The following is a 72,089-nucleotide window of genomic DNA, read 5'->3' as shown; positions in this document are numbered from 1 at the left end:
TTTGTGCAAAACAACCTTTAAAAAAATTACAAACCACTAGTTCTTTAATGAACACGTGAAATTTTATATATATATATATATATATATATATATATATATATATATATATATTTTTTTTTTTTTTTTTTTTTTAGAGTCGAAAAATTAAATATTATTTGCTCAATTAAAGGATTTTTGTTTTATTCAAAAACTTTGAACGATAACTGCATAAAAATGAGTACGTCTATGGGCCTAATCAGATTATCAATCTAGATTAATCAAACTACATGTGATATTCATGTTCCGACTAAAATAATATTGTAGACCTTTTCTTTTCTTTTTTCTTTTTTCAGTTGTAGTGACAGGCAAATAAACAATATGCTAATTAGTTAAACATGCATCTCATGTTCATCATAAGTAAATAAACAATTAACCATCTAAATATAAAGAATTGTAAGCTTATGTGGAATAAATATGTTAGGAACATATTTGATGTAATTGGCTAATTTTTTGACAAAACGTATTTTACTTGTAATTGGGTAGATTTAGAATAATTTAAGACTTCAAGAAACATGTTGTTCAAGTCAAGTGTTAAAGCCATGCAAATCTATCCAAGAAACAAGTAAAAAAATATTGTTCATTAAAACTCGACAGATGTCTCGACAGAAGCCTATCTATCGAGGATTAATGTTGAAACTTGAAACTCGACAGAAACTGTATTTGTCGAAAATTACGAAATCAGAAATTTCAGATCTGATTCCATGCATATCCTTGAGTATTTTTGTAGGGTTTCTTTTCTCACAACCCTAAATATATATAAGGATTATTTTAAGAGCCGTCTCAGAGTTGTTGCACTTGTTGTTACACGCATATTGTAACCGGATACAGAAATTTACCTAGTTCATCTTTCTCTCTAGAAGCTATTGCGTCTTTACGCCAAGGGTTTTGTGACCAAGGAGTTTTTTGATCTTCATGTTGATGAACTGAAAAACTTTGCAGCCAACATCTTCTTCAAGTTGGTGTGTTAGTCACATACTGAGATCTGTGCATCATTAGTTAGTCAAGTACTGGAATCGTGCATTGAAAAGAGAAATTGTCACTACAATACAAGTCTAATTGGGTATTGGAGTAAGGCTTCAACCGTAGGTTGGTATTAGGTACAAAGATTCATTTTACTTGTAACCGCTTATTTTGATAATAGTGGATTCTTGGAAGTGGTGACTTTAAATTCACCCAATGGGGCTTTGTCTTGGAGGTTTTCCCCATTCGTAAACAAATCACCGTATCAAATTTATTTTCCACTGCATTTAATTTAATTAGTGATTTGTTTGTGTTACCACGCTATTGCATGTTAAATTGACTTAATTAATTAATTTGCCAAAGAGGTCACTACATTTTTGGCCTATCAAAATAGATAAGTGCTACATTACTTAGGCTGCGTTTGTTTCAGTGTAAAATATTTTCCGAATGTAAAATAATTTTAGGTGAAAATATTTTTGGGAAAGGAAAATATTTTCTAATTTTTGGTCACATTTTAAAAATTATATTAGAAAATAATTTCAAGTGGTTGGTAACATTTTGAAAATGCAAATTTTTTACTAGTTTCTCACATTTTCTCAGCCATTTTTTCAGCTTCCAAACAAATTTTATAATAGAAAATTGCAATATATAAACTTTTAAAAAGACAAAAATCAAAACAAAATCATTCTCAAAACAAAACCATTTAGTCAAATTGAGAGAGGGAGGAGGAAGAGAGAGTGATCGCAAATCAAGGGAAAGGGAAAGGGAAAGGTAGATTGAGAAAGAGAGAGATCTGTCATGGGTGGGTCATGGGTGACGAGACCGGTCCAACGGCGACAGGCTTCAAGCGGTGCCAAGATTGAGACGAAGAGAGTTTGATCTAGAGGGTGTCGGCGGCTCGATCTCGGTGATACGATCTGAGGTGTGATCTCACAGCGTGATCTCAGTGGGATGATCTCGCCGGCGTGATCCCGCGACTCGATCTCGCCAGTGCGAGCTCGACGACGCGTCTGGGCTTGGGGCGGTGGTCCGATGGCTTGTTTGTGCTTCTAGCTCACTCTCTCTCTCTCTCTCTCTCTCTCTCTCTCTCTCTCTCTCTCTCTCTCTCTTCGGGTGTTTGAGTCCATAAATCATTTGAAGGTAAAATAGAAGTGTAAAATATTTTCCAGGTAAAAGGGATTATTTTACGGCCAAAGTTTATGATTTTCCGTTTTACTTTATTTTACAGGCCCTACCAAACACGCTGCTGGGTGTAAAATATTTTCCAAATTTCATTTACACCCAAAACAAACGCAGCCTTAATTTCTTTTGGTCAAAAGTGTTTATTGAGTTTAACTTGTAATTCTTTTTTCCCTAATAACAAGCGGGAGCTATAAATTGAAATTTTTATCATATCTATACATATGCATATGCACACCAAATAAAAAAATAAAAAAACATTTTACTTTCCCGTGCAAATACCCATATTGACTGAAAGGCTTCACTAATCATCACTTCAATTTTCTAGCAAAAGTTCTCAATTTTTTTTTCTTTTTGTTCTTTTAATAATTCAATAGTTGGAAGAAAATGAATCTAAATTATAGATGTCTTCATTAAAAACGCCAAAAATAAACTATAAGACTCTTGTTAGAAGTTCATATTTCAAAGGACTTGATGCAAGAACTATTAACCAATCCTACAAATCCTATCTCTAACTCCAAGCATGGGATTCACTTAGGGGACATTTGGTTCACTGTGATGTTACATTATGTCATTGTAATCTTACATTAATGTAATCTCAATTCAATAATTTAATATTACATTGATTAGAAAAGTGATGAGATTAAAATGATATGATATATTTTGTAATTATAAATTATGAAAATGTTAGAAAAAATAAAATAAACTAAAGTCTAAAACATATTACAGCGAACCAAACGCCCCCTTAATGCAATGGAAAAATCTAAAGTCTATCTAGACGCCTTCTCCACATAGCTATTGAGATCATAGCAGCAACATTTTGGAGCCCATCCTCTCCTTGTTTTTTTTTTTTTTTTTTTTTGGGTCAATGTCGCTGACCCGTCATTGGTATTGGATTGGATCGAAGAGGTGTGGTTTTCAAAGAATGGTTTTTTAATTTGTTGTGATTTGGTGAGAAATGAGAACTCTTTGATTGGATCTGTTGGATAGTTTGGCTTTGCTTTGATTTGGAGTTTTGGACATAGTTGACTTAAATTTGTGGGGTTTGGTGAGAAATTCAAAGGTGGTTTCGAAAAGTTTTGAAGACTAGACTGTCTAGAGCGTTTAGTGTTTGAGTAGAGAAGCAGAAAGTTTTGTAATTCAAAGACTATAGGGAATTCTAACCAACATTTGTAACTTCGTATTTTTACCATAAATAAAAAGTCACACCAATTCTAACCAACATTTGTAACTTTGCATTTTTACCAAAAATACAAAGTCACACCAATGTATTTTTACCATATAGTTTCAACCTATGACTTTTGGCGTATTATCAAACCAAAAGATTAATCAGTTTTTTTTATATTTACTTGGCTACTCCTCGTCTCTACAACATATCAGCACTGGCTTTGGCATCCAATCCTATTTTTCATGTCAGAACAAAATATATTGAAGTAGATTACCATTTCATCAGAGAAAAGGTCATCAACAAGGATTTGGTTGTTCATTTCATTTCCACTAATGACCAGATAGCTGATAAATTTACCTAGTCTTTGTCTTCACCTCGATCGGTTTCATGCACTCACTATCAAACTTCTAGGAGTTTCACCCCTTGGTTTGAGGGGGGACATGGGCGGCTCCACTTGGAGCCTAGAGGGTTCAAATGAACCCTCTGCTGGCCCAAAAAAAAAAACTGTATATAAATTTTTTTTTTTTTTTGGGTTTAACCCCGTTAAAATAAAATTTTGAACTCCTTGATCTTGAATTTTTTTAAGCTCAACTAAAATAAGTTTGAATATGATCCTCTTAACAATATACTAACATTTAAAATAAAATAAAAAACTCAATAACAAACCAATTTGATTTAAAATCTTGGGAAAAAAATTAATAAGTCCAACAAAATAAGTAAAAATTTGTTAATCTTAAACCATAGAAAAAGTCCACTTAGATTTTAACAAATTTGAAATAAATCAATTAAATAGGAGATCAATAAATGAATGATTGCTTAACTATGTATATTTAAAAAAATGTAGTCCGTAGGATTGATAATGAAGAAATCATGTAACGATTTCAAAATATAAAACATCATAGAAAACAATTGTAAAATTTTATGTATTTCGGTTTTTTTTTTTTTTTTTTTTGTGATGTAATATAATTAAGTTCTCTTTTGTTTTAAATTTTGTATAATTTATATTCCTTATTGACCCCTAACAAATAATTCTAGAGCTGCCACTGAGCAGGGATGTAAAGCCAGGTGAAGATAGTCAAGCTGTTGCAAGTGAAGAAAAGAAAACGACATGTAGCATCGAAAAGAAAAGATATAAGACTGCTACTAAAATGCGTGTAGTTTAGGATAACAGTATAGTGACAAAATCTGTTATAAGGCATTACACGTGTTAGCACTGTATTGGTCAGGTTAAGAGTTTGTTACGTTAGTTACAGAATTGCTTCTAGAATTCTCTCTAAGAATTACTCTGTTTTTGCTTGTGTTCATTGTTTTTGCATAATGCAATTGGTGAAAAATTAAATATTATTCGCTCACTTAAAAGGATTTTTGTTTTATTCAAAATTTTTGAATGGTAACGAGATAAAAATGAATCATTAAAAGAAGGGCGTAATCAGTCGGCTAGATTGCATACGGTACTCCTAGTCCGACCAAAATAATATTGTAAATTTTTCTTTTTCTTTTTTTAGTTGCAATGAGTCAGGAACACGCAAAAATAGAAGGCCAATAAGTTTCAGTTGGCTCACTAGTAAAGTCTTTGACGATTGAATATAAGATCTCGTCTTTCTTTTTTACGGCTCATTATTGTGGCGCCCGTTCACCCCTTGGGCAGGGCCGGCCCTAGGCATGGGCCATTTAGGCCATGACCTAAGGCCCCCTAACATGGAAAGGCCCCCAAATATGGGGGCATTAAGGTTTTTTTTTTTTTTTTAATTAAAGAAAAATGTGAGTTAAGTGTACATTTTTTTCTCAAGGCCTAAAATATTAGATTTATGTTATATTACAAGTTTTATTATATAAGTCCTATAAATTGACACGTCACCAATCACATAAAATAATTCAATACTCATTTATTTTTTTGTTGAAGTGTCACATCATTGTCACATCAATTTGTAAGTTTTTTGTAATAAAATTTATAGTAAGTTTAACATTTTCTCAAAAAAAAAAATATATATATATATAAATTTATAGAAATGCAGCCTAATCTTCATTAAGTGAATGAAAAATGCTAAAGTTAATATAAATTTTACAACAAAAATCTTACAAACTGATGTAACAGTAATATGATCGGTTACTTAAATAGTATAAGAAATGAATGTTTGAATAACTTTTTTTTTTTATCGGTGATATGCTAGTTTGTAAAATCTATATACAGTAAGTTTCATTAGCTCACTTTGGGTGAATTATCCATATTAATAAATATAAATTAGTAATAAATTTGAATAAAAAAATAATAGAAAATAAACTTAACATTATTTCAGTGATATTTAGACGTAAAAGGCCTCTTTAAAATTTTCGCCTTAGACCTCAAATTATCTTGGGCTGCCCTTTGGCTTCTACCATTTAAAAAGGTAGTGTCTTTTTCTAAGGTTTAATCCCCTCTTACACTAAAAACGGATTAGTATCTTGGTCTGATAATAAAAAAAAATTTATTAGAAACGAACACCATAAGTTTTTTTTTTTTTTTTTTAGAGGAAACGGACACTATAAATTGAAACTCTAAAAAAAAAAAAAAAAAAAAAAAGCCAATATCGCAAGCTACAGCCCAAATAACTCTTTTTTTTTTTTTTTTCCTTACGTCCATGGGTTTCAAACCCAGTTGGAAATCTGACTGAGGATTTTTTTTTTTTTTTTTTTGGGGAAGAGGGGGGGGGGGGGGGGGGTGTGTGGTGGTGGTGAAGGTTTTTTCATTATTCATCTTTGGACTCATGAAAAAGACTGCGAGTGGGGTAGGAGAGTTTTTCAATATACCCATAAGTGATAACACGTACAAGTCAAGCACATTGTGAGGACTATAGCCTAATTCTACTCTCATGCGGGGCCTATAATTTTAATTTTCGGCCCAAGTAGCATCAATCTTAAATTTTTGTCCATCACCGTTAATGCCCACTAAATTCTCAAACTTTAAAGAGGTATTATGTCCACAATATTTTTCTTGTATAGTAAATTATAGGTGGTTAATTGTTATTAGTTTTAATTTTAATCTATCACTAAAATTACTTTTCTACCCTACCAATAACAAATAACAACTTGCCAAAAATGAGATTCCTTTGATCATCTATAAAAGTAAAAGGGAAACATCAACTAAAATTTTTACCTACAAAAAATGACAACATTTACTTTGCGACTAAAAGTGGGCAATATCAATTACACACTTCTCTATTATATACAAAATACACACATTTCAGTTTTTTTTAACTATGTTAAAAATCAAAAGCTGAACAAGATTCCTCAAATCAAGGAAAAACAAATCATAGAAAGGTCAAGAAAGTTCGAGAAACAGAAAGAGAATTCTGAGTGAAAGAGAGAAACTTTATGAAAAATACTACGTCCACAATATTTTCACAATAAATTCACAACAAATTATAGGTAGTTAGTTGTTATTGGTTCAAATTTGAACCTAATACGAAGATTACTTTTTTGCCCCAACAATAACAACCAATAACAACTTGTCACTTAGGATTTATTGTAAAAATGTTGTGAAAATATTGTGGACATATCATTTCTCAAACTTTATTGCTGAATTTCTGTAAATTACAAAAATAACTAACTCACACATATTGAGCACTATTTATACTAGCAGTTACAGATCAGAGAAAGGAACAAAAGCACGGTAAAACTCTAACAGATTTCCCTAAAAACTCTCCTCCAATAAGATTAGGTCACTCTAAATCTAACTAACTAACTAACTACTCTCACACATGTAGCTCACATGCCTTTACTTAACTCTACAAAATTACGAGTAATTTCTTTAACCACACCTCAAGCCTTTTCTGGTTTCTGCACTGATTACACTCCTTTGTTTGTGCTATAACTTTCTTCAAACCACACTTGCTTCCTTTCTTCAATTCTACTTTACCCTTCTTCAATTCAACTGCTCTTCTTCTTAACAAACTGAAATCGTGACTTCAAATCACAATTTCAAAAATAATTCATGTGTACAGTGCATGTAAGAGACATTTCCCAAACAAGTTTCCTCCGTGTTTGCATGAGTATAACTCTCCCACTCTCTTCCTGATCACATCGCTCTAAATTTACCCCTTTGTGAAATGTTAAGGCAAATTGTAGTTAATTGATTTTGAGTTAGCCCCTTCCAAGACACGCAGCTAGACTTCATGACCAACCACTGTTGACATGAGTAGCAACTAGCAAAGCTCGTCTCTCCATATGACGCATGGCAAAGCGTTGAAAACAACCCCGACTCTAATCTCTTAAGACTGGTGGAGAGTTGAGAATGTTGTTCTTTATTACTCTTTGCCTGCTAAAAGGACGCAGTAAAGGGACAGAGTCATTGACAAAAAATCTGTCTGCTTAGCCAATCGAATGTGACTAATTACTAAGATTAAAACTCACATTTTGGGATAACTACAAGAGCATTGAGTTTTGGGTGGCCGTGGAAAATGACTTGGTAAATAATAAATAAATAAAGTGAAGCAACATAAAGAAAATGAATTACTAATATTCACTCTCCCAGTATAAATGATGAATGACTGTACATAACTATAGATGATTGGGGAGCGTGTTCACATCATAAATTTCCTGTGGCAAGTTTTTTTTTTGGTATAAATAATCTAGATGACTAATCTACTGCAAGAATAAAAAATGAGGTGGTAAGAAAAATTTGTGTACTTCCAAAGTGTCTATTCAATTGATGGTTTCAGTTTGGGGGGAAGTTTTTCTTCGTATAAGATCTCCAAATCGCCGTAGTAAGGCTTTCTTCTTTCTTGAGTTTCTATCATAGTCAAAATCATCAAAATGGGTTGCATCTAGATGATGAAAATCTGCAAAATGTACTTTCTGTCCATCATCTGTGGATACAGGAGATGACTTTATCCTGTGATGGGCTGCTAAATCTGGTGAAGTTATAATGTCAAATATTGAGCCCCTAAGTGCCTCATCATTTTCAGGGCCCTCATTCACATCCTTCTGTTTACTGTGAAGTTTCTGCTCCTTGAGATTAATACTAATAGCTTTGCTTATGTTGCCATCTATACGTTCTCTATCTATTGAATTTTGAGTCCTGAAATTCCTTCCTAGCTCCTTATCTTCTTTCTTTGACTCCTTTCTCGATGATTTATTCTTATCATCTTTCTTTAACTCTGTTTTTGATGCCTCAGAAAGCAACCGGTTCATCGCTTTGGTGTTCCCAAAAGCAGCAGCTTCATTAATCTTAAGGTTTTCAGTCTCTCGAGTAAGGTAATTCAAGGTGTCCTCCTTTTCGGCCAGGCTATCCTTAAGTTGTGAATTTTCAACCTGAGCAATCCCTGCAGCTTCTTTTGCAACATTAGCTTCTTTTAAGGCCTGTTTAAGTATATCACGCAACTTCTGATTTTCTTCCTTTGATGCTGTAACCATGTTCTTGGCTTCTGTAAGAAATTCAAGCAGTCTATTGTTCTCTTCTTGTGCAGCAAACCTCTCCTCTTCAGCTCTTTTGATACATTCAACAAAGCCAGTTTCTTTCCCATTCCATGCCAAGAGTGAATCTTCAGCTTCTAATCTCAACCTCTCTGCAGTATTTTTATATAGATCAGCCTCTTTCTTTGATTCATCTAAAACTTCTTTATGCTTGTCTTCCATGATCTTTAACAGCACCTTCAAATGCTCTGCCTCCACTTTTGTGTACTCTAGCTCTGCTTGTGTTACACTCAGTTTCTCCTTCACCTCGTGAGCTTCTGTTGCCACTTCTTTTAGTACTACTGCCAAATCATCCATTGCCCTCTTGCCATTCTCTTCTGCCTCAGTTGCCAGCATAAATTCATTTTTAAGCGACTCCATTTCCTCCATGAGACTCTTGACCTTTGAGAAAGCAAGCCTCTCACCCTCCTGTGCATGAGCCAAATTTTCGTTTGCTAATAGAACCTCAGAGTTGAGATCCTCCAATGCTTTTTTTAACAAAAGGTTTTCCTCCAAGCAACTTTGGGATGCATTGCTTTGCCCGTATGAACCCTTCAGTTTCTCCACCTGCTCACGGAGAGAAGCAATCTCAAGCTTTGACTCTTCAAGCAAAATCTTGTTTTGCTCGAGTTGTTCTGCCTGTGCCACCATCGAATCAAATGTTTTTTTTTCCATTTCCTTTCCTTTCTTTATTTCTGCCTCCAATTCCTGAATTCTGATCTTACTTTCGGACAATAAGGCTTTTGTGTTAGCCTCAGATGTTTTCAGAATACTTAATTCCCCTTTGAACTTATCCGATGAGGCATCTCTCTCTGCCCGATTGAGCTCCAACTGTTTTGCCTTCTCGAGTTCAGCTTTCAAAGACTCGAAATTCTTGTCTTTGTTGCTTAATTCTTGACTCACAATCGATAATGAGTCCTTGACTGAATTCAGCTCCATTTGTATAAGTGCCACCTTCTTTGTAGACAATGCATCACTAAGCTTCATGTTGGCCTCCTCAGCCACCTTTTTCATCTCTTTCAGCTCATCAAGTGCTTGATCCCTCTCTTTTTCAATGTCATATAATTGCCCCTTCCTCATCTTCAGACCCTCCTCTAGCTGTCCCATATGCTGCTGCATCTTGAAACTTCTATAATCCTTTTCTACCAAAAATTAACATAAAATTTACCAATCATGTATGATCAAAATCGAGGTAAATCTTTTTCTTTTCTTTTTTTGTCTAACAATTCAAATTCATTGTTTATCAAAGAAAATCTTGGAGAAGCGTTCAATAAATCAAAATCCAATAACTCAATCATTATATTAATACAAAATTCAATAAAATTCTACTTCAAATGAGATAGAAATCCAAAATAAAAAATCAATACCTTAGATATATTGGCAAATTCAAGGCCTTCCTGCCGTGGAGACTCGAAGGATTAACTTCCACTCTTATAGGGCTCCCTTGTCAATATTGTGATGCAGGGATGGTCTTAGCCTCGCTCCAATACATCCAATAAAAGAACTTTTTTTCCTTTTTTCTTAAGCAAGCACAAAAGACCCCAGATCTAAAAACCAAGAAAAGCTTGAAATAAGAGATTGAGATACTCAAATAAACAATAAAAGCGTTGAAATTGAATTGAACCCACCAAAGGTAAAGGACAAAAAAAAAGAACAAAGCATGAACCGGAAAACCAAGAAAAGGATAACGACATCCTTATAAAAGAAAGCATATGAATTGTCATTGAACTTACGAGAGAATACAGAGTAGAAGGAAACAAAGCACTAAAGGTTAAAGCAACGTAATGAACTTGGTGGTGGTTGTGTTTTTTTTGTATTTATATTTGTTTATTCAAAATATGGAAACCAATAAAAAAAGTAGACGAGAAAAACTAAAATGAAGTGCTTTTTTGAGAGGAATGGATTAAAAGAGAGAGAAGTGAATAATGGTTAGGAAGAAAAGCCCGAAGTAGGCGGGTTTTCCTTTTCCATTAATGGAACCAATGGCTCCAAAGTTTAACGTAGCGGCAAAAGTGAAAAAGTGAGAGGTGGTTGGGTGCTTTTGGTGTTTGAATTCGGACATAGAGATAGACATAGACATAGTAGTAGTTTCTTGTTTGGCCAACTTTGGACCAAAACCTCCATATTCTGAACGTTGACACGATTGTGCGAATTCCTACCGTTGTTTTGTTTCTCTCTCTAACCGCTGATTGGGTCATTTCGGAGACCGTTCCAATAACTACCGAGTCCATGACCAAGAAAAAAATAACAAAAGCTAGAGTAATGCTACATACACAAAATATTTGGCAATATTTTTCGCACATTAGTTAAGTTTGCAAGCTTTTATTAGTTTTCACCTATGTGATATCACTTTTTTTAACTACCATTAATAATCTACTACATCATTAGGTGTCACATTATTTGTTAATTCTGTCTCTGAACTTTTTTAATAAAAGTTTGTCCATGACACAAAAATGGATAGGGTGGTATACTTGGGTTTGGATCACCTTGAGAGTTTATTACTAATAGACACAAAAATTTTCACAACTTTTTTTTTTGTACGTAAATTCAAATCTTAAATCTCTATTCAATGGAAAGAAATTTTACCGATTCAGATCTCATATAACATCGACGGCTATAAATTGTGAATTTTTTGTGATTTATTGTTTCTCTAGCTTTTACCAATTTTAAAGAGAATATATTTTACCAATTTCTCCAATAAACTTTTAAATTTCTTCTTCTTTTGTCGTAGATAAATAAACAATTTATTTCCCCCACCCTCTTCCATTTTTTTAAATTCTTTTCTACCAATGTCTCCAATATACTTTCGTCAGTAGGTGAATAGTGAGTACACATACACAATTGTCTACAAATATTGCCCAATGAAGCAAAAACTTTGTAGGGATTAGCTCTCTAAAAGTTCCCCCGGTAATAAAAATCATTATAACAAACTCCACTGGAATCTATTGGGAAGGTTTGAAGGTTCAACATATGCAAAGGGAGGTCTCTCTGGCGTACCGCGTACTGGAAATTTCTTCTTCTGAAAGTTGAATTTTATTTTGTCAACCAAAATAAAATAATATAAAGTTTTCTATGCATTCATTAGGCTCATAACAGGTAGCAAATTAGCTAACGAAAGTTAATATAAAAATCATGCCCGCTTTTTCTCTAATAATTAAGCCTCAAGGAGACGCATCTTGTAAGGCTAAACAAATCCTTAACTCAAACCTGCCTAATAATAGTTTTAAACTTTTCCGAGGGGCTGCCAAGAAATGACTAAATATCACACGCTGAATTTTGAACCTTGAAGACCTCTATGTAAATATGTGAACTCATGGATCCACACTGGGAAAATACCACCATAGAATTTACAACATAATTGACAAAATCTAATTCAAATCAAAGAAGCTGTATGACTAACAAATTCTTAATCAGGAAGTATCCAATGCAAGAGGTTCCCAGAGGGCTTAACGCTGCATGCAATATTAAAGCGGTATCGCCAATGTCATGCATTAAAGATATTCTTTGAGGGAAATGTAAACCAATGACTTAAAAGGCATTAGTTTATGAAGTATTTTTAGAAAAACATTTTATTGGAAGAATGATAAAATAATAAATGTTGTTGATAATTTTTTATATTTTTCATGAAAGTGGAATTAAAACTTTCTTATTATGGTTTATTAACAATTATTCTAATTGCAGCCATTAAAATGATCAATTCTTTAATAACAAGGCATTCCAACAATCCAACCAATAATGTTCTTTTAAGATGCAGTATTGTTATTCTGTCTTTTTTAGCGTAGTACCAGAAAGAGATCCACTAACATCATGTCGCAAAAATATCGATACACTCTCAAGATTGATTCTATATTATATTAACACTTCTACAAAGCCAAAACATAGACTAGATTATTCGGACAAAACATGTGTTTTGAAAAAAAACAAAACAAATCAATATATATATATATATATAAGTAGAGACCTTATGTGGAAATGCATGAGATCCTGCTAGATGACGTTCTAACCTTCCATTTAGTTTTTTAAATTTTTTTCATTAAATTTTTAAACTATTACCCAATAACTTATAGTAACTTATTTTTACAATTAGTTATTGATATAAGCTGAGGTTGATAATTAGACCAAACAAATGTAATTCTCTAAAAACAAATGACTTCATTCTCAAAATAGACGAAAAGCCCAAGCCCAGCCATTATGATTTATGACCTAAGTTTGAACTCTCCACTCACGTGTAACTCAAAACCTACAAAGTCTAACCCACCCCCACAATTGTATACATCAAAGGTTAAACCTTAATGTCTGTTGTTTATCCTAAAAAAAGGTTAAAGCTCTGTGCAGCTAAATTTTGTATTATTAAGTGGACTATAAATATCTAAAAATGTAATTAGTATTTAGAGTGTAGACTGTTGAATGATTTATCTTTACTTTTTCTTTTTCTTTTTCTTTTTGTATGATACTTTACTTTCAAGAAATAAAATTCTGGGTAAATTTTTTTTTTCACTTTTTTTTCTTTTGTAAATTTTATATTATTAATTGGATTATAAATATTTAAGATAATAATTAGTATTTAAAGTATAGACTGTAGAATGATTTATCTTTATCTTTTTTCTTTCTTTCTTCTTTTTGTATGATACTTTACTTTCAAGACTATGGAGTAATTTATCTTTATCTTTTTTCTTTGTCTTTTTCTTTTTCTTTTTATATGATACTTTACTTTGAAGAAATCAAGTACTAGGTAAGAATTTTTTCACTTCTTTTTTCTTTTGTAAATTTTATATTATTAAGTGGAATATAAATATTTAAGATAGTAATTAGTATTTAAAATGTGGACTGTGGAGTGATTTTTTTTTTTCTTTTTGTATAGTACTTTACTTTTAAGAAATCAAGTAATAGGTAAATTTTTTTCACTTTTTTTTTTCTTTTGTAAATTTTATATTATTAAGTGAATTATAAATATTTAAAATAGTAATTAGTATTTAGAGTGTGAACTATGAACTGTGGAGTAATTTTTCTTTTTTTTTTCTTTTTCTTTTCGTATGGTACTTTACTTTTAAGAAATAAGGTATTAGGAATTTTTTTCTTTTATAAATTTTATATTGATGTGGGATGAAGATGCTCATACCGTCCCTGGACGGTCATCACCTCGGCAGCCGTCCAGGAGTTATCTTCAGGACGAGGGTAATGGACAAGGCCGTCCTGGGGTGATAGCAAAGCTACATCCCTCGTCCATGAGATGCGCACAGCCTGTCCCGAGAGGAGTCGTCCACATAAAGACTCATGGACGAGGATGTTACACTTGGGATTATCAAGCACATATTACCACCCGTAATTCACTCCTAACCTCAGGTGACCGTTATATGAAAGAATATAACTCCTAAATGGTTGTAGGAGTTATCCACGAACCCTCGGCTTCCTCAAATACAGGAGAGGTTATAATCCCAAGTAACCGCTCCTAAGGCACTATATAAGCACTTGTCCAGACCAATGAAAGGTACGTTGAACATTTTTACCAAAAGATTGGAATTCCAAGAATATAGAGAAAACTGACTTTACCATCGGAGGGTTCTTGGCCGGCGATCCCGGTCACCTTTGATCGTTTTTTCTCTGTTTTTCAAGCCATTGGAGAGCAAGTTGTCCTTTCAAATCCGGATCATCAAGCCTACTGATTTTCCTTGCACCATCAGTTGGCGCCGTCTGTGGGAAAAGAGACTAACGAGAGTAGAGCAAATAAACACTATCCACTATCCTTTTTATTCGATCGTGTTTTTGTTGTCAAAGGTTACTCTGTCCTAGACAAAAGGCTGAATGGTTCGAACAAGATCAAGGGCTACTAGCCCAGGCCACCAGGAGAGTAGGGATGCATCTAGTAATCCCCTACGCGATCGCAGATCAGCACCTGTAATGCAACCGCCTTCTATTCAACACATATAATCCATGGCTGCCGCTATGGCAGAACTGACACGTCAGAACCAGGAGTTGAATAGGGAGATCAACCTCAGGAGGCAGCGCCAAGATGGGCACATGGAGGGACGGGCCCCGAGTCAGGAAGGAGGAGGGGAAAATGTCAAGTCCGAGAATCAGACAAGGGGTACCACTTCAAGAAGGATGCCGCGCTTGGAGAGAGAAATGGACCAGATGAGGAAAGCCATGGATGAGATGAGGGAGAATATGAAGAGGGCAAACCCAGTAGACGATATGGTCTACCGAACGGACTCCCCTTTCACAGCTTCCATCAACAATCATCCTCTACCCCCAAAGTTCAAAATGCCTTCTTTAGACTCGTACGATGGAAATCGCGACCCTTGCGATCACATTGCAACTTTCAAGACGACCATGCACCTACAGGGGGTCCCGGATGAGATCATGTGCAAAGCTTTTCCCACCACACTTAAGGGACCAGCGCGAGTGTGGTTCAGTAAGATACCCCAAACTCAATAGGATCATTTGAAGAGTTGAGCAAGTTGTTTGTCAACAATTTCATCGGAGGACAACGTCACAAGTGTTCCTCCTCTAGTCTACTAACTATAGAGCAAGGGGAAAAATGAGAGTTTGTGATCCTTTATCACCCGCTTTAATAGGGAGGCCTTGATGGTGGACGAGATGGATGACAAGTTATTGCTGGCCGCTTTCCACAATGGGGTCAATTCTGACTTGTTCATTCATAAGCTCTACGAGCAAGAACCACAGACTATGGCCGAGCTCGTCCATTCGGCCCAGAATTTTATGAATGATGAAGACGCTATCATAGCCAAGAAAAGAAAGAGGGCAGAGCGCTCGGAAGTGAGTCACCATCGTTATCCGGATCAAGGACCTCGTCCAAAGAAAGCTCGGGTAAACGAGAGGAAAGATAAGGATAGTAAGAAGGCGAGTTCCTCCGTGAGGAATCAGTAATACACGCCCCTGACTATGCCACTAGAGCAGGTTCTTATGCAGATCAAGGACGATCCGTCCTTGAAGTGGCCTGATAAAATGAAGGGAGACCCCAACAAGCGTAATAGGAGCAAGTACTGCCGCTTTCACAGAGACCACGGGCATGACACGGACGAGTGCTTTGACTTGAAGCAGCAGATAGAAAATCTCATTAAACAAGGAAAACTGAGGAACTTCCTTGGACGAGACCAAAGAGATGAGAAAATGAAAGCCAAGGTGGAAGAATCATCACGTCCCCCACTAGGAAAAATAAGGGTAATTATAGGAGAAAACTCAACGGCACAGTCATCCAAGTCAAGGAAGACATACCTGAAGGTGGTGCAGAACATTCAGCTGTCCGGACGACCTACTAGGACAAGGGAAGTAGACCAGCAGGCCGTTACGTTCACGGACGAGGAAGCAGGACGACTTCATCACCCACACGATGACGCGATAGTCATTACCCTACTCATCTCTGACTACATGACCAGAAGGGTGTTGATAGACAATGGCAGCTCTGCGGACATTCTCTACTACCCCGCATTCCAACAAATGAGGCTAGGACGAGATCAGCTTCGACTAGTGAACTCGCCGTTGGTAGGATTCGGAGGAATGAAGGTGCAACCGGTGGGCACCATCACATTACCGGTGGTCGTTGGAACATATCCACAGCAGATAACCAAGGAGGTAAATTTTCTTGTTGTTGATTGTGCGTCGTCATATAATGCAATTATTGGAAGACCAACTTTGAATAGCTGGAAGGCGGTAACCTCTACTTACCACTTGTCCATCAAATTTCCAACTGAGCACGGGGTAGGCCAAGTACAAGGAGATTAGTTGGCTGCCAGAGAATGCTATTTAGCTATGCTGGCAATGGACGAGCACATGCAGGTCATGAGTATAAACGGGAGAAGAATCGCGGCAGAACCCACTGAAGTACTAGAGGACGTCCCTTTGGACGATAACCAGCCTGAGAAGTATACTAGAGTTGGGGCGAGCATGGAAGAGGGGGCAAAGCGCGCTTTGGTCCGGTTTCTGAAGAAAAGCCTCGATGTCTTTGCATGGAGTCATGAGGACATGCCTGGCATTGATCCGAGTGTCATTACCCATAGCCTGAGCGTGTATCCCTATTCGAAACCAGTGCGTCAGAAGAAAAGAGTTTTCGCTCCCGAGCGAGACAATGCCATTAAGGAAGAGGTGTAGAAGTTGGTCACCGCGAAGTTCATCCGAGAAGTTCATTACCCAGATTGGTTGGCGAACGTGGTCATGGTCAAGAAAGCTAACGGCAAGTGGCGAATGTGCGTGGACTTCACTGATTTAAACAAAGTTTGCCCCAAGGATAGCTACCCATTGCCACGCATTGACCAGTTAGTGGACTCGACGGCAGGTCACAGAATACTTAGCTTCATGGACGCTTTCTCAGGTTATAACCAGATACAGATGGATGAAGCAGATCAGGAGAAGACCTCATTCATTACGAGCCAAGGGTTTTATTGCTACAAGGTAATGCCCTTCGGTTTGAAGAACGCAGGGGCGACCTACCAAAGATTGGTTAACCATATGTTCCGTCCTCAAATCGGGCGAAATGTGGAGGTTTATGTAGACGACATGCTGGTAAAGAGCCAGGACGAGGATAGACATCTGGACGACCTTCAAGAAACTTTTGATATGTTGCGGCGGTACAACATGAAATTAAATCCAAGCAAGTGTGCTTTCGGAGTTTCATCGGGGAAATTCTTGGGGTTTATGGTGTCGCACAGGGGAATTAAAGCGAATCCAAATAAAATCCAGGCAATATTGAACATGGAGCCACCGAAAAATATCAAGGAAGTCCAGTCTCTTACTGGACGAGTCGCCGCCCTCAACAGGTTTGTATCGAAAGCTACTGACAAATGTTTACCATTCTTTAAAGTCCTCAGGAAGGCTTTTGAATGGACGGACGAGTGTCAACAGGCCTTCCAACACTTGAAGATGTATCTCATGACGGCACCACTGTTGAGTCCGTCTGTACCTGGGGAGGAGTTGTACTTGTACTTGGTAGTGTCCCCACACGCAGTAAGCTCAGTGTTAGTCAGAGAATAGGGGAGAGTCCAGAAACCGGTCTATTACACAAGCCACGCGATGAGAGGGGCAGAAGGACGATACCCGATGATGGAGAAACTAGCCTTCGTATTGATCACAGCTTCCAGGAAGCTAAGACATTATTTCCAAGCACACGTCATCAACGTCCTAACAGACCATCCCATAAAAAAGGCAATGAGCAAGTTGGAAGTTGCTGGACGGCTAGTACAGTGGGATGTTGAGCTCAGCGAATTTGATGTCAGATACCTCCCAAGGAATACGATAAAGGCGCAAGCGTTAGTAGATTTCATCGCAGAATTCAGCCCCAGCCAGGACGACGTGGACAAGGACAAAGGAAGTGAAATGTGGGTGATTAATGTAGATGGATCATCCACACTGTATGCAGGAAGGATTGGAATTGTACTAAAGTCCCCTGAGGGTGACAGGCTGGAGTATGCGGCCTATTTGCAGTATCAAACTACCAACAACGAGGCTGAGTACGAGGCTCTACTCAAGGGATTGGAATTAGCCAAGTCCTTAGGGGTAGAGTTGTTAACAATCAGAGGAGATTCTCAACTGGTCATTAACCAAGTAAATGGGATGTGTGATACCAAGGAAGATCGAATGAAGAAATACCTCAACAAAGTGAAACGCCTTGCTCGAAAATTTTCAGCCATAAGTTTTGTTCAACTACCCAGGGAGGAAAATGTAGAAGCAGACGCCTTGGCAAAAGCCGCTTCGGCAGGGGTCACAGACGAGTACGACAACGTCCAATATATGCCGAGCATAGACATCCCTGACATACAACAGATAAGAGGAGGAGAAAATTGGATAAGTCCGATAATGATTTATCTTAAAGATGGAAGGCTTCCAGAAGACAAGGATGAAGCGAGAAAGTTAAGGGTCAGGTCAACTAAGTATGTCCTCATAAATGAAGTGTTGTACAAGCGAGGTTTTCCCCAACCTTACTTAAGGTGCTTGGCTCCTGATAAGTCAAACTATGTTCTAAGGGAAGTTCATGAAGGATCGTGTGGAAATCATTCAGGAGCAAGGTCGCTAGTCCATAAGATCATACGTGCCGGCTACTATTAGCCTACAATGCAAGCAGATGCTAAAGCCTATGTCAAGGTATGTGACCAATGCCAGCGCTATAGCAATGTGCCTAGACAGCCGTCAGAGTACCAGACCCCAATGATGGCCCCATGGCCCTTCGCACAGTGGGGACTGGATATCCTAGGCCATTTCCCCATGGGAATCTGGCAAATGAAGTTTTTGGTGGTAGGAATCGATTACTTTACCAAGTAGGTAGAAGCCGAGCCTCTTGCAACAATCACTCAGCAGAACGTGAAAAATTTTGTATGGAAGAATATTCTATGTAGGTTCGGAGTACCCAAGGTATTAGTATCTGACAACGGACTTCAATTTGACAACGCACCCTTCAGGGACTTTTGCAATCATTTTGGGATCAAGAATCACTATTCCTCACCCTTCCATCCACAGGCAAATGGACAAGCAGAAGTAGCAAACCGATCCCTGTTGAAAATCATCAAGACTCGGCTCGAGGGGGCAAAAGGGATATATGGCCAGACGAGCTACCAGGTGATCTTTGGGCCTATAGGACGACTGCACGAACTCCGACAGGAGAGACCCCTTTTAAACTAGCCTATGGGAGTGAAGCTATCATACCAGCGGAGGTTCATATGGCAAGTCACCGAGTGATGGAGTACCAAGAGAAAGAAAATGGGGAACAACTTCGCCTTGACCTCGATCTTATTGACGAGGTAAGAATGGATGCGGAGCAAAGGACGGCAAGGTACAAAAATCTTATGGCCAGACAGCATGATGCCATAGTAAAACCCAGACGGTTCGGCGTGGGGGACCTTGTCATCAAAAGGGTCTCCTTGGCGACTAGGAACCTAGCTCATGGAAACTGGGACCCAATTGGGAAGGACCCTACAGGGTAATCAACTACAAGAGGTAGGGGTCCTACTACTTGGAAGCCCTAGACGGGCGGAAGTTAGAGCATCCCTGGAACGTGGAACATCTGAGGAGGTACTATCAGTGATAAGCAGGGACGAAGGAAGTCAATGGCAAAGTTACAGTTATGATTTGCGTGTTTGCTTATATTTACTGTTGTGTTTTTACTACTATTATGGTGTGTTACGAATAAAAGTGTACTAGTTCTTAAACTTTTGCACTACTTACAGACCAGCTTACGAAAGACGAGGCTATGTACTTTTAAGTATCTTAATAAGGCACTAGCTTATAAGCATGTGCCACGTTTGTGAACAATGTTTATGTAATAATATGGTTTGAATTTCTTATGTATTTGATGCATAAATTTAGTTTCCATAATAATACCCACAGAAGGGGCAAAAGCCTAAGACGAATTGAAATCTTCGGACGCAGAAACACTCGTCCAAGGCTTTCCTTTAAAAATGATAAAGCAAGGAGAAATAAGCTAAGGCATACTTGTCCAAGGCTTTCCTTTAAAAAGGATAAAGCAAAGAGAAAGAAGCCAAGGCATACTCGTCCAAGACTTTCCTTTAAAAGGATAAAAGAAAAAAAACTAAGGCATGCTCGTCCAAGACTTCCCTTAAATGAGTATAAAGCAAAAAGAGGCCAAGGCCCACTCGTCTAAAAAAGTGGGCATTAAGGCGTATCCTTCCAAAAACGAGCAGCTAGTCAAGACGGGTGAAACATGAACGTTACGAACCCCTCGCGAGCAGACGAGTAATAATGGCCTAAAGAACAAGCCAAAGTAATGCGGTCATCATTATCATCCTAATCGGGTCGTCCACAAAGAAATTGTGTAGACGATCATTCAATGCTTAGAACATTGTTTAAAAAGCACAATTGCATAAATGATAACAATGTATAAGCTCGTCCATACAATAGGTAACAAATAAAGATATTCTTTAGCCTAAAGAGGGTAGACGGCCACCGTCCAAAAACCCTTATAAAATAAGCACTAAAAGGCAATTGTTCATAAACTCGTCTAGAACACTCTAGACGAGGTAATTGTACTTGAATACATTTTAAATTTTTGAATACATTTTAAATTAAAAAAAAAAAGATAAAGAAAGAAAAGAAAGCCAAGCAACAGTAACACTAGTTAAAAACTTTTTCAAGAGGGGGGGCATCAATGCTGGGGTCGTCCTGAGCCGGTTTGGTGGAGGCGTTGTCCTTAATGTTAATGTCGTCTGAACCTGTTTGGAGAAGGGAAATCGTAGCAGCGCCGAGATTAAGTTTGATGGAGCTAAAGTCAACTCCAGGAAAATTGTCTATAGCGTCCATCCTAAAATCCTCGAACCCTGCTACGTAGTTAGTGTCCAGCAGGTCAGTAAACTCTTTCAACGCCTTGAACTCCTCCACCGCTTCGTCCTTAGCTTTCTTGAGAAGGAGACTAAGCTCGTCATTCTCCTTTTGGAGAAGGTCTAGACGGTCATCCTTCCTAGCAGCGTCGGACTTCAGCTCCCCCACCAAAGCCTTCAACCCCTCAGCCTCGTCCTTGGCTTTGTTCGCCACCTCAGCCCACGTCCTACAGTCGTTCTTGATCTCTTCTATTCTTTTCTCTAGAAGGATCCTCGTCCTGTCCATCTCTGTGGCCTGCCTGGACGTAGCTATGAACTTTGACATTGCCTACATGGAAGGACAAAGTTCAAAAGATAGAAATAACATTGGGTAACATGGTTAAACCAAGACGAGGCAAAGATTGTCACCTTAAAGAGATCGTGGATGCCAGAGTGCTCGAACTCCTTCAAAGACATGTCATAGCACGCAGCCACGTCTTCGCCTCTCACAGCCTCTTGAAATCGTTCCCAAGCAAGATCCTCATTCTCCAACAGGTTAGTAGAAACCCTTCGAGGAGGCTGGGACGAATCAAGAGCTGGGGACTTGGACGGAGTGACGCTGACAGGCGTGGACGAGTCTATATCAACGACCAGGACGGACGACTGGGAAGGGGGATCAGGCCTAACAGTTTCGGGCCTGGACGACCCATATTTAGCCTTCTTCCCCCGACGGCTGGGCAAGCTAGCCAAGTCCACATGCTTGGACAAGCTTTTTCTCTTATCTCCAGCAGCAGGACGAGCCTCAGGTCTGACCACCTCCTCGACCACCTCTTTCCCCTTGTTTTCCTTCATGGTTGCCATTCCTAAGAATAAAAGCAAATAAATGAACTATAGTAATAAAATATAAAAAATAATAACACACACGTCTTAAAGAATAAAAACACTCACGTCTACGGACGGTTAGTTCGTGCGCGAGGGCTTCAACGGACAGGTCAGGACCAAGTCCCCACCTATGTAGACGTCGAAGGGTCACCAACGAGTGAAGATCTCTCTCGGGATATAGACAAGCCCTATGGACGCGATCACGGTGGAACTTACTCAAAGAAGGACGCCTAACAGCTGCGAAAAAAAAGAGGAAAATTAAGGTTAGACCACTGTTTAAAAATAAAACACAATAAAATCAATATAAAAAAAAATGAGTGAAAGAAAAACACAACATACCTTCTTGATGAAGGTTCCCAAATTCTCCAGTATAAGGAGGGAATGTATCTCTACCAACCTCGATAGGAGGCCCCGCCCAGAAACCAGAGACAAAGAAGAATTCTGTCTTCCAGTTTCTGTTAGACGAGGGTAAGGACTTAATCAGCCTACAGTCATTGCTCCTGGCTGTAAATTGATAAAAGCCATGAGATTGGCTTATCTCGGAGGGTTTATAACAATACAAGAACTCGTCCACAGTGATTGGATGGTTCCCATCAAACACCTCCCTCCACAAGACTTGCATAGAGACAATAAGTCTCCACGCATTGGGGTTAAACTGACAAACCCCCAAGCCCAGTCTAGTAAGCAACTCCCTCGTAAAGGCATTCAAAGGAAATCTAAGTCCCCCTAACAGGTAGGCTTCGTACACACCTATCCCAAAACGGGGTTAACAACACCACTCCCCTCGGACGGCTAACCTAGGGTTCAAATCATCTGGAATCTGGAACCAACTTCTAAGGGCATCTAACCTTTTCTCGTCCGTCTTTGAAGGAATTTCTATGGCACAACTATACACTGTTTCTTCTTCGTCTAAAGGAGAGGATGATGGGACGCTCGTCAAGGTATCAGCCCCCGAGGTTGTCCTCGTCCTAATACTCTCTTGAAAGGTTTCTACAGGAACACCAGATGTGTATTCCTCAGTTGTGTGGCCACTACTACTACTGTCATTACTGGAGGTGTTATAACTAGAGTCGTCGTGATACTCGTCTATGGCCTTGAACACACTATCGCTAGACGAACAGGAGGCCATTGAAAACGTCCTAACACTTAAAAAGGAAAGCTAGAATAAGGGTAGAGAGATTACCTGGCTCTAGACGAAGGACACTAAGGACGCTGAGGATACTCTTAGACGAAGCGACGGATGAGAGTGTCAAAGCAGAAAATTTGAAAAAGTGAAAGGGGCATGAGAGGGAAACCACTATTTATAGGCAGAAAAGTCTCGGTAACCGCAACGACGGAACCGATCAGAAGGCGACACGTGGCACATGCCTCGAAGGAGTAAAACTACTTGACTAACCCCCTATGGATATGTGACACGTAGTGCATTTAAAAAAAAAAAAAAAGAGAGAGACTCGTCCTAAAATCTATCGATATGTTGCATAACTCCTGGACGAGGGGCAACTGATGTGGGATGAAGACGCTCAGACCGTCCCTGGACGGTCATCACCTCGGCAACCGTCCAGGAGTTATCTTCAGGACGAGGGTAACGGACAATGCCATCCTGGGGTGATAGCGAAGCTACATCCCTCATCCATGAGATGCGCACAACCTGTCCCGAGAGGAGTCGTCCACATAAAGACTCATGGACGAGGATGTTACACTTAGGATTATCAAGCACATCTTACCACCCGTAATTCACGCCTAACCTCAGGTGACCGTTATATGAGAGAATATAACTCCTAAACAGTTGTAGGAGTTATCCACGAACCCCCGGCTTCCTCAAATACAGGAGAGGTTATAATCCCAAGTAACTGCTCCTAAGGCACTATATAAGCACTTGTCCGGACCAATGAAAGGTACGTTGAACATTTTTCCCAAAAGATTGGAATTCCAAGAATATAGACAAAACTGACTTTACCATCGGAGGGTTCTTGGCCGGCGATCCCGGTCACCTTTGATCGTTTTTTCTCTGTTTTTCAGGCCATTGGAGAGCGAGTTGTCCTTTCAAATCCGGATCATCCAGCCTACTGATTTTCCTTGCATCATCATATATTATTAAGTGAATTATAAATATTTAAGATACTTATTAGTATTTAGAGAGTGGACTGTGAACTGTGGAATGATTTATCTTTATCTTTTCTTTTTCTTTTTCTTTTTGTATGGTACTTTACTTTCAAGAAATCAAATAATGGGTAAATTTTTTTCACTTTTTTTTTCTTTTGTAAATTTTATATTATTAAGTGAATTATAAATATTTAAGATAGTTATTAGTATTTAAAGTGTGGATTGTGGAATAATTTATCTTTTTCCTTTTCTTTTTATATGGTACTTTACTTTCAAAATATTAAGTATTAGGTAATTTTTTTTTCTTTTGTAAATTTTATATTTTTAAGTGGATCATAAATATTTAAGATAGTAATGAGTATTTAGAGTGTAGACTGTGGAGTGATTTATTTTTATCTTTTTCTTTTTTCTTTTTGTATAGTACTTTACTTTTAAGAAATCAAGTACTGAGTAAATTTTTTTTTCACTTTTTTTTCTTTTGTAAATTTTATATTATTAAGTGGATTATAAATATATAAGATAAAAATTAGTTTTTAGAGTGTGGGTTGTGGAGTGGTTTATCTTTATCTTTTTGTTTTTGTTTTCTTTTTCTTTTTGTATGATACTTTACTTTCAAGAAATCAAGTACTGAGTAAATTTTTATTCACTTTTTTTTCTTTTGTAAATTTTTTATTATTAAGTTGATTATAAATATTTAAGATAGTAATTAGTTTTTAGAGTGTGGACCATGGAGTGATTTATAATTTTTTTTCTTTTTGTATGGTACTTTACTTTCAAGAAATCAAGTACTAAGTAAAGAAAAAATTTCACTTTTTTTTTCATTGTGAATTATAAATATTTAAGATAGTTATTAGTATTTAGAATGTGAATTGTGGAATGATTTATCTTTATCTTTTTTTTTTCTCTTTTTTTTTTCTTTTTGTGTGGTACTTTACTTTCAGAAATCAAGTATAGGGTAATTTTTTTCACTTTTTTTTCTTTTGTAATTTTATACTATTAAGTAGATTATAAATATTTAATATAGTAATTAGTATTTAGAGTATAGATTGTGGAATGATTTTTCTTTTTCTTTTTCTTTTTGTATGGTACTTTATTTTCAAGAAATAAAGTACTGGGTAAATATTTTTTCTTTTACAAATTTTATATTATTAGGTGGATAATAAATATTTAAGATAGTTATTAGTATTTAAATTTTGGATTGTGGAGTGATTTATCTTTATCTTTTCTTTTCTTTTCTTTTTCTTTTTATATGGAACTTTATTTTCAAGAAATCAAGTACTAGATAAATTTTTTTTTCACTTTTTTTTTTTTTTTGTAAATTGTATTTTATTAAGTAGATTATAAATATTTTTAGTAATTAGTATTTAGAGTATGGACTATGGAGTGATTTATCTTTATCTTTTCTTTATCTTTTTCTTTTTGTATGGTACTTTACTTTCAAGAAATCAAGTATTGGGTAAATTTTTTTTTCATTTTTTTTCTTTTGTAAATTTTATATTATCAAGTGGATTATAAAAATTTGAGATAACAATTATTATTTAGAGTGTTGATCAACTATGGAGTGATTTATTTTTATCTTCTTTTTTCTTTTTCTTTTTGTATGGTACTTTAATTTCAAGAATTCAAGTACTGGGTAAATCCTGTCAAAAAAAGTACTGGGAAATTTTTTTCTTTCACAATAAAGGGATATTAGCATCAAGTCATAACAAATATGTTGCTGTCAAGAAGCTAGACAATATGGTGAGGGAAGTTGATGAGAGGGAATTTAAAACCGAATTGATTGTGATTGGCCAAAAATTGGCCAATCTCAAAAATAACAAAAAAGGGTAAGAAACAATAAAAACTAGCTTTAAAAAAAAAAAATTAAGGTGTTGAAAAAAAAACCTTCTTTAATGTCTGAACGAAAGTAACAACACCAATACTGCAAATGCAAGAACATCGTTTTCTATATCCTCCTCGAGTGTTCTGAGTAGTGACTGGAGAGAGAGGCCTGCCATGAAGGATAAGTCGTGGAGCACAGTGAATAATGCTTTGGCTAAGGACCTCACTGGAGGAGAAGGTGAGGGTTGGGGAAGGGAACAAGAAAGGAGAGAAGAAGAAAAAATGAAAGAGAGAATAGAGGAAGTTGAGGAAGAAGGGTGAGTACTTGTGCATTTCTAAAGTGATAATGTGATCTATTTATAGAAGAGAAAGAGCAAGTAAAATAAATGAAAATTTTGGGCTGAACCTCACAAATGTTTTTTATATGTTATTGCTTTGACAAAAAAATTTATTGGTTTTTATGGCCAACCACCAGCATTTTTCTAAATAAGTTAAATGATTAACATATATTAAGCATGAGTAATGTTATAAACACAAAATTTTTAACAATATACAATATTTTTACACAAAGTTGATGTGACAAATTTTTATTGATTCTCATTTGAGCTCATTACTTATATCATTTTTTTTACTTACTTTAATCACTCACACTATCAACTATTTGTCCAAAAAAAAAAATCTGTTTGTAGCTCTAGCATTTTCAATCAAACATTGATGCCAATTGCCTCTACAAATCTATCGAATTCATCAAAGCCTTGAAAATTGAGGATAAATCTTTAGCCTTCTAAACATTTGCTCACTTTTGCAAAGTCCTTTACAGATACCTTTAGCAAAGTTATTTTCTCACATATCATTGATTAGAAAATTCTATAACTTATAATCTAACTAAACATGTGAGACATATTAATGATTTAATGGTGTAGATAAAAGATCTTCCTCCACATGTTTATGGTGTTAAACCTAACTAAACTTGCGTTACTTTTTTACTTGACAATATATATATATATGGTTAAAAGGAAATAGTATTAACAACTAACAAGTCGAAGAGGCTAAAGCAGTGGCTGAGAGCCTACAATAATACAGTCCAGAAGCATCAAAGTTAACAAATGAGGAAATTTCAATAGAGGGGGAAACATCAAAAACAACAAAATCTTCAATAAGAGAGCAGCCCCCTTTTGCTAGAGCATCCACGCATTTATTTGCTTCTCGAAAGACATGGACCACTCAGACCTAGTGGAATTTGCCCAACAATGACCTGCAATCATTGAGCAGAGAGGAGTAGGCTCTGTTAGCAATGGTTGTAGAATTCATCAAGTCCACAACAACTCTAGCATCAAATTCAATTTGGATATTTTGAACTTCCAACTGAATTGCTAATTGCAAACCATCCCTTGAGGCCCAAAACTCAACTATAACACTAGAAGTAAGCCCAATGGATCTTGAGAAACCTTTAATCCAGTTACCACACAAATCTCAAATGAGACCTCCCACCCCAACTTTTCCAGGATTCCCAAATGAATCCCCCCCAACCTATAAAAGGCTTGCTCCACCTCACAGGGATGGCTATCTTATGCTTTTGTTGCCGGGTTTTTCTAATCCAGAAGTACTCCAATGCTTGGTTAATGCAAGTTGTATGAATCTTGGGATTCAAGGTGGTGTTCTCAAAAACCGCACTATTTCTGTGTTTCCAAAGAGTCCAAATGGCAGAGGGAAATAAAATATTCCAAGGAATGGTAGATTGGTGGACAAGCTTACTTAGATAGTTGGTTTTCAACCAATCACACAGGTTGTCTTTGAAGGAGCTGTCCGAAGGGTAGGGAACCCCAATTTTCCTCTAAAAATATAAGGCCACCCCACGCTCTCTTAGCATGTGAATAATGGATTCACTTTGGCATTTACACAAAGGGCACACTGAATCACAATTGATACCTCTTGATGCTAGAACTTCTTTTACAAGAACACTATTATGATGACAAAGCCACATGACGTTAGAAATTTTTTGCAAAATATCCAATTTGCAAACCCATTGGCCTTGAAATGGAGGAATAGGATCCGAATTAGGACTGGCTAGGAGGTAAGCCGAATTGGTAGTGAATTCCCCATCTTTTGTGTATTTCCACATAAGAGAGTCCTTCCTGCGTCCATAGAGCTGAATAGGAATTTCTTTAATTTTCTCTTTAATGGCATGTTTGGGAGTTTAGAGAGGGAGGAGAGTAGAGGGGAGTAGAGGGGAGGGGAGTAGTGGGGAGGAGAGTAGAGGAGAATGATTACCCTCCACCTTATTTGGATGTTTTTATAATTAGTAAGGGGGAAGAGAGTAATTAGCCATTCCCCTTGTTTTTAACATTGTAATTTTATAAATATAATAAGGGTAAATTAGGTAATTTACTTTATAAATAATTTTATGTGCTCTACTCTCCCTCCAAATCTCTCCAATTTGGGAGAATTAAAAATGAGGGGGTTTGAGGTAGTTGAAACCCCTCCAAACCCCTCCAAATCCCTCCCCCTCCTTCCTTAAAAAACTCTCAAACAAGGTAATTGAATTACTCCCCTTCCCTCTACTCTACTCCCCCTCCTTTTTGAAACATCCAAACATGCCATAACTTTCAAGGGAAGGGAAAAGGAAATAAAATCCCAATTCCAACTGTGGCCTTGAAAGAAGTCTAAGACAACAAGAGAGCTATCTGCTTGAGTCAGAGGTCCCTCAATAAGCTCCCTCAAAGAGTTTCCTTTTATCCATCTAACTGACCAAACCTTCAAGTCTGAACCATTACCAACTCCCCAGCAAATACCCTTGGAGAAAATAGGGAAGCCCATCTTAATAGCAATCCAATTGGGTGAGCAAGGAAGCTTATCAGGATCATTAGAATTCCTTCTAGAAGTTGAGCAATATTTACTAAGAATCACTTTGGATTTGAGAGCAAGGCTAAATTTTTTGCTCTTGTTGATTGGATTTCCAACCCTCCTTCCTCCTTAGGTTTCACAATTTTGTTCCAACCCACCAAGTGTAATTTCCTTTTTTTCACTAAAAGACCCCCACAAAAAGTCTCTGTCAATTTTATCAAGCTTATCCCAAAGATGAACCGGAAGGGCTACCCCTTGCATAACATAGTTAGGAATGGCTGCCAAAACAGATTTCACCAGGACAATTCTACCCGCAAAGGAAAGGAACTTGGCTTTCCAGCCTAAGAGTTTATTGATGACTCTTTCTGCAATAAAATTAAACTGATTCCTAGCTGTACCTTTGTTTCTAAGAGCGAAGCCGAGGTATTTCCCAAAGTTAGAAGTGGCTTGGATCCCCATCTTGTCACACACCCTTACTATCATCTCGGCCTTTACATTAGGAGAAAAGTATATGTGAGATTTTTCAATGCTCATTTTTTGGCCAGATTCATTACAGAAGTTGTCTAACACATCACAGATGGCTTCACAGGCTTTATCGTCCACCTTGGCAAAGAGTATAAGATAGTCCACGAAGAAAAGATGGGAAATTCCAACGTTCTCACGGGAAGCTTTCATGGGGGTCCAGCTGCCATTAATACACTCCTTTTCAATTAAATGCCCAAGATACTCCATACACAAAATGAATAAGTATGGAGACAAAGGGTCTCCTTGCCTGATGCCTCTAGAAGGGGAAAAGGAATCTAGAGTGCCTCCATTGAACAGAATTGAAATATTTGTCGTGGACACACAACTCATGATCACCTTAATGAGATTATGGGGGAAATGGAAGGCCTGGAGGATTTTATGAATAAAATTCCATTCCAGCCTATCATAGGCTTTTTCCAAATCCACCTTGATAGCCATAAAGCCCACCTTTCCTTTTTTGTTATCCAATGATTGAATTAACTCCTAAGCAATAAGCACATTATCTATGCCTTTCCTTCCTGGAACAAAAGCAGCTTGGACAGGAGAGATGAGGTTGCTAAGATAGGGTCTAACAGGCCTGTAATTTCCCAAAGATTCTAGGTTCTAACACTTAGGGATGAGAGAGATCAAGGTTTCATTAAGATAACCTGGAACAACACCTTGCAGAAACACATTCCTAATTTTTGTGCAAACCAAGTTCTTAACCTCATGCCAAAAATGCTGAAAAAATCCAACATGGAGTCCATCCACTCCAGGGGCCTTAAAAGGTTTGAGAGCCCACAAACCAGCTCTTATTTCCTCATCAATCACTTCCTTACTAATCAAGCCTTCCTCCTCCTTGGAAAGATAGCTACAGGAGAAATCAGACACAAGGGAATTTGAGGAAGACATACAGAAATTCGTAGTGTAAAGAGTTCTAAAGCTTGACAGAATATGATCTTTAACCCCCTCTTCGTCTGAAATTCAATCTCCAGAATTAGTCTTGATGCATCTTATTTTGTTCCTATGTCTTCTCACAACTGTAGAGACATGGAAAAAAGAGGTATTACAATCTCCAAATGCAATAGTGTTTAACCGAGATTTAAATGCTCAAAATTCCTCTTCTTGGAGCATGATCAAAGAATATTCTTCAATAAGCTGTTTTTCTAGATGTATAAGAAAGTTATTTGGGCAATTGGCTAAGGCTTTTTGAGCCCCATTAAGTCTGGCAAGAATTCTTCTCTTTCTAGCAAAAAGATTTCCAAAAACATTAATATTCCAATTCATACCATTAGAAGTAAATTCTGAGATGGCTAAGGTTAAGGGTCTATCTTCGTTTGAAATCTAAACGGCTTGTCATACCATTAGACACCGATCAACACAACTCAATCAAGATAGGGCAATGGTCAGAGAAGATTCTAGGCAGATGGGTGACTAAGGCTTCCAGATATAAAAGTCTCCACACAGGGTTGGCAAAACATCTATCAATCCTTTCCAAAATGAGTTCAGATGCTTGCCTCCTAGTAGACCAGGTAAACTTTGGACAAGAAAAGCCCAAATCCAAAAAATTGCAGGTATCAAGACAATCCTTAAATTCCACAACTCTATTAATATTGATATGTCTACCACCAAATTTATCGTCCCCAATCAAAACTTCATTGAAATCCCCCAACATGAGCCAAGGAAGGTTATGCATTTGAGCAACCTTCTCAAGGTTAGATCATAAAATTCTTCTCTCAGATAAACGAGGGCTAGCATATATAGTAGTAATAAGCCAGACAAAATTAAAGGAGCGTACCTTAATAGTGGAATAGATCTCTTGCTCAGTAGAGGGTAGAAAGGAAACATCAACCTCATCCTTTTTCTAGAAGACCCAAAGGCCGCTAGCGTATCCAATAGTATCAGTAGTGATGAAACCATCAAAGGGCAAGCCTTCAATAATTTCTCCACCCTATTTCCACCAACTCTAGTTTCAATTAACACTAATATAGAAGGGTGATGATTAACAATCATTTCAAACACTCTTCTCTTGAAATCAGCATTAAGAGCACCTCTACAATTCCACATTAGGATATTCATTTTAACAAAATTGCCAATCGGAACCTCCACCGAATTAGGATTCCGCATGGCCACCTCCACCATACTCCATCCCAGTCTCCTCTGCAAATCCTTGGAAGTCGCCCACTCTAGTTTCCATACCATCATGTATTTCGGTATCCCCATGATATCCTCCCTACAACAGACCAGCATGTCGCACATTTGAACTGGAGTAAGGATCTGAACCAGCTTCAAGGTTGGATGATTCCCTATATGGGCTGTTGCTGAGCCTCTGAAACCCACCTTCCTCTCCTGGATGAGCCATCCTGAATCGTCCAAGTGCGACACCACTAATGGCCTTCGTTGCCTGTTCAACTTCTCTGCCTCCTCTGAATGAAGGAAAAAATCTAGTTTTGTATCTCATACAAAACACATAACGGAAGCAACAAACAATGATCTATTTCATTCATGATTGATAACGTGCACTATGTAAATTTCATAATTTAAGAACAAGATGGCGTACCTTGATATGGAGAAATTCAAAACAAAGATTAGAAGCACTTGGGAACACTTTTAATCTTCACTCCAATTCTACTTTACGCCCAAGATGTGTGGTCTCTCAATCAGTTTTCAAGGGGAGAATGAAAGTGTGTCTCACACTCTCTAACACACCATTTCTTATTTCACTAATAAAAATTCTGTATGTTTCTCCCTTTATAACTAACTGATTATCTAATTGGGCTGGCCTATTGGGCCTTTCCAATTAGGCTTTAGTGTGTGGCTTGGAGTGGGACCAAAAAGGGACCAATAAGACACTAGCTCCAATGGGCATTGGGCTTTTCCGTCAACTCTTGACAAGTCCAAAGTTACCATTAATTATATTTAATACCACTGATGATGCGAAGAAAATCAGTAGGCTGGATGCTTCGGACTGGAAAGGACTACTGGATCTTTCTACGGCCTGAAAAAGAAAGAAAAGCGTATCAAAGGCGACCGGGGCTGCCGGCCAAAAGTCCTCCGATGGCAAAGTTAGTTTTTTCCTCTAAGTTATTTGAGTTCCAACTTTTTTGGAGTAAAAACTGAACATACCTTGGGTTTGTCTGAAACAGCCTTTATATAGTGTTATCATAGGCGGTTACCAAAATTTGAACTTCTCCCGGCTTCAAGGAGAGATAGAAATCAAACGTAACTTGCATAACCGTCTGGAAGTTATGCTCTTGTTTCACAACGGATACCTGGCGGTTACGCGTGGGATAAGGGATTATCATATCTCATTTGGAGATTTTCCTAAGTGTGACACCCTCGTCCTTGAGTTCCTCAGTTGGGCGTGCTTTGTTTCACACGCGGGGGATGCCTCGTCTAACGGGTGAATTTGCTCAAGACGAGGATGTCGACACTCTGGACGAGTGCATCACTCTGATGGTGCGTACCTCGTCTTGATCTCTTCTTCCCTGGACGAGGCACTTGTAGGTAAGTTTCTGAGGGTGTTTATGGTAGTAGGTGGGCTATGGACGACCTGTATGGACGACTTGGAGATGGGCTATATTATTCCCCTATCAACCACTATATAAATATAATTGCACTCTAGGCCTTATTAATAAATCCCAAGACTTTATTATACATGCAACCCTTTCATAAAATATTCGTAGTAACACAAAGTCATAAATGTAGACTACCACTTTGTAAATTACTACATCTTATCCTTGAGTACCCGGTTTAATCCTTTAAAGTTATTCATTATATATTTATGAAATTCAATTTCATAAATATATACTTTAGTAATTTCTTACTAAAGTGGTTAGGCCTAACTCTCTGAATAACTGAACCAATTAAACTTATCTCAAGGGAATATTTTATATCTCCATCAAGAAACTATGAATTCCATCTTGAGAATATATGTTCCATTAACACTAAATGTAGTTGCTCAACATACTGAGGTTTTGACCGTCACTTTAAATCTCACTCCTAATATATCAAAGTAACCTACACCTCATGATCAGGTCCATTATTCTCTCGGGATTAAAAGTTCATGCAAATAGAAGTCGTGAGATTTATTATTCATTTAACAGTCGTTAGAAGAATAATAAATCTCACAGCGGTCCTGTTCAATATGTCTTAACTCTTAAAACATATCAACATATCAACTAGAAGTCTCTACTTCCATGATCAAAACAAATCATCTTAGTTGATACGTTATAGTCTTCGCAGATGAAATGCCCAATTTCATCACCGACTACGAACTATAAATTCTGAGTTTACAAAGAACTTGTGATTTACATCTTCTGTGACTCTTTATATAAAGCACATACAATGCATCTCATGGACTATATGATAATGTCCCATTTTCATGTTACCATTATTTTAGATAATAATAAAATAACTTTATCAATCACAATATTAAGTCATACATCATGTCATACATAATATCATACATAGCATCATAAAATAGGATTTAAGGGCACTAATCCTAACAAAGGTCACCAACGGGATATCCGTGAGGAACCTCCATTAAGGGTTAAGGGTTAGGCCCCAAGTTGGATGATCTAAGGCCAGGTCCCCCGTAACCACACTGATCGGAGTTATTGGGAAGATGCATTTCCGATCCTTGTATAGCTCCGCCTCGAACCAACCCTATGGTGTCCGTAGGAGACACCCTGATCTAAGCTAGCATCTCGTCTAAGATTGGAATTATTTTGTTCCTATATTTCATCGCCCATCTGGACTTGGGAAACAGTATTAGAACGTAGGAATTTGTTTCCATTGGGCTTAAACTGACTGCTCCTTGAAGGTGAAAGAGCTGATTTTTGGTAAGGAGTTGTTTTACCCTCAGAGTTTGAGTAAAGGCATTTATGTGCTTTAGATTCTCTTACTCTAGAATCTTTCTTTACCTGAGAGGTTTTATCTTTAGTCCCTTCACTCTGAGAGATATTTTTCATTGATTCACTAGTCGAAGTTTCTTTGCAAATCTCCATTGTACACTCAATGTCAAGTTCCACCTCCTTTTGAGGCAAATGATTTGACTTCTCACATGCCTGGACAGCCCTTTTGTCTGCCAATTCTTCTTCTTAAGATTAATCCGATACATCATTTTCCACCTCAGCCACATTTTTGTCCGGATTGACCAAATTAACCTTATTGACTTCCTCATATAATTTCTCCAGTTTGCTTAGGAACCGAGCTCGTCCATTCCTAGCAAGATTTTTCCTTCTCGTTACTAGCATCCAAGGGCCAAAGTTGGAATCAGACTGATTCAGCTTGTCCTCCTCTTGGTTGTTTGGCAGTGGAGATGCTCTAACATCTTCTCCAACTTTCTTGACTTTTTTAATGCTATAGCAGCAACTCTCTTGCTTGCGTCCTAAACGACCACAACCAAAACAAAGAGAGAAGATGCCTTCATACATCACACATTGGATTAATCAGCCCACCCGGATTGTATTGATAAGGGGCTTATCCAAATCAATTTGGATACATATTCTTGCATAGCTACCTCGTGATCCAGATGCTGTGTATGAATCGATTCGCAAAACCGGTCCAATCGTACTATCTATTTTTTTTAACACTGAGGTGTCATAGAACTCAATGGGAAGTTCAAGGAATCTCACCCGTACAACAACCGAGGAAAGCCTTGCTTCTAAGGCCTTAAATTATGGCTCCCAAGGCTTAATGGCAAGGAAATGCTCACCTACAAACCACGGTCCTCCTCGTAAAAATTTGTCATAATCATCGCTATCACTTAACTTGATCAAAAGGAAGTCTTTTCCTAAATCAACACAGTCCATTCTAGCCATAGGCTTCCATAAAGCATTGATTTTGAAAGTGAGGTAATTGTATCCAATAGTCCTACCAAACACTTTCACTATCAAGGCCTTGGACCATGGCACCCTAATGCGAGCTTTGGTTTCTTTTGAGAGCTTGACATCTGCCATACCCTCCACCAAAGTTTCCAGTTTTGAGTTTGAGTCTTCAGCTTCATCCCAGTCTTTGCTGAACTTAAATGCTTACTCATATGCTCTAGGGATATCTCCTGCCAAACTATCTTTGTAACTAACAACAGTGCGAGGTTGCATGAACTAACTGGCACCACTACTTTCCTTGTACTTCTTGACACTTTGTCCCAACTCGTCTTCTTCTTCACTTGAGCGCGTTGTGTCGTGGGAGGTTGCAATGCGAGGTTACCAATATTTTTATACACTATTATTATGACAATTTCTTTTCCTTTTTTTAACTTTTTTTAAATAAAAAATATACTTTAATCCACTTTCAACAAAATTTTGAATATGCTGGTCACAATTGAAATCTACCGTTCATTAAGGTTTCTTCTTTACAGTATTGACAGTGTGGTAGCTTTGTTTTGTACAAAGACTGTCTATATATTTCAGGTATTATTTCATTGAAACCTATTGCATCTACTTCATCCCTTTCACGTTTCTTCAAAGCATCTGGAATTTTGAATTATTTTCTTTTCAATCTCAGCTCTCCTTTTCCCAATCTGCATAACTTGCAAAGTCTTCTTTGTTATAACTCCTTTTCCTAGTCTCTCAAGCCGAAGTTAATGTTGTCTGGCTGATATTTATGAATACAACTTTCTTATTTTTGTTCCCTTCACTTTAAGTACAAATAGTAATTATAGTTTCTAACAATTGCCACTGCCATGTTATTGAATACCACTATGGCAACAGCATCATATTGATGATGGTGTGTGTGACAGTAGAGATGGAGGCTAAAAACGAGAAAACAAAAGCACCACTGAACAGAATTCTTCATTGTTATTATTATTATTTAGAATACCACTATGGCATTATAAATACACAAAACAAGCCCTAGGTTTGCTTCTTTATTTATTTATTTATTTATTATTATTAGAGTATCATTTAAGTGCATGGCATCAATTCTCTACTATTATCAATAAATTGACATTTTAGTTGGAAATTAGCATATTAAATGAGATATGAACTTCTTCTCAAATATATATATATATATATATATATATATATATATAATTTTAAATGTTTTTAATTAATGATATAAATTTTGACTAATGAATATACAAAAAAATAAATTTATCTATCTATCTATCTATCTATCTATATATATATAAATTAGCGATAAACATGAAACAGTACACCTCAGTATCAATCGATATCAAAATATTTCATCTTAATAATCAAACTAAAACAGTTTTCAACATAGTATTGACTCCATTTACATTATCTCATAGTGGTTTTTCCATTTGAAAATTTTATCCATTAGTTTATCACTTTATTTCTGTATTGTTCTCTTATTTTATTACTTATATTGTTCATTTTTAGAGCATTTGTTAATAAACCATTTTAGGAAAAAAAAAAATTTATACAACTTTTATGGACAATATAAAAATTTGTAAAAAATAAAAAATCAGGTACTTTTTTTATTTTCCCATAAAAAGTTTTTAAAAATATTTCTTAAATCAATGTTCTTAAAACATCCTTTAACCTTTCCATATATATAGTGTAAATTGAGGTCTTTAATTTGGGAAAAAATGAAAAGAGGGAAAGTGGGAGAAAATAGAAATCTGAGTTAGTGGTAGCCTTGTAGGACAACAGAGAAAATTTACATACAAACTATTCTGCATAATTATACACAGTTCAAAAAACAACCGAAATCATGAATTGGTCATATTTTGAGGGACATGAATAGTAAGATTAACTCTCTTTGTTTTTTTCATACTTTGCCAGATTGGAGTTTTGCCTTACAGACTTTTTCATGTCTTTCTCTTCCCGATTTGATTTGACCATTGTAATATCAGATCTTGATTGTATATCCCATAGTACATCCCTAGTGCACATGGGTTTGTTTTGTGATTTCAATAGCAATTTCGTTATTTATCCCACAAAAAATAAAAAATTTTAAAAAAAAAAGGAAAAAAGAGAGGAGATTCTGACTTGAGAGTTGAAGTATGAAGTATTGGTGGCCAAACACCACACTAGTATTCTAGACTTTCACCTTTTTGCTTTTGCAAATATCTCTGAGATTTTGGAATTGTACGTAATCAATTGAATATGCTTCTTTTTTTTCTTTTTTTCTTTTTTTGAGAAATAATTGAATATGCATTTAAGTCTATGGTATTATACAAAATCATGGGTCATGTTTGTATTCCTATAGTTAAAAGTGATATGTTATATATCTTATAATAATTATTCTATTAAATATTGTTGTTTTAACTTTGAATACTTCATTCTCAAAAAAAAAAAAAAAAAAATTGAATACTTTGAGTGCATTTGGATACCGCTTATCTTGCTAAAACTGAAAACTAAAAATACTGTAACAAAATAAATTTTAAATGAGTGAATAGTGCAATGAGATCCATTTTTAATGAAAAAGTTGTTGAAAAAAGAGGTTTGTGGGTCACCTGAACGGTGCACAGGACCACTGAGCAGCACCAGAAACTCGTATCAAAACGCATACTTCATGTATTTCAATGATATATTTTATATGAATTTTGGCTTAGGTCCAGTTAGCTGAATCTGACACAATACAGACACTTGTTTAAAATTGGTCAATGTATTAACATAGTGTCCGGTCCAATTTACTAAACTAAAGCTTTGCTCTATCTAGATGATGAAGGAACCTTCCTGCAAATTTTGAAGTCACCGTGGGAATCAAGAAAGTTCATACTGCATTTAATATTTGTAAAAGCCGTTATATTATAGGTTTGGTAATCCTTCTGACCATTCTGATTTCCTTTAGATTTAATTAATAACACTAGCACTCTAGAAACAAAATTCAATATGCTAGAATATAGATAGCTAATGACAATAAGATTTAGCGAGGGGAACAAAATCTTGTCTGGTTGGTGAGCACTAATGAAATTTCTTTGCATGAACAATGTTCTTTTATACATATATGGCAACTTTCCATTAACAATTTTATCTGGTTGATGAGAAACCATTATTAGAAGTAACTAGATGATGTCTCGTGCGATGCGTGAATACTTTACAATTTCATTTGACATCATTTTATGTATTTTAAAACCTATATATAATATTTATTTTGTTGTATAATATTCATCTTTGTCCATAATATTGTTAAATACTTTAAAACTTGATTTTCTTAATTCATATTTATTATATAAAAAAATTGTATAACACTACAAGAGTATAACATATTATAATATTTATTGTTCAAAGTAGACTTTATTTTTTATACTAATTAAACCATTTTGAAATATGTAAATAAGAATTTAAAGCATAAAATATTTTTATTTCCTAAAATTACATAAATTTAAGCAACCTTCCAAAAACTTCCTCAACGACTCTATTCTCACAACCAAATATGGAGACTCCAATCTCAAACACACTGTTCATTAACTCAATGAAATTAAGGAAATCATTTGTAAGTATCAACATAAAGAGAATGTAATTAAACAAAGATAAATTGGTTAAAAACACATCCATTTATCAAAATTTAATTGTCTTTAGTTGGGCTTCCGTATCCTTTAAAAAAGAAAATTACACTTTGAGATCATAATCAATTTTTATTTTTATCACTATGGCTCATACCACATAAAGTAACAGTAAAAAAAACCTATAATATACATTATCTAGTATTTTGTTAAAAGTTAAAACCATCTGTATGATTTTCCATATAACCTCACTTGATTTAATTCCACATTTGAATAGACACAGCAGGCTACTAGAAGAGAACCCCAGACACCTGATTCTGCTTCATACGGCCATCACCAGCTGACCTGCCCGACTCAATATATATCAACCAGGCAAGGCAAGCATAATATCATAGCCATTGACCATTTTTTCAAACAAATTCATACTCACATTTGCCTTGCCATTTGGTTCAAAACTTAGAGCCTTTCTCATAGAGGCCATGCTGTGCAAATGCAAAGTAATGGTGTTGGTAGAAACAAGTTCAGGACTGTGAATTTGACTAAAAGCCAACTCAGAAGAATCAATTATTCACCGCATTTTCTGTACATGGTACTCAAATCATAACATGCAGAGGCATTTTATTTAATGCAAAACCATTTTTGATAAGAAGAACAAGAATTTGTCTTCCTTATTTGAGGGATGCAAGAGTAGAACATGCAGTAAAAACTGAAACAAATCCATCCGTCTAAGAGCATTTTCATCAAGAGTTTTAAAAATTTTAGAATTTAATATAAAAAAATGACAAGGTAATCACAACCACAACACACGAGTCTACCATAGCAATAGCAGGGAATTCGAAGACACCAATCCTGACAGGCATCAAACTGAATCAAACTCTTCTGCTACGCTTCAAGACACCCCCAAAAGCCAAAATGGAAAATTAGCAATAATTTTCAAACAATATAATTAGTAGTTACTGTTTACAAACTATATTTTTTACTAATATCTCGAGTCTAAAAGACTCGATTTTTTGCCTAAAAATCGAGTTTTTGAGTGTCGATTTTCATGATCTGATCACATCTAATGTGGCATTTTTTCCACGTAGAGTCTACCTGAAAATCGAGCCTCTAACACTCGATTTATAAACCAAAACAAATTTTACTCTACGTCTCTCGTATTCCCAGAAAGGCAGAAATACCCCCAAAAAAAAATATCACCCACAACAAACTTTCAACTAGCCTCATCCACCTCCACCACCACTCCACCAGCAACAAACTCCATACGGCAACCCTAGCCCACAGCAAAAAAATAAAATAAATAAAACCACCACCAACACAGTCACAATCATAACCCACTATTACAACCAAACCCAACACAGCCACAACCACCAACACAGCCCACGGCAACCACAACCAAAGCTACCAAACCACCACCAACATAGCCACCAAACCACCATTTCAACCACAACCCACAGTCAACCAAACCCACCCCAAAAAAAAAATCAAACACCAAAAAACTTATGCATAGAAGAACCAAAAACACCAACAAAAAAAAAGCCCATGACCACCACCGCTCAATCTCTCACAACAAATCCATCTCCGTCTCCCCACGCGGTGGTGTGTCCGACGCCGTCGGCAACCCTCACCACCACCACCAAATCGTGAAGCACACCACCCCTCAGAAACGAACTTGTACCTTACACAAAGGCTTCGACTCCCACTCGCACTCACAGTCGGCTCCGCCAAACAGACTCAACGCTCGTAGATCGGTGATGACCAACTCCCTCGTCTGAATCAGCGGCGTGGAAGGCGATCTCGTGAAAAAAAAAAAAAAAAAAAAAAAAAAAAAAAAAAAAACCCAGAAACCGATCTGAAGCCACCAACGCTGATCTGTTTCTGGGTTTTTTTTTTCCTCTCTTTCTTCTTTGGTGAGAAGGTGTTTTGTGTGTACTTAAAACATTATATATGGTTTGTAAAGAGTTATAAATCGAGTCTCTAAGACTCAATTTTCAGGTAAACGCCATGTGAAAAAAATGTCACATCAGATGTTATCACACCATGAAAATCGACCCTCAAAGACTCGATTTTTAGGCCCAAAATTGAGCCTTTTAGACTCGAGATGCTAGTAAAAAATATAGTTATAAACAGAAACTACTAATTATATTGTTTGCAAATTATTGTTAATTTCATATTTTGGCCCCAAATACAGTATGTATTTTGTTGGCATTTCATCAAACAATTGGCGGGGGGTTGATTCAACCTTGCAAGCATAGACATCATTGGTTGAGAGAAGTTTTAACTGTTTAACGAGTGGAGGGAGGACGTGGCACGGTAAGTGGGCTTAGGTTTAGGCCCCCTAAACTGCGGGAATTGGATGAGGACGAGTGGGAGTTCTTCAGGTCCAGGATAGGAATTTGAATTTTCGGCATGACTGACTGGGATACGGTTGGGAAAGCGGGGGACAAGCATAAGTGGGAACTTCCAAGTTGGAACTTGGAAAGAAAAAGATGAATGAAGAAGGAAAATGCTATAATAAAGCACTTTCTTTTACAAATTTGTAAAGCTACATTACCGTTTTCTAATCAACAATATTTTAGACTTTCTATTTTATGAAAAGTTGCATTTTTTGAAAAGTTAAGCTAAAATGCAAAATTAACTCTCTAATTTTTTTTAGATTTCATTTCAGTCTTCTAACTTTACTTTTATTCATTTCAGTCTTCTAAGTTTTAGATTTATTCCATGATATTTCCGTTAACTTTTGTTAAAAAAAAAAAATTTTAAATCAGGAAAATATTTTTTAATCATTAATTGAATTTTTTTTAATTTAAAAAATTTGAAGAAAAATTAACCACAACATATAACAAAAATTTATGAAAAAGACTTAATTGAATAAACTTGAAAGTTAGAGAACTAAAATAAAATCTAAAAAAACTCAGAAGATCAATTAGGTCAGTTTTGCATTTTACCCTTCATTTTAACAATTTGGGAATTAACTTTAGGCATTATAAAGACTATTTAGACAAAGATAGCTCTCATATTTAGTCTATAGATAGTTACAACCTACGGTTTTCTTTTTTTTCTTTTTTTTTTCTTTTTAAAGTTTCAATCTATGATTAAAAGATTTTACAAATTAACTAATTGAAAGCTACCACTCAACTACATACCCAAAAATATCAACATAATTCAACAAACGGACCAATGGCACACTGTTATGGGTTAGTAATTCTTTTAATTAAAACACAGTTGTCATATCATAAAAATTAATATATGTATATATAGCACCTTATCACTCAATATAGCTACACACCCAAAAAAAATAATCAATATAAACTCAACAAAGGTACCAATGACATTGTTTTTAACTCGAGGGACAGCACATTTGTTTTAACACAAATTCCGCTAGGGTTAGGTTCCGGCTTATTTGTTAACATAAAGGCAGGCCCAAGCCTACACAAATTCGGCCTATGTCCACCTTATGTGTGTAAACACGGAGTAAGGGTCGTCAATGGGCTGGGTCAGGCCGGGCCGGCCCATTTTTACTTGGCCCAAAGGTACAATAGGCTGGACATAATGGGTTATTAACTAGTTAATGGGTCGGGTCGGTGTTGGCCAAAAAAGAAAACCTCAGCCCATCAATGCCCATTTTGTCTTTAGCAAGCTGGGCTATCAGGTTGGGCCTAATGGGCTACTCATAAGCTTGTGTTAGCATATTATTTTATTATTTTTATAAAGAAAATCAATTTTTTTAAGAGAATAATCAATTTTTTTTAATGAAAGAAATAAAAAATTTAATACTTAATTACAATTTTTCTTACATTCAAATCTATTTAATTTCTTGTTTTGTTGATGGAAAACTATTTAATTTTTTTTTATTAAGGCTTTAAATAGTTTTTTATTTTATCTTTAATAAAAAAAAAATGTCAACTGGTTAATTCAAATTTGCTAAACTACTAGAAAAAAAAAAATATATATATATATATATATATATATAGTAAACTAAGTTCAACACTTTGAGTATCTTAGTGGTTGAAGAAGATCTCTTAAAAAATTCCTCTATAATATCTCATGATCAATCTTTCATACACTTCCTATATACAAGTTAGGCTACTGGACTAGTCTACCGGGTACCCATAGGCATAAATACTAGTCCACGGCCTTACCTAATGGGCTACCCATGAACCTCAATAACAACGGACCGGACCGCCAATTAACCCGGTGAACCGCCAAATTTTTGGGTCGGACTAAGAACCGTGAGCTATTTGATAACCCTTAACACGGAATAATTAACAGACTAATTTTTAGGGCTAATGGACCTCTTAAGTAACGTCAGATCGAGGATTGCGCAGCCACTTCTATCTACACTCTTTCACCCTCCATTTATCTGTCCACGTCGCGACAAAGACCAATACGATCACCACCCATTACATAAAAAGACTTCCCACTTGTTTCCACCTTTAGAAGCGTGCTTGTCCACAAGCACAAAGCACAACCATCTTTAGAGCGTGCAAAAATGGAACATATACCACCAAACCGCAGGGCACATTTACGGTTAGATATGCGTTGTCAAGAGTACGATCACATAAAAAGAATCCGAACACCGGCCCGAAACAGCAGTACTGCGCCATTACTCACAAAGGCCATGTAGCACTCAGATGAGTACATAGTACAAACAGAATCACTTGGCCCATCCAACAAAATAATAATCAACACTGTACCCTCATCGGTCGTTGCACATTACAGAAGATTGTCAACTTAATTTTCATCCACGATATATAAAATAAAAACAAATGAAACCGAAGCAAATACCAAATCATAAGAATTAACAAACTAAACTACGATTAGATGAAATATAAGTTTGTTCAACAACACCATCAATGTGACCGCACACATCCACAAAAACAAAAAATAAAATTGACAGAACAACACCCCTTTAAGATTCCACCATTCCCATTAAACAAAACACCCCATGACAGCACACCACCAAACCCAGGCATTGATTAACACATAAAGGTCTATTCGCCTGTTAAACAATTCCATATATCCAACTAAAAAAAACTCAAAATACTTCCTTCTTCTAGACCTACCTAGCTGCTACCTAACAGATAACATATTTCAAAAGACACCACCCTTCCCAAAAAAAACCCCATCATATTCAATTCGGTCCACTGTGCGCAGCCACAATTTCTTCCCCTCCACAAATTTTCATTCATATGACTACTTGAGCTTAAGCACGCTCACCCCTGATCCTCCTAGCCAGCTGGATATCCTTGGGCATAATGGTAACACGCTTGGCATGGATGGCACACAGGTTAGTGTCCTCAAACAGACCTACAAGGTAAGCCTCAGCAGCCTCCTGAAGAGCCAACACAGCGTGACTCTGGAAACGCAGATCAGTCTGCAAAAACCACAAAACAGAATACGAAGTTAGAACCCAGAACCCAAATAGCAAATCAACACAAACAACAACACAACTAGATAAAAGACATTACCTTGAAGTCCTGAGCAATTTCACGAACAAGCCTCTGGAAGGGCAGCTTCCTGATCAGGAGCTCAGTACTCTTCTGATACTTACGGATTTCACTGTGACATTTTGACAAACACATATTAGGCAAACGAATATCACAACAAACAAGCAAATTTCTTATACATAAGAGATGCACTAAGAGACTCACCGAAGAGCAACAGTACCAGGGCGGTAACGATGGGGCTTCTTGACACCACCGGTGGTGGGTGCAGACTTACGGGCAGCCTGTGAATCAAAAAAAAAAAAAAACAACATTACAATTCAGATTACCAATAATCACAAGAATAAGAGCAAGAATTTTTAATTTCAAAAGCAAAAAATTACACACCTTGGTAGCGAGTTGCTTCCTGGGAGCCTTTCCTCCAGTGGACTTACGAGCAGTTTGCTTGGTACGGGCCATCTGTGCAAGTTAAACCAAAAAAAAATCAAAATCAAAATCAAAACCACAATTTTGAATTGAATGTAGTCTCTCTCCATTTGGTAACCAAGAGAGAAGGGAAAGAAAGTTCCTATAACTTCCATGCGTTTGAGTTATCACAAAGCAATATAATATTTTCTTTGTTTCGGTCAGAATTTAGTCCTTACAAATCCCTAATTGAGTGAAACAGCCAAAGATAACAGATCTACGAAACTTTATCGCAATTTTCATGGCAAACAAACAGAATCTAAAAGCAATCAGATCTCAAAAATTAAGCAAATCAAACAAGAATCAAAGAAGATTAAAACCTCATAAACAACAACAGATCAAAAAATCAAGAAAAGCCTATACCAAAATCAAACTATTTCAAAACCCTAGAATTCAAATATAATAACCGCGAAACACAAAAAGAAACGTAAAAGAACAGAACCTAAATAAATTTGCCCTCGATTTCTATTCAAACTAAACACAGAACTTAAAACCCTAAATTCAAAAATTGAAAACAAAAAAAAATAAAATAATAAATACCTCTCTTAGCTTCCCTCTCTTTCTCTTCGGCTCTCTGCGCTTCTCTCTCTCTCTGTCTCTCTCTTTTTCTCTGCGAAACAACCAAAGATTTGAAATGTTAAGAGGTTGGGAAGTATATATAGAGTTTGAGTTTATGATCGGACGGTTGGAATTTAGTATCCGTGTGTTTTCTCTGTTCAACATCGGACGGCAGATACGTCCACAAGTTGTGTTTTCTCGACCCGTTTGGACGGTGAGGATGCGGTTTTGGGTTGATGACGCGGATCGTGAGATGTTAATATTCGATTCCTATTGGTGGAAGCAACTTAAAACTTTTTATCATCTGGGTATTAGTTGCGGTTTAATTGGGAGTTTAGAGGTTAATGCGTTTTTGATACGTGGTCCTACGGGGCCTACATTTTGCTAATTAGCCCTTTGATTGTTTAGAATTTCAGGAAGCACCTCCGGGCCCTGGCCTTGCTCGAAATTTTTAATTTTTAAGAATTATTTTTGCAGTAACTTTTTTTTTTTCAAGAATTTTTTTTAATTTAATAAACACACGTGTATAGGAGAAGAGGATGAGATAAAAGAATACACTCACATGCTAACATCAAAATTGCATGTTTCAAGAATTTATTAAATTGGAAGGTGATAGATATTAGACAGTAGTATATAATGATGGATGTCAATATTTTATCTCTCTAGAGTGAAAATGGGATTTTTTTTTTTTTTTTTTTTGATAAACGAAAATGGGAGATTCTTAAAAAGGATAATTTTACCTCTTTTGTACTCCTATAGCTTAGGAGTTAGGATTCTCTTTGAAGCATTAACAAGGGGCCAGTCAAAAGGATAAAATTTAATCCAAAATTCTGGTTTTTACTATTTTTATCTTGTACTTGAAAAAATAAATTACCATATTTGTGATTTAATGGTTAATGTAATTTTCTTCCTGTAAATTTTTTATTAAAAAAACAATGGTTAATGTAATTTTTTTCCTATTCTATAAAAGTCTTAACAAGTGTTTTAGTCAAATTTGCATTTCTAAATGGTAGATTTTCACGTTTTAGAAAAAGTAACTTCTTAGCATTTTTTTCAGGGGATTTGCAGATTTTCACGTCACAAATTTAAAATAACACAAAGTTTGGCAACAATCTATCCAAATAAACCCTAAAAAACATAATGTATTTTAATTGAATCTTACAGTTTTTTTTAAAATTAAATACGATAATTTTATACTAGTCTTACCCTTTTATTAATTCAATTTTCACTTCCAATTGTATCTGACTCTCTATATTTTCATTATTTTAATTATTATTCACAAAAGAAAAAGAAGGAATGGGCTTCAAAGATTTAAAGAGCTCTAACCTGGCTCTTTTTGCAAATTAGGGATGGAGTCTACAGACCAACACTTATTCACTCTTTTATATAGTATACAAAGCAAAGTATTTCCCTGGATGTGAGTTTGTTGAAGCAAATATAGGAAGGCAACCATCCTATGCATGGAGGAGTATTATGACTGTGTTGACACCTCATTTTGCAACCCGCATTTAATCTTACCTGGAGGGTAAAAGAGTAATTTTACCTTGAAAATATGCATCTTGATTCTGGTCATTAGATTATTAATCTCATTTCACCAAAATGATCTTGATGTTGTAACGATCAAATCGACTGGTCATAAGCCCTAATTGGACCACCAGATTGAAAGTTATCATCAAATCAATTTTTAATAGCTGAGATGCACTATCACAACTTGAGTCCGACTATATGTGATTATGAACAACTGATTTCAATTGGTTATAATTATAATCAATTTGAGATTAATAATTTGTCATAATTTGATTGGTTAGGACTACATTTTATGATAAATTTGCACACACCTAATTAATTAGATAGTTAAACATTAATTATTCAATGAGTAATTTGTGTAATTATCTTTTAATTAGAGCAAATTTGGAACCAATTAAGTCTGAAATTGGAGTGATTGGAGCCATTTAATGTTAATTGGGAGCTAATTTGGGACCTATTAATGTTAATTATGCTGAAACCATTTTCTAACAAATAACCTCTGCTCACTATTTCATTGATATCTCTCAGAATATTTTGAATCTGTGAATGAGGTTAATTTTTCCAGAAACTAGACATCCGGGGCTTTAATTTGAGCACAAGAACGAGACAATTCCGATCAGAATTGAGTCAAATATGATTTTTCGAAGTTGGCTTTACAGGCTGTTACAGCAGTTACGGGAAAACCGAATTTTGGCTTGCTCTTCACTCCCACCAATCTTTACATTTAATGCTCTAGATTTCCCCCAAGGCTAAAATGAGGTCTAGGTTCATGATTATTTGTCAACCCTCATTAATGGTCTTTCGTTCATATTTCCTCCACCACTACTATATAAACCCCCCTCTCCTTCATTCCAAGACACAGAAAAACCCCCTCCCTTCTCCTCTCTTAAATTCTAGGAAGTTGAGTAGTCTTGTCATATCTTGGTCTTCTTGAGACTCAAGGTATTGAGTGAGACTCATTCTTCCTCTCCTAACTCTTCTTTTCCTCTACCCTTAGGACCTCCCTCAAGAGTCTCCTCATCCACCATATGGATCTTGCATGAAGGTATAATCTATTTCCCTAATTGTTTTTTTGGTGTTTCCATAATGAGAGTTTAAGATTAAAGCATGATAGTAATCACTTAAATTCCCTTGAATATGTTTGAATGTTCTTAATTGTTCTTCACATGTTCTTGTTTGTTCATCACATGTTCATGTAAAACACTAGTTTTAATCTTAAATCCACATCAAAAATATGAAAAATATGTTTGTTTAATAATTCTTTCAAATCCTTGAATCTAGGATGTCACCATTCACACACATTCACTAGAATTTATTTTTCAATCAAAATGAAATGCTTAATAAATTGAATTAGGGTTTATCACATACACACACTTTAAATTCAACATGCAAATTGATTGATAACATATTGGATGATGTGATATGAATGTTGGCCACCATAGTCTAGAAGACCGGTTTCACCGGGCAAGGTGGGTGCCTAACACCTTCCCACCTTGTAACATAGCCTCCGAACTTAGATCAAGGGTTAGTAGATCAAATTCTTATCCATGTAATTTTCAATTGTTAGGTTGTAACTAGGAAACAAAGCCATGTACTTTATCTTAGATTGTATCTAGGACCAAAGCCATGTAATTTTCCTATGATCAATGTAAATTCAATTGAAAATTAATAAAATGAGGATTTTTTCAATTTTGATTTTCTTATTTTTCCAATAATTAAATAAGTGGCGACTCCATTGTAAAACCCTTAATCTAAAGGGGAAAATATAACTAGTCAAACCTCTATTTTGAAAGGCAATAACACGACTCCACCCATTCACGTGAGTTTGGCCCAACACTCTATAAAACGGGCCGGTGGCGCGGTCTCTCACAGACTCCTCAACCTTTAATCAAACGAGGTAGGAGATGGCACGTGGGAGATGGTGAAAGGATTCAAATATGGAGAGATAAGGGGATCCCTAACCCAACTACCTATAAGATTATAACCCCAGAACAACACTTTTCACATGGGTCAGGGTAAAAGACCTTATTGATGGGGATAGCAAGGGATGGAGGGTAGACTTTATTAGGCAGAGATTTCTTCCTCAAGATGCTGACGCAATTCTGAGTATTCCCTTTTGTGCACATGAAGTTCGTGACAGGTTGATTTGGACTAAAAATAAAAATGGGAAGTTCTCTGTCCATAGTGCATACAGGTTGGCCCATACAATGCATAGAAATGGGGAAAAGGCTGAGTGTTCAGAATCATCTGCAATTAGACGAATTTAGAGAGGAATCTGGAGTTTCAATATGCCAAATAAAATCAAACATTCTGCGTGGAAAGCATGCAGGAACATCCTAGCTACCAAGGAGAATTTATGGAGGATGAATATTACGCAAGATAGTGTCTGTGAATCATGTGGCAAATCTATTGAATCTGCTTGCCATATGTTTTTGTTTTGTGACTACACGAAGGAGGTTTGGTCTTGCAGTAAACTGATTTTTCCTTTTAAGATTTCCCCATCGTGGGAATTTATGGATGTTATGTGGCAACTGCAAAGGTGGTCTGAAGCTATACCAGAATTGCTAGAACACACTATTATAATTTGCTGGGGTATATGGAAGAACAGAAATGATGTAAGGCACAGTGGAAAAAGCAAAAATGGAGCTCCAATAGTTTGGATTTCCCTTTCTCTGTTAGATGAATTTCAGTTTGAGAATGACAAAGAACTAGTTACACGAGCTCAAGAGCCTTATGTGGTAGAATGGATACCCCCAAAACCAGAAAGCTACAAAATTAATACTAATGGTGCGGTGTTTTCCAAACGCAAAGAGGTGGGAATTGGAGTGGCGATATGTGATTGTCATGGTGAGGTGATTGCTGCACTTAGCAAAAGAATGGCTGGTCTACTTAGAGCTTTGGAGACAAAAGCCAGAGCAATGGAAACAGCAGTCCAATTCGCCGCTAATGTTGGTGTTCGAGAGGTAGTCTTTGAGGATGACTTTTTAAACATTTGCAAGGCAATCTAAGGCTCAATTATGGCTCCCTCGTCCATCCAGAATATTGTCTATGGAATCCTTCTTCAACTCCAAACTTTCAGATCTTTTGATATTTCACATGTTAAAATGCAGGGAAATGTCCCTGCACACTTGTAGGCTCAACATGCTTTACAGAGGATTTTCATGCTTGGCTAGAGGAATGTCCTAGCCCAATTGTGTATGTGTGTGCCCAAGATGTACTCTATTTTAACTAATTTATGAATATAATGTATGTCTTTCCATAAAAATAAAAATAAAAAATCAAACGGTTAACATGTGCCACCCTTCTATTTGCAAGCTTGCCCAATACACTTAACCGATTTGTTGGCTTGGATAGCCTTTTTTTTTAATTAAAAAAAAAAATTTGTTGAGATAGAAGAATTAGGATAGCCTAATCTTAGTTGAACTAATCGAAATGGCTACTCAAATGCTCTTAAGCTTCCAATTTTGGCTGGCCACTTTAGGGTGGTTTTAAAAATATTTTTAAAAAAAAAAAAAAACATTGCACCATGCAATTCTTTTTCTTTTCTTTTTTTTTTTTTTTTAAATACCACCCTGCATCTTTGACATAAGTATTAGTTTGATCCATTACCTTATGATATAAACAATTAACCTTTCAAGAATTAGGTTTATAACAAATCATACTTTTTGTTAAATCCTAATGAATTTAATTATATAATATGCAAAAGGTGATAATAGCATTTCAAAATTATTGATCGACATGCTTAAAAAAAACCTATATGCATATAATAATATGATTAATCTAATAGATTTTAAAGAAAATATGAACATTTGTTTTCCTCATGCCTAATATTTATAAGTTATGTGGGGGTGATAGGCCCAAGAGTACATATTTATGTATCTATTGAGCCAAATGCCCAATCCGAGGACATTGAGTAGTTTGAAGACGGAAAAATATCTCCTTAAGAATTCGTGTTGGTAAGTAAAGAGGTAAAGTCTGATCAAAATCATCCAAGAAGGTGGTCCAAGGAGGGATACTTCCTCGACTAACCAAAGCCAAGGTCGGAAGGTGCAATCTTTCACCCAAAAGCAATGTTCTAGGAGATCTTGTAGGTACGGATATACATCATGAGAATACAGGACAAGGAAGGGCTATGAAATATCTAAGAGAAGGCTGCTACCACCGTATTGAATACTCTGTAGCTGATTCTCTGGCCGCATTAATGAGGAAGTGATGCTTGAGCAGCAATGTTCAGCCTTACAGCTACTTCCAAAAGCTTCAGAATTGTGCTGATGGGACAAGTATCCAAACCAACAATCTGATCCATACATGGAGGCTATAAAAAGGAGGAAGGAGGAATGATGGTATAAAGAGGAGAGGAGACACTCAAGATAGAGGATCGGAGAAAAAGTAGAGAAAACACTGCAGACTGAAGAACAATATTTGTAATCTGTCTTTAAGTGAGATATATAGAAGAACAATATTTGTACCTACTTATTTATTTCCCTCTATATAAATATTTCAGTCTATTAATTTAATTTTTTTCCTTTGTCTTAATTAGTTGCAAACGCTTCAAGAAGTTAACAGAAAAGAAATTAGTCCTCCAACAAATTGAGTTGACTCCGTATTTCAATCATCCAGCTCTATAACATGACAAAGAAAAAAGCTTAATATTTTCATGCTATGAAGCAGAAAATCCTTATGCGCTATTGATAGTGGGAAGCTACCAATATTTTTTGAATGAAGAAGTCGTTGTAGGAAAAAAAAAATTGAAAATACTCTTCCATGTGGCAATTTTATTGCACCTTATATTTATGGAATCATACTACTTTGTGAGTCAAATAATGAAGGCATTGATAACCTTTTGGAAATTTTAAATGATGAACATGGGAAGCATTGGCTTGTCAAATGCCGAAAGATGCTTCAACTACTTACTGCAAGAACCGACATATATAAAATTCCAAACTTTCAAGCATGCCACAAAATTGGAATAGGACATTGGAACCAAGATGAACCTTATCCTTACGGTTTTGAAGAATTTGTAGTGACGTGCAAAAGATGCAATATTCTGTTCCATTGTTAATTATTTGTTAAGCTTTGCAAAAGTTTTACAATTATGATTTCCTTAATGGTTTGCCAAAATCAATGATTATCGATTGTGGAAAATTCAAAGTGTAATAAACCTTATCCTTGTGATTATCAAAAAAATTTAGTTAAATGCAATATATATTTTTAATTTTGTATCTAATTCTATCCTCTTTGTGATAAACCCAAAAAGACAAAAAAAATAAAAAAATAAAAAAATTGACCAATACTATCACTATAATTAACCATTTCCCGTGCGATAATCAATAGTATTTAAATTATATATATAAGAATTATACTATGCATCTTAATGTGTATTTTTTAGTATATCCATGCAATTGTAAAAAAATTACATAATGCAAAGTTTTGTTAATCAAAATTTTTTGGTTAATAATATAAATTTAGACTTAATTAAGCCTTTTAAAAATGAATAAATCTACCTAATAATATCCTTACAACATTATTTAAAGACTTAACAAAATATAAGAATGACTATTTATCAAGAGTATTTACATTTTATATATATATAAAAGAATTATACTATACATCTTAATGTGTATTTTTTAAGTATATCCATGCAATTGTAAAAAAATTACATAATGCTAAGTTTTGTTAATGAAATTTTCTGGTTAATAATATGAATTTAGACTTAGCTAAGCCTTTTAAACATGAATAAACTCATGATTAATAAATAAATAAAACAAAACCAATAGTATCACTTAAATAATAAAATGCAATATTTTTTTTGTCATTGTTTTATTAAACGATTTCCATTCCCATTTAATATTTAAACATGATTTTAAATTTAACTAAGCCTTTTAAACATGAATAAACTCATAATTAATAAAATAAAAATAAAACAAAACCAATAGTATCACTTAAATAATAAAATACAATTTTTTTTCATTATTTTATTAAATTATATCAATTCTCGTGCAGTAGCACAAGTTACATACTAATTAACACTTATGTCAAAACCAATAATAATATCAATTATCAAAACTAAACATCACTTACCATGCATGTTTTTCTAGTCATGTATAAATAAAGAAAAATGTTACATTCATAATATTATCCCAACAAATCTTATGTCACAAGCTATTATTAATGAGTAAAAAGGTAACGCTAATGGTGGACCTATATTAAAATCAATAATAGACTACCACTTAGGATTTGTTTGTAAAATTATTGTGGATGAAATATTACTTGTAAATATAATACGTTCGAGCAAGGAAATTTTTTTTTTTTTGGTTGAGAATCATGTTCAAGCAAGGACTTAATGAGAGGGTCCGGAGAGAAATCAAAAGGTCTTTATATAAACCTAGAGCATTGAGATTGACACCTTGATAACCTATTGGCGGCATGTAGTCAATTTCTACTCCTGCACTAGTATGTCCATGTGTGCTAGTAATATACACGTGATGCACACATTACTTCATATTTTAATGTAAAAGACAAAAAAAAATTACAAATATTATCCAAACTTAATAATTAGTGAGTCGATTGAAATTCTAAAAGGGAAAAATTATGGCTCAAAACTTGTTGGAAGATATCTTTTCTAATTCATTACATTAAAAATTATAAATTATTCATGTATATTATTTAAATAACTCACATGACTTATAATTTCAGGCTGCGTTTGGTTCGACAGAAAATAACTTTCAGAAAATGTTTTACGCGTTTGCGGGTGTTTGGCAACAACTGAAATCTTGGTCAAACAGAAAATCAGTAACATTGACCGTAAAATACTCCCTCCCCACCCGTAAAACATTTTCCATCTCTATTTTACCTTCAAATAGAAATTTTTCAGAAAATCCAGAGAGACAGAGCACGAAGAGAGAGAGAGAGAGAGAGAGAGAGAGTAGAGAGAGCGAGATCGCGCCCCAACCCGCGCCGGCGAGATCGTGCTCGCCTTCGCCTCCGCCGCGCGATCTTGCCTCAACGTCGAACCCAGTCGCCTCTCTCTCTGTCTGTCTTCGTTCTTCTCTGACCGGATTTGATGATTTTTTTTTTTTTTTTTTTGTTCTGTATTGAGAAATCTCTCTTCGTTCTTCTCTGACCGGATTTGGGTTTTGTTGTTCTATATTGAGAAAATTTGATGATGAGTTTTTTTTTTTTTGGGTTTTGTTGTTCTGTATTGAGAAATGATATTTGTTTGGAAGCTGAGAAAATGTGAGCAACAAGTAGAAAATGTATTTTCTATAATATTTTCAACATCACAACCAAACACCTGAAAATATTTTCCAAAGTATTTTTTAAAATGCTACCAAATACCTAAAAATATTTTCTTTTCTCGAAAATATTTTCAGCTGAAAATATTTTACACCCGGAAAATATTTTACACCCAACCAAACTCAGCCTCAATGTTGTTTCAATGTTCATTTTTTGTAATTAGCCTTATAACACTTGGGGCCATATAATAATTTTAAATGTGCAATTTTTTTGTGTGGAAAGCATGTAAACCTCAAATTAAAATGAGTGAAAAATTATCACACTAAACCAAAAAAAAAAAAAATTATCACATATTCCCATGTCAAGATAGTTTAAGAAAAAAAATTAGCAATTAAAAACAATAAAAATTATTGTCATAACTTTGCTTTTCAAATACACGTGACTTTAAGTTTAACCACTTCTTTGCAGTAGGTTAGTAGCTTATTAGATAGTTGAGAGAGTGGAGAATTTAGCTTGGAAATCTCTGCTAGAAACATAAACAAAGGCCAGTTGAACTTAAACACTATCGACAGTTTAACCACTAATTTGATTGTCAAATAAGCCAACAGGTTTGACTTTCTATTCATGAATGCCATGTTGCGAGGTTTTTATTCGACCAACCGAGCAGAGAGTGGGTTTTACTTTTGCCTTATATGAGTTACATGGTATTGGCCAGAATTTAAAATTTGGCTCCCAACCAAGTTGACATTGCACAAAAGTTCCGGAAATGGATCTGGTCCATATTTTAGAAAGGATAAAATAGGCTTTGATCATATTTTCCTTCAACGACTATGAGGAAAATTTGTGCTGTATATGGGGCCATCTTACCAAATATTCTTAAATCGATTTTGTTTTGATTGTTTTTCCCCTGTAAAATGAGTGTGGAAACTGAAAAGAGGTGTGTCGGTGCTCTTGCTCTAACAACTTTTGTTGATGCTCTTGCTCTAACAACTTTTGTTATAGCTTGCCATATTAGCAAGTTGCGAGAAAAGTTGTGGTTCTGGCCTTTTTTATTATATTATCATGTATTGTTGGTTGAAAAATGCTTTTTTTTTTTACTCTTTACCTTATTTTTGTAACTATTCATGAGTCTCATTACACTTTTTGATATTATTCATGAGTCTCATTGTACTATTTTAGTTGGTTTTTAGTTTATCTACAGCACTTTCAGTAAAAACTTTTCAATTTTATTAAATATTCTCATTCATTAAAAAAAAAAAGACAATTTTTGTCATTTTAAAAATCTACACCCCTAAAAATTATCTCCATTTTATATTTTTTAAGGCTAAAATCTTATATTTACTTTTTTTTGGAAGCATCACTAATGACACTTCTATACTCCTCAAAATTTAGTTAGGCATATGAGCATGACAGGCTTTATAGTTGGAAACCTAGAAGAGCACATACATCTAGGCTACAAAATGAGAATGGCTCCCCTTTTTCCAAGTTGCAATTGACAAGAAGGACGATGTGATTCATAATTGGTCATTGGCTGCTCCAGTTTTTAATTGTTTAAGAACCGCGATGGGCTTAAATTGCAATATGTCCCAAGACTCGTCCGTAACTTCTTTACAAAAAGGAGAAAATACAATAATCAAGTTAAAATCTAAACCGCACGAGTTTGCGGTTAGAAATGAAAAGATAAACTATCCAAACAGAGAAGGAGAGGGAGGTAGATAGGGAAATCAAGGAGTCCATATGAATAATCGAATACTTTATTAATAGATCACATTGCCTGGGCTCGTTGCATCTTATTTGAATCCTTTCTTTGACCTTTGCGTAAGGAAAATGCATCTTATTTGAATCATCTCTTTGACCTTTGCGTAAGGAAAATGCTGAGATTACAATTAGGTCACATGGCAAGTTGTGAGAATAGAGTAAAAGTAATGGATTCATAACTTCACCACTCGCAACTTCTCGTTTGAGCAAGTTATGACAAGAATTATGGTCCTATTGTTGCCAATATTATTTTTTTTGAAACTGAAACATTTTTGTCTGAGATCATAATTTGATCACGTAGTAAGTTGTGAGGGGGTAAAAGTGGTGATCCACAACTCCAACTTGCCATTTGAGGTTATAACAAAAATTGTGGTACCGTTGTTGCAGATATTATTTTTTTGGGAACTGAAACGTTTTTGTCTGAATAGACACTCCAACGCGGCTGCACCAATTTATAAGCCCATTAATAAATCAAGAATTATAAGAAGATGAAAGCCAGACCCATAAAATGGGATACAAAAGTAGCTCAAATTCTGAAGAAGCTACTCTTTAATAATTTAATATATTATTGGATACGTTAACATCCTTGTCAGCAACTTCTTCCAGAAAATTTGTAACAACTTCAACAACAAAAAAAGGTGGAATTTATATCATTTTGACTACCTGATTTTCTTTTACAATGGTATAAACAATTAGCACTAAAATGGAAACTCTATCAATTGACCCGCAATGCTCAAGCACACCCTACAAATAATCAAACACCCATCCAACCAATATCAGCAAACCACCAGACTGATGAAGCTGCGGGTTGCACACAGGCAATAAAACAAGCGGAAGCAACCTCGCTCGGACATATAATCCCCAAATTGGCAGCTGAAGCCTCACTAACCAATTATATCCCTCTAAACTCCCCTGAGAAGCCCCTGGTATGATTCTAATTCTCACTGTCCCATTAAGTTGCAAATACTATTAATGCCCGAGGGCTGTAACATAACTTTACAAGCTTGTTTCGACGTCTTTGGTCCTGATTACGTGTCATTGAAGTGAAAACAGTCAGCAACGTTGAAGTGCTTTGCAAGCCGGAGGACAGAAGACTGCACAACTTCAGATTTTGATGAGATAGAACTAGGTAGATGGGGTAGGCAAACGGGCACATATTGATCACTATCTTCTGGAAGGCAGAAGAATGAAAGCACTGATCGGCAGAATATGAATCTGTGGAGAAAACCAACATCAAATGACCATTCACTAATTATCTAAAACATTAAATAACAAGATTTAAAAAAGAAAACATTTGTTATTGTTTTCTTTTCAATATGGGATGTCCCATCAACAATTAGAGCTCAAATTCAGTTAGGTCCTCCTGTCAGACCAATTGGAGTCCATCAGATTCATATTTGGCATAAACAATAATTACGAATAAGAAAATGATAGTATGCTTAAAATGAAAGACAAGTACCTTAGAATTAGTCGCCTGATAAATGGATCATTTAAAACTTGTGCCCAAACTATATCCACGCTAGTTGATGTACAAAGTATTACCTCCCACTCAGAGAACGCAGTGGAGAGTATGTTTTCAGCATCATTGTAAACATCCTAAAATTATAACCTCATTAACATATTGGAATAACCAGAATTAATCAACTTAAAAGAATTCAAAAAAGTATTGTAATTAACTTACAGCATTAATATCAGAAGAGTGGAGGCCAACCATTTGGCAAAATGCTGGTAGGGGAGCGGTCAAGAAAAAGGTAAACTGACTTCCATTTTTTGATATATCAACATCAGATAAATTCTTGAATGCTGGCCTCATAGGTGAAAGGAGTAGAGCAGCTGTCTCTCCCCTCTCTGCACCATGCAAAACCTGCAAATCATTTGTAATTCACATGTAAGCAACTTGACAGAGATGATAATCAAATACAATCATAAACAGTAAATCTTGCAATGCAAAACATATATAGCCAAAGCTTAATTAAAAATCATCAAAAGGACCAAATAATGCTTCAGAAACATATGTATGTTATGATTAATTTTGCATACTTTGAATTTAGTGGTAAATATTGTAATGCTAGAAGATATGATCCATGAGTGAAATATTGTAAACATTCTAGTGGCATTGCAAGTACTTGTTCCTTAAAGCTTATCCCCAAACACATCCTTTAGTGAAAAGGGCTCTACAAATGCAATGATGAAGTTATTGTTACATTAAGATCCTCCTTCACTAATATCTGAATTCCATTAATAACATGTCAAAACCTAACTCAAAAATCAAATAAGTAGTTTAGACGTGACAGTAACCATAAAACATATGTTCTTTAAAGCAGCAAAATCTGATTTAGAACAGAAATACCACTCTAGAATAGCATATCAAGTCATTCAAAAGTTTTGACAAACCTGCCTTGAATGCATGGCTGTTGTCACTATCAATAATCAAGAAAAGAGGTCTTCGGGTAAAAGGAATTATATCACCAGGGTAAAGATTATTTGAAACTGAGAAATACAACAAATGATATGTTAGAACAAACAAATAGTATGGGGACTTCTCCCAAATATAAATGGCATGGAAACTAGGTAATAATTAACAAGTTACTAAGCGTAAATGCTCCTAATAAGAACAGGACCGAGCATGGATTCAGTATGGGTACCTACCACTGTTTCCTCTTGAACCAAACCACAGATAACTATCATAATAGCCAGTTGACTCTCCCCTATCATTAGAACTAGATTCAGAAATAGAGCTACTCTGCTCTTGTGAGAACTGAGAAGAAACTTTGTTTTTTGAAGATTTCTGAAATCCTTCCATCTGACTAACATTACTACGACCAGCATTCCCTGCATGATTGATCATTGAGGTCACTAATTTAGGATGACAAAAGCGGAGTAGCTAACTATTATTCCAGAAGTATATAAGTGTTATAAACCTGAGGCTGATAGATATACTAGCATAACACTATCTGGAGGGAGCTCCTCACAAATTGTAGCCATAACCTGCCCATGCACCACAAACTTAAAAATCAGCCTCAAAAATGAAAAAGCCATGAGAGATATAAAGAAAATATGTACTGTATAAAAAGTACATGTATTCACAAATCATGCAGTAAAACTAGCTACAGATGCTACATAAGCCAGTGCTGTGTAGTTCGGATTAAGACATTGCCAAGCTATTTACTCTTTAAATACTGATAATATGAAGTATTAATACACAAAATTTTTGCATTAGATAGCATCTGTGTTTTACAAGAAAATGTCAAAGACAACCACATCCAAGATTTCTTCACAACAAAGAAAAAAAATACAAAGACAAATATTGCATTAAAGGGCACACCATCTATATTTTATGTCTAAAGGACGGTGAAATCACATTATCATATGCATTCCTCCAAGGAAAGATATGATCTCCAAATGAGCTCAGTTACTAAGGAGCCTATATATGCAAGCAAATGGACCATCTACAGATAGAGATTAAGAACTTATTTACAAATTCTCTTCTGATTCCATAAACAGAAGCTACTTCAGTTAACTACAAGAAACCAAGCAGGTGACCGCAGTATAGACAATCAAGTAATGGCTTTAAAACTCACCGCTATCAAATGCGTTACAGATGGACGATAGAGAATAGCTTTCCTTGGATTTGGTGGTAAGGTTGGATCAGTCATGTCCGCAGCCAAATTTATATCAATCAATCCAGAAGCTCCAGAATGATCAGTTGAAACGCCGTTCCCATTTGATTCAACTAGCTGCTTTTGATAGAAAGACCCACTTGGTTCCCACTCCAAACATTGCTGCATTCTAAAAGTGTCTAAAGTAAGTTCTGCAAATTTGACCTGAAAGTGACAATACATAATGTCAAAATTTTCCTTTATGCAGGGTTTATTTAATGATTGTTGTTCCAGCTGATCTAAAATCAAGATGAGACATTTAAACATGAAAAGGTTATTCACCTCATTCCGGTGGTAGCTTGTCAGCAGTGCATCTCGAAACTTTAGAACTTTCTTTGCATGGAAGCGAGCCACATACGGAAGAGAAGCTTGATGGGAATCAAACATGGCACAATAACGCAAAGGCCTGACATTCATAAAGGCCGTATCAACTTTCATAAAGCGGACAATTTCTTGCACCACTTGCCTCCATTCTTTAAAGTTCGTTTCCTGACAAGAGATAGTGTAGATGTCCTAAATCATGTTAGTATACCACAGATCATAGTTTAAGTCAATGGCATAGCAAAAATTCAAATAAAGGTTTTAAATAAAAACCAGTCAAATTGAGAAGGAATTAATGAGGCCCATGCTAATAATCATGCACATAACTTAACGGGAGCTGGACATTTAAAACACACAGCTTAAACTGATATTTCTGATTCTTATAGATACCACATTTTACATCGTCAAAGTTTCATTTAACTTTCAGTAAATAAATTTAATAGCTTGATTTATGAAATACCTGTCAATAAGTGGCCACTAAGAAGGTCACTGGTATTTAGTAAAACAATCTTACAGTTCTACTTTCGCTCATTCATTTAATTTGCAATTCAGGCGACACAACATTAGATTAGCACTAAAGATCTCTCCTCGCAATTTCTAAGTTCTAACATTGATCAGACCAAGTAAACACTTAGTTCAACTGTTCAATTATATAAATGCTAAAGGAGACAGTCAGGCCAACTAAGCATTCATAGTTTAGACTACCACTGATATTTATGCTCAAAATTTCTTGATGTTGGTGCTCCATTGCTCTTCAGAGAAAAAGGGGAATCAAAAAATCATTAATAAAACCCTTAAGCCCACGGCGTTTTAGTTTCTTTGGCCTTTCAGGTTTTTCAAGTCCTACAAATTACATAATTGCTAATTCGAGTGCTGATTTTTCCATGAAACAGAATCTGACCATTTGTTTTATATTACCATATAAGAACCAACAGATTAGTGGCACCCAGAGTCTTGCCAAAATAATTGAGACTTTCTCTTTACTTTTATTTTTCATGATTCCTAACCTTTATCTCACTCTACCCATTACCCCATCTGCATCAATTAGTCGCCCAGTCAACCAAGCAAGTCAAAGTGGACAGACCAGCTATGCATAAATATAACTATAAAAAAAACACCATTCATGATTCAACCACATTTGGTCCAACAATGGAACCACCACATTAAATAAAAAAATACCCATTTCACAACCTTGGAGCTTACTCCTTGACCATTAAATTTCAAAAAAATATACTTTCAGGAACCTGATCTGGAACATATATAAAGTTTCAAATCAATAATACATATCTGCATTCAGAAATTAGTAAATTACATACGCATGCTAAATGTAATGTTAAATCAAACTCAAACAATCCCAGATTGCAAAAACGAAAACCCTATCAGAAGTTCTTGCAGAAATAAAATAAAACCCTTGAAAATTCAGCTAAAGTAAAATTTAAATTAAAAAAAAAAAAACAAAACAAAACAATTTCTCAGTGTCCTGGAATTCAAATTACAAACAATACATTTCTTCAAAGATCTCAAACGGAAAGTACATGAAATTAACGTGGCCATGCTCAATTTTTCAGCTATATTTAAGTCCAAAAATTCGATGTGTATAAATTAAATTAAATCAAACAATAAGGAAACTCAAACAACTTTTCTCAATTATCTCAGTAAACCAAACAAAAGCCAAAATGCGAGTAAACAAAAACCAATTCCGCGAGAGAAAAAAATTACCCGAAAACAAGCTTTGCTCTCATCAACGAGAGCCTTGAACAAGTCCGTGAGGCCCTTAACCATCTCGGTCCGGTTCAGAATCAAGGAAACGAGCAAGAACCTGGCGTAAAACCTGAGTTCCTTGAACCTAACCCCGAGATCTTTACCGAAGCCTTTGGATCCTTCGAAGTAGCGCCTATTGAGAATCGCCTCGTAGAAGACGTAAGCCTCGACGAGAAACCTGGCTTCGCTGGTCCGCATGTACTGGCCGAAGTAGAGCTGGCCGATCCGGCTGGCGATCTCGCCGATTTCCCAGCGGTGGAGACCGGACTCGACGAGCTCCGACCGGTGATCCTGCTGGTACTTCCAGAGCTTCGTGTACGCCTTGAAGACCTTGTGGAAGTACTGCTGGCTCGTCACGTGACCGTAAGCCGGAACGTCTCGAACCCTCGCGAACTTTCGGTCCGCGCCTTCCACCAACGCCCTGAACGTTCGCAAAACGACGCCGTTCTTCTCTCCCATTACCGGAAAAAAAAAACGTTTTCTTCTTCTGCTTCTTTCTCTCAGTAATTCGAACCCGAATCGTTTCGTTTCGCGGTCATCGGGAAAATGAGAAAAAGAGAGAGAAAGAGATAGAGAGAGATGGACTTTTATAAGGTGATGGCGTTAAAGGTCGCGTCATTACTTTTCTTTTTTGTTTTTGTTTTTTGTTTTTTGTTTTTGTTTCTGTTTTTTAACAAATTGTTTTTGTTGCTGAAATTACAGTGGCGGCGTCAGAGGTTGGAATGGGGGAGTGGGAATGGGAGTGGGAGTGGCATGAGAATTGAGATTTTGGATGATATGATGATGATGATAATGCGGTGACATTTTTTCCTGTGGCGATAACAGATAAGAGAGTGTTGTGGGTTTTTGGTTCCTTTGTACAGCAGGTAGTACGCCTCTCTAGCTTTTTTACACCGTTCGATGCGTTTGAAGATTTGAGATCTGGTTAAACCGACGGACAGATTTTGGGTTTTGTACATTGGATAATTTGGATTAAACTTTTTTTTTTCTTTAGATAAATAATAGATTGTTATTAGTCGGTAAAAATGTAATTTTAATGGTAGTTTTAAATTAGAACTAATAACAGTTTATCATTTATAATTTGTTATGAATGTGTTGTAGATAATATTGTGAACGTAGTAGCACTTTTCATTTGAAATGATATTGTTTTCTAATATTTTTGTTATTCTGTTTGTCTTTTTAATGGAATAATTTTACTTCCAAAACAGTTTTAAGAAAAATTCATCTAACTAACTTCGTGTTGATGGATAAAATTATTCATATGAGTCATACCTATTTTAAGTCATATGACTTATGTAATGAATTGCATCACTTTGTTTAAATAATACAAGTAAATCATTTTATTTATCAATAGTCACGTAATAGGTCCAAGACTTGGAGGAAAAAATATTATCTTTTTTTTTTCATAACAAAAATAATATTCTCTTATTTGTAAGAGTTTTGTAGATCAATTACATTATATACTATCTTTTTAAAGGAAAATTAAGGTTCAAATTCCCACTCCATTATTGTAGATATATAAATTATCCCAAAAAACAAAGCTGAATCCTCAAATCATCCAATGGTATTTTTAAAATGAGCTAATGAAATTAAGATACCAAATGCATAATTTCCCTATTTTTATTTATTTATTTTCCCTATTATTTGTTTATAATATATTTCCTCTTTGTATTTTGAAAATACCATTTGTCTTGCTAGTACTACAAAAGAGAATGAAAAAACTATTATTTAATTAGAAGAATACTTATTTTTTCACTTTTTCATTGTAACAACGTAATTTTTAATTAATAAAATTTACAGTGGTTTTCTCCAACTTTATTCCAATTATACACGCAAGTTAAGGGAATGGTCAGTATTTTGAAAATTTACTCTTTATATATTTAATGTATCTAATAGTTTGGGATGATTTTTATGTTCCTTTGATGAGTATTTGGGAGGGCTTAAAATGAAATAATTGAAAGTGTTAAAGCTTCTATATTTTCTTAGGTACAATAAATAAGGTTTCTTAATTAAATTAAAACACATAGCTATGCCTATATTGAATCTAATAATCATTGAAATGGATAACATTGTCCTTTCTTCTTCTTTTTGAGAATAACATTGTGTGCTCTCCATTGGTCAATGCAATTATGTATTTGAATTTAATTTGTAAACCTACTGTATTTAGTTAAAGAAATGTTTCCTAAATTTTGCCATTTTTCATAAACCAGTTGTGCGCTTTGTTCATCAACCAAAAGTAATGGATGTGAATATAAACATTTTTAAAAAAAAGGTAATGGATATGTATAACCTATAAATTCTCAGAATGCTTCTTTAAATTTTAAAATTATTTATGTATATGTAAAATTTCTAAAATATACAGTGACTAAATACATAGTCTAGAAGAAGTAGTTTTTAGTGTGTATATATACACACACAACAAAAACTATTTCCCCATGCTCTTTACTTCATCTCAAAAGACACTAATGTGGCGTTTGGTACGGGGAATCCACATTACTCCTGGCATCTAGATTCCCAGAAATGTGATTCCTATGAATCACATTCCTAGGAATGTAGCTATTCCTATGTTTGGTTTCATTGGGAGATTCCTAGGAATGTGAGATGATAATATTTGGTGTATTCCCAGGAATCTTAAATGAATTATTTGTTTTTCCCATTTTGTCCTTAGATTTGAATGTGAAGTACCAAGCCCATTAAAAAAAAATCTTCATTTAAATAAATAATGAAAAAATATATATAAACTATTAATTAGTCCTTTAAAAAAATATCTTACTCTAAATAGATCGATAAAAAACATTATATAAACTATCAATTAGCAACACATTCATTAAAACTGTGATATAACATTTCAAAATGACAAGAATAATACAAAAATAACTATTAGCAGAGTTATTTATCCTGTTTATGTTGTTTTGGCGGGAAAAGATAAAGACAAGAGAGAAGATATTGATAATTTGTTTTATAGTTTATCTTAATTGCTTAAATGAGAAGAAAAAAGGGTTAAAATTGTCAATTTATAAAAAATACAATTTCTTTTAAGTTTGGGAATCTGGATTCCCACTTGTTTTAAAGGGAATCCACATTCCTACTGAGAGGGGTTTAAGGATTCCCCTGGCATCTGATTCCCTAGCGTAATTTGCAACCAAACATAGGAATCTTTAAACATTCCTGGGAATCTTAAAACATTACCCCATACCAAACGCCACCTAAACGATTTTGAAAAAATATATATTTATAAGAATTAAGTCTTATTGTAAAATAAGCACGCAATTAACAACATAATCAACAAGTTATATCATTCAAACAAACAAAAATTTCAGTCAACAATTTCAATTTTAAAAGTTGGGCAAAAATGTTATTTTCATATCTTGGAAAATCACCCCTCCCTCCCCCCCCCCCCCCCCCAACCTCAAATTGAACAATTTTTCATTTTCATATTCCATCTTATAAGTTATTTTCAGCTTCAGATATAATTCTGGCTAATTATTCCTCTTACTTCAAAATAATTTAAAAAATTAGTAAAAGGATAAACCATCAAGTGTCACAACATAAATTGATGTATGACAATACTAATGGCCAAACAAAACTCGATAATGACCAGTCTTTCGACGAGTCCTAAAATTTCGAACATACCATCTAATTAAAAGTGTTAGGAGCAAAACAATCTTTGTAACCAACAAAAATGAAATATCTAAGCTAGTTGGATCTACTTTTTAAATATCATATAAAAAGAAGGCATTAGGGGGGAAAATGCAAATAAGTTATATTCAAGCTATTTTGAAGATGAAACTTCACTAGTGATCAATAGCATTTAAAATTGAAACGAAACAAACACAAGAAAGACAAAAATTAGGAGGGTGTTTAGTACATGCACTTAACAACTGAAAATTATTGTTTGAAAACATATGTGAAAATACATGTAATGTTGTTTGAAAACTGAAAATTGTTATTTGAAAACATGTACCAAACACCCCATAGTTTTTGCTAAAATGTCCTAAAACTCACGTGGTCCTCCTTGTACAGGACACATTCTCAAAAGATAATGTCACACAAAAAGTTAACTATACATCATACAGTCAATTGTTGCATCCAGAAAAAAAAAAAAAAGGCTTATTATAATGCAACTTCAAGCTTGTAATTTCTTAAATAAGATCAATGTTTTATTTATAAACCCTTCTTAATTACCTGTTGCATGTAAGAGAAACAGCTAAACAAATTACTTGTACAATTAAGAAGTTGTAATCAACCAATGAGGCATCCGAGAAGAAGATGAATGTTTAGTTTAAGCTTGTACAATTATGAGGTTCTTGGAGAAGTTGTAATTAATCAATGAAATTAATGAGAAGATAACGCTCCGTTTGTTTCAATGGAAAACCTTGTGTAAAAATAGTTTTCCTTATTTTCCAATGTTTGGTAGCATAAAAAAATATGAGTCAAAGGAAAATTATATTTGGTCAATATAAAAAGTATGACTTATTTTTAGAGATTGTTTTCCATTAAATTTTTTTGGAAAACAACTCTATCTCACAGCAAGCTAAATAAGGGAAGTTAAGATGTTGTTTTTCAACTTATTTAAAGTTGCCACCAAACATTGGAAAATGAGATAGTTTTATAGAAAATACTTTTATAAAATGACTCATTTTCTATAAAACATCATTATTGAAACAAACAGAGCGTAAGAGTAAGATTGACTCTAATTCTAAACAGTGTGTGTGTGTATATATATATATATATATATTATAATTTGATAGTTACAAATTTATAATGGAAGATAGTGCCTTTTTAAACCCTGTATTAGACACACAAGAAAATGACAATTGAACTATAATGTCCTTGACAAGATGAAGAATAGTTTGACTAATGAAGGGAATCTAAGAAAATTGGTATATGTAATTTCTGATGTATGAGGACCATTATTGTTGTACAATGAGAACTACAATTCTATGCCTAAATTTTCATTACTTTTTCTTTTTATTTATTATTATTAATATAGTTTTTGATATATACTCCATTAGGTGAGCAGTGCTTTGTCATATATTCTCGAGGTTGAGTTGGGATTTCAAACTTGAAACCGCACGATTTCCATTATTTAAACAACTTAGTGAGACTTTAACCATATTCAACATTAAATAACTTAATGTAATTAATCATGATCTATGAGTGCAATGGTAGACTTAATTAAGATTCGTGGTATTGTGATTGGCTTCTCGTTCATCATGATTTAACGTGCGAAATGATGCAGAACACATTTCTAAAATGGCTTTCTAAGTCCATCCATACATCATTTTTTCTCAAAGAAGAAAAAAAGTAGCCCATCTACAAGAAAAAGTCAAAAAAAAGAAAAGAAAAAGGAAACAACATTTTGATTGGGATGCTCATAACTACCTATTCACCAAATTAAGTTTGGCTATATAATTTCTTCATAAAATTCTAGAACCCATTAATATGTGCTCGAGGAAATAAATTTCCAATATCATAAAACCGAAGCATAGGACATCAATTCAATACAAACAAGCTATATATATATAAGATTATTCTCTCCCACATTTAATTCTCAAACCCTTTAACTCTTTTGAGTATTCTAAAGTGGGAACTGTCATTGTTTGGCACAAACTAACAACAATAAAGAATTTGATTCATACTTCACGCTGTCCTTCAACCAATACCAGGAGGAGAGAATACTTCAACGATACCACGAAACAATGCCAGAAAGTCCACAAGTAAAGACAACGAGGCAAACAGGAAAAAAACAAAAGTAAACTCCAAAATAATAAAACCACATGAAAAAAAAAATCAAATCAAATCCCTAAAAATCCCATCAGGCAAATGCATCACAATCATGTGATTATGATTCAAAAAATTTCGTATCAACCTCTAATTACATGCATGATTCAATACCTTGATATAGCCAGCTAGAATCAATTTTTTAAATGTTTTTTTCCTGCTAAAAAAGAGTTGCAGTATATAAATATTGAACATATACTCCCTATTGTTTTATTCAGAACATTGTGTTTATATGAATAAAATATTAAAAAGCTAGCTTCAAAAGTTGCCAAACATTTATTATTCGGTAGGTACTTAATTATATGAAGTATTTTATGCTAAATCGATCAGTATGCAATTATTAAACAACAATTTTATTCAGATAAGCTTATATATAAAAAATTGTCCATGATGTGCTTAATCATCCTATGGATAATAATTTTCATTATGTCTCTATAGTTTCCAATATTATTGATAGCCCTGCCAGCCACTTAATTAGCTACTATATATAGTATATACATTATACTATTTCAAACTCTTGCCTCTTTACGTATCAAACTTTTATTTAAATTAGTTAACGAACAGGCTGTTCTCCCATTGATTGTACACCACAATCCGCATAATGAAAAATTATAATTAACATATGAAGAAAAAAAATTGACTTTGGTTTTGGCTAAAAATTTGGTCATCACTTATTTATTTGTTTGTTTATTATTATGGATAAAATTAACTTATGCTCCTCTTGTTTTGTCATGAAATATTTTACAGAATTTTTTTTCAGCATTTTTACCATTTTCGTTTAATTGTAAAATTTAGTTAAACTTGAAAATATGTTAACAAACCTAGCAAACATTTTAGAACAAAACAAATGAAGCGTTAAATATATATAATTTCTTAAGTGTTGTACATTAGATTTTCTAATTAAATTCAAATGCATTGTTGAATTGATCAATAAATTACAAACAATATACCTAAATTTGAATTTATACATAAAGAAATATACTTAAATTTTACCCTATTATAGAGGACCAGAAGAGGCACACTGATTAATTCTTGTCACAATAATAGTACGGTTCCTGAAATTGACTTTACATGTTAAAGTGATGTTTTATGTTCTGAAGCAGCAATTAGCTTATAAGCTTGTTGGTTCCTTTAATAAAGGAGGGCAAAGTACGCCACTAAACTAGAAGATTATGCTTAATCCCAAGCTAATAAATTTGTATTAAGTATAAGTTAATTAGTTGGTACAAATTTTTAACATTCAGGGTCGTCCTAGCTTGTACTGTGTCTAAGTTTGGTTGCCATGTGATTTGCTGTGCATCATTCTCTCCTCTGTGTTGCCAAAAAAGGTACAGAAACACTTCCCATATGGTTTAAATTAGTGTAAAGATGATATTGGAATTTTATCACGTTAGCCTTTTTAATTTAAAATTAGTTGTTAGTATTAAAGTGTGCATCAAAAATTGATATATGCATCACATTCACATGCGTGTTTTGCACCAGTGACTGAACCAGATGAGTTTTCAAATCTTACGTACCTATAAGTAATGGATTGGTTCAGGTTAACAAAAAGTCAGAAATTCTGTGTCCCATTTTGATTTGTCCTCTAATCATTTCGGCATGTGATCATGCAGGGCTGATTAATCTTTACATATGAGTAGTACTGTCTTGTGCGTTTATGTGATATATTAATTCGTATTAAACAGTGACGCAGGTAAAAGTTTTTACCTGATTGGTGATTTTGAGAAGAAAAAAACTTTGATCATGAAAATAAGAAAGAAAAGATCGCGATTTTGACTTTGCATGCCAAAAGACCCACATAAGAAATTTCGTAAAAGAAGCTCAACGACCAAAGGCTTTTTCTTATGGATATTCTAATAATGCAAATGCAACCAAACAAAACTAAGCCTTAATTAGAACAAAATGACACACTTTACTGAAAGAGTGAAATGGCCCTTGTTGGGTTGACCCTCATAAAGGCCAAAGAAGCCTTAAAATGAAGCTGACAGACATGAAGGTGTCACTCGCTCCCACCCTAAAATTCAAACAAACCACAATTGTTGTCTCCCACAAAATAATTCACTTCTTCCTGTTGTAATCAATGGAATCAGTTCTTCATATATAATTGATTGGAAAATGAGTATTTGGAGAATATATTCTTTGAAAATTAAAATGCATCCACTGCCATTGTTTGGCTTAGAATTTTTTACAACCGTTGTACTAGGTAGCAGCAGCAAGCAAATATCATGTGAAAAATTCACAAAGGTCATTTTATGAAAAAATCTGTGTTTATGTCAATTAGTGGATTATAGGTCCAACCACTTTGTTGTATTAATTCTTGTGTTTATATCAAGTGGGCTATAAATTTATCTCTGATAAAAAGGACTTAATAAAAAAATAATGGGTTAATCCTCTGTAGAGAATTTTTATCTTCAGAAGTTATGCAATTTTTCTTTGCCAAAAATCTGTGTCAATGGCTCACTGCACGCAACAAATTATAAGGAATAGCCCTTGGTGGGACAAGTTAATGGAGTAGTTGGATTTTAATTGTCTTCATTGGAATAATTTTTCTTTAGAATAGTAACATATACTGTGTTCATAGCAATATGCAAAGCCTAAAGTCCAAAGATAAAGTTCATCTTTATTTTAAGGCTCCTAGCATGGCTCTATCTCCTTTTCCAAATTTCAATGGATGTCATTTTCTTTTGCTTTAGTAGGTACACGCTTTTCCGACTAATTAATATTTCATTCTTTCCCAGGGACAGGTCCTGTCATGCAACATACAATGCTTTTCATTAAATGAGTTTAATGTAAAAATTACTCAAACTTTTTTTTTTTTTTTTTGGTGAAAAAAAATTACTCAAACTTCGATTTCAGCTATTTGCACTCCTAGCTAAACAAAATTTTTTTTTTTTTTTTTGGTTAACAAGCTTAACAATGATTCATGGTAGATTACTGTTTGTTTCTCATCTTCCAATTCCTTTTATCAACTCTATCTCCTTGATGTGTATTAGGGGTATTACACTTGGTTTGGGACTTTTGGTTGAATAATGATTACAGAATGAAACAAAATGACCATATTATATTGTCTCAGAATATCTAAAGTAAACCATTTATTAACCAAAGAAGGAAGGATTCAGATCCTCTAGAGTTCCTAGGGTACTCTACCAAGTAGAGTTCATTAAATCCTAACCACTCTTTAATGATTTAATGGTCTAGATTTTGCCATGTCAGCATTTCATTAACAATCATCTTAATTGTTTTGTTTACAACATTATTTTATTATTTCAAGAATATTATTAATGAAATGTTGACATGACAAAATCTAAACCATTAAATCATTAAAGAGTGGTTATGATTTAATGAACTCTACTTGTAGAGTACCCTAAGAACTCTAGAGGATCTGAATCCAAGAATGAACTATTCAGAACATAAAAAATGTAAATTAGAACATTTTCTTATAGTAATTAGACTTTATTTATTGTAACAATTTCTACCCGGGCTAATTGGTATTAATCCTTGCGAAACGGTAAAAGGGTTAAGAAATTTCCAGGGGTTTTTAGCATTCACAAACTTCTAGTGTTGGAATATTACTCGTTGATAGTCTATTGGAAGTTATGACCTCCTATCTGGCTATCTCACAACTATTAATTCAGGTTACAAACTTATATGCATAACTGTCCTTTGCATCCATTAAAATTCAAAAAAACATTATAAAAAGAAGGCCTGATATTAGTCAGAATTGAACATCTACATTAATTAAAAAAAACTTGTCCAATTAATCTCCAAATTAGTAATATTGTCCCCTGAACAATTAAATGAAAGTTAACCCCACAAATTAAAGTTGAGATTTAGTTAGAAGTGAGCCATCTGCATCGAAAACCCTTGTCCAATCACGAAATCATTAAGAGAGTGCATCCTGTCAAATTAAATGAAAAAAAAAAACATGAGTTTTTTATTTATAATAAAATTTGAACTTAATTATGGCATTCGTTTCATAATTATTACTCTTTATCATTATTTCAATGCACTAATAATTCTTTTTTATTATTATTAATGAGATTCAATCTCGAGTCACTTATTTGACAACAAAATATTTTCCTTTTTGAGATAACTAAAATCTACATATAAAGGTTGAGATTTTATTATATATAGAAGTCATGATACATGTTGCACAGAAAAACAATCTAACAACTAGCTACTAGAAAAACGAGTAAAAACAAGAATAAGAATCACAAAATATTAGCTTTAATTAAGACAATATTTACATTCAAATATGAAGTTGAGTCGTCCCACATCGGTAAGGTGTGATATTGAGAAGGGATTTATCATTTACTTCGCGACACTAACTACTGCATGTAGTTTTGGTGTTGGCGTGTGAGTGTATTTCTTTATTTCATCCTCATTTCCTTATGTGTGTGTGTGTTTCTCAAAAAAAAAAAAAAAACTGAGTTTTGATTATGCATAAATGCCATGATACATATGCACCAAAAACAATCTAATAGTTGTTAGGAAAAAGAGTGAAATAAGAATAATGATAATAATAATAAGATATAGACTTTGAGAGCCATTTAATTTCTACATGTAAGACAATAATTGCCCACACTCTAAATCCTGAATTCTACAAATAAAAATTATGTTGTGCTTGGATTCACAGTTGGATATGAAACAATAATTAATAGAGAGTGAAAAGACAACATTGAAAAGTCATAACCTTCAAAATACAACTAAAATAGCTACTAAGCATTGTTAGTAATAGTAATTTTTACTCTTAAGCATATTTTGCATGATTCTAAATAATTCTAAAAATTCAAATGATTTCACTCAATACTTTTCTCAAATGAATTGCTTGGTTCCATCAAACGATTGAGAGAACCTTTAAATGCTTTAAATAGAAAGTTTGATCAACTTCTTCATACAACATTCACTCAAGCGATTAGTGAACTGAAACATCACTCGACTCTCTTGACACTTCACTCTCGAAACTTT

The 72,089-nt window shown here is 35.0% G+C and overlaps 3 protein-coding genes across 7 annotated transcripts; all 3 read right to left on the bottom strand.

The window, feature by feature from the left end:
• Nucleotides 1-8,002: 8,002 nt before the first annotated feature.
• On the bottom strand, nt 8,003-10,815 carry LOC142623464 (uncharacterized). 4 transcript variants are annotated; one of them, XM_075796885.1, is made up of 3 exons: nt 10,510-10,815; nt 10,144-10,323; nt 8,003-9,918 (listed from the first exon to the last, which is right to left on the bottom strand). In XM_075796885.1, the coding sequence occupies exon 3, from the start codon at nt 9,893-9,895 to the stop codon at nt 8,027-8,029; it is 1,869 nt and encodes a 622-aa protein (XP_075653000.1). In that variant the 5' UTR covers nt 9,896-9,918; nt 10,144-10,323; nt 10,510-10,815; the 3' UTR covers nt 8,003-8,026. The 4 variants fall into 4 exon arrangements, with proteins under 4 accessions (XP_075653000.1, XP_075653003.1, XP_075653002.1 ...); XM_075796888.1 differs by having other exon boundaries at nt 8,003-9,913; XM_075796887.1 differs by lacking the exon at nt 10,510-10,815 and adding an exon at nt 10,405-10,421.
• A 32,585-nt stretch (nt 10,816-43,400) lies between these two features.
• LOC142625686 (histone H3.3-like) lies at nt 43,401-45,255 on the bottom strand. Its single transcript, XM_075799368.1, has 5 exons — nt 45,058-45,255; nt 44,440-44,511; nt 44,260-44,336; nt 44,077-44,167; nt 43,401-43,982 (listed from the first exon to the last, which is right to left on the bottom strand). The coding sequence occupies exons 1-5, from the start codon at nt 45,238-45,240 to the stop codon at nt 43,812-43,814; spliced, it is 594 nt and encodes a 197-aa protein (XP_075655483.1). The 5' UTR covers nt 45,241-45,255; the 3' UTR covers nt 43,401-43,811.
• A 10,853-nt stretch (nt 45,256-56,108) lies between these two features.
• LOC142626219 (uncharacterized) lies at nt 56,109-62,154 on the bottom strand. 2 transcript variants are annotated; one of them, XR_012842479.1, is made up of 9 exons: nt 61,296-62,117; nt 59,538-59,744; nt 59,178-59,420; nt 58,518-58,584; nt 58,246-58,428; nt 57,991-58,086; nt 57,278-57,460; nt 57,056-57,192; nt 56,109-56,811 (listed from the first exon to the last, which is right to left on the bottom strand). XR_012842479.1 is itself a non-coding variant. In XM_075800012.1 (9 exons), exons 1-9 carry the CDS (start codon nt 61,794-61,796, stop codon nt 56,625-56,627), a joined length of 1,800 nt encoding a protein of 599 aa, XP_075656127.1. In that variant the 5' UTR covers nt 61,797-62,154; the 3' UTR covers nt 56,109-56,624. The 2 variants fall into 2 exon arrangements, 1 of the variants encoding a protein (XP_075656127.1); XM_075800012.1 differs by having other exon boundaries at nt 57,995-58,086; nt 61,296-62,154.
• Nucleotides 62,155-72,089: the final 9,935 nt, after the last annotated feature.

Source organism: Castanea sativa, chromosome 2 (assembly GCF_040712315.1).
Source record: "Castanea sativa cultivar Marrone di Chiusa Pesio chromosome 2, ASM4071231v1".
In the NCBI taxonomy this organism is placed as follows: Eukaryota; Viridiplantae; Streptophyta; class Magnoliopsida; order Fagales; family Fagaceae; genus Castanea; species Castanea sativa.
Note: the sequence above shows the minus strand (reverse complement) of the source record. Positions and strands in the feature narration are given on the sequence as shown.

What these genes read in the sequence shown, in the direction of transcription:
- LOC142623464 (XM_075796885.1), bottom strand. Translation starts at nt 9,895, where the DNA reads ATGCAGCAGCATATGGGACAGCTAGAGGAGGGTCTGAAGATGAGGAAG.
- LOC142625686 (XM_075799368.1), bottom strand. Translation starts at nt 45,240, where the DNA reads ATGTTGAACAGAGAAAACACACGGATACTAAATTCCAACCGTCCGATC. An exon ending in CCTGGTACTGTTGCTCTTCG is followed by an intron (nt 44,168 to 44,259) that starts GTGAGTCTCTTA and finishes AAAATGTCACAG; the next exon opens with TGAAATCCGTAAGTATCAGA. An exon ending in AAATTGCTCAGGACTTCAAG is followed by an intron (nt 43,983 to 44,076) that starts GTAATGTCTTTT and finishes TGGTTTTTGCAG; the next exon opens with ACTGATCTGCGTTTCCAGAG.
- LOC142626219 (XM_075800012.1), bottom strand. Translation starts at nt 61,796, where the DNA reads ATGGGAGAGAAGAACGGCGTCGTTTTGCGAACGTTCAGGGCGTTGGTG. An exon ending in AGTATATCTATCAGCCTCAG is followed by an intron (nt 58,429 to 58,517) that starts GTTTATAACACT and finishes TCAATCATGCAG; the next exon opens with GGAATGCTGGTCGTAGTAAT. An exon ending in ACTCTTCTGATATTAATGCT is followed by an intron (nt 57,193 to 57,277) that starts GTAAGTTAATTA and finishes TTATAATTTTAG; the next exon opens with GATGTTTACAATGATGCTGA.